Source organism: Amblyomma americanum, chromosome 2 (genome assembly GCF_052857255.1).
Source record: "Amblyomma americanum isolate KBUSLIRL-KWMA chromosome 2, ASM5285725v1, whole genome shotgun sequence".
In the NCBI taxonomy this organism is placed as follows: Eukaryota; Metazoa; Arthropoda; class Arachnida; order Ixodida; family Ixodidae; genus Amblyomma; species Amblyomma americanum.
In genome coordinates this window covers 101,701,140-101,769,987 of record NC_135498.1, presented here as the reverse complement: position 1 = coordinate 101,769,987, position 68,848 = coordinate 101,701,140, and the positions used below count along the sequence as shown (strand labels likewise).

The following is a 68,848-nucleotide window of genomic DNA, read 5'->3' as shown; positions in this document are numbered from 1 at the left end:
CTGTCTATACGCACTGACGCTGTTTAGAACCACAACCAATGAGCGTATAGCTCAAAACATTGCTTTGCTTCTAATATCAGAACACAATGAGTGTAAGTCAGTTGCCGCAGGAAGGTTCCCTTCGCAGGCACGCCGTTTAAAAGCCTGTTTCTTCGTGTAAAAATGAACTAATATTTGATTTCTTAACCAAATGTCTGATATCTCTTTTGTTGATTTTCCTTTCGTGCCGATGAAGCAACAAAGGACGCCAAAGGAGCACCTTCCTTGCTGAAAGAAATAGGGATAAAAACGACTGTGGGGTAATTCCACGAGAGATCAAACTTCTCAATAGTTGAAAATTTCAGTATTCTGGATTTTTTATATATAGTGCGCACATTATTCAGCACGCCAAAAGTGAATTTTGTTTTTTGAAGATGCTAATATTTCAGGAGTAAGAAAATTGCAAATGACATCATGGCAGAGGCAGCGTTCTCACTCAGAGCTCAATTTCGCGAATTTTAAATAACGCAAAATTGAAAATTGGTTTGTCAGGAAAGGAAATGGCGCAGTATTTGTCTCACATATCAGCGGACACCTGGGTCCGCATTCCGAGTTTGTGTCATAATAAAAAGCGTCATAATCTGCCGCAGCGGCTACACCTGATTGGTCGAGATGCCGGAAGCGGATGTGGTGGTTCGGATGTAGCAAAAACGGTCCAAGAAATCGGACGGTGACGTCAGACACATAGCGTACGCTCCTCTAGCAGGAGATGCTCAAGGACAGCCAACATGGCGGCGCGCTCTGAAGCGGAGCCTCTCGCTTCGAAATGAACTCGTCGGTTTTACTGCGTTTTTCGGCACGTGAACTGGCTATAAACTGGGTACGAGACTTTCGCTTCGTCTTACCTTGCCTACAACAAATTGGATGGACGATAAATTCGGCCCGTTTTTTATTTCGCTCGACGATTCGGTAGCTCGAGGCCTAACGAGCACCGCTTTGTTGTAGAAATTGTTCTCTTCATTCAAACCAGATGGCGCCGCTATCACCGGAGACATCTCGTTTGCGTGTGCTGAATGATGTAATATAAAGCATAATGAACCTCAAAATATTTGCGTTTACTGCGCGCAAACGTGCGTTTCCTATCATAGAACTCTCTATTAGCTTTTGAAGCCTCCTGCATCATGATCGTGTGTAGTATCTGCCAGCGTGAAACCGCTCATGTGCACGGATGGTGAGTCATGAGCGACGCGCTGCTACACCGACGCGTTTGACATGCCAGAGGTGGTATATCGGCGTCCCTTACGGCTCTCAATAGCCGTGGGGATGTGGCTCTGGCTTGAGCTCGTGAGTTAGCTTGCATGCTAGTTTTCAGGCGTCAGCCTGGGCATGCCTGCGATTCGTACCATGGCGAACTTGAAACTTCGTCTGTAAAGTCTCCCAGCGCATCTATGAAGAGAAACACAGCAAAATTTTTTTAGCTCATTTCTTTTATTTATTTGCGGCAGAAAAATTAAAAACCGATCAGTGGCATCTCGCGGTTCTTGCAGTGCCCGCATAAAAGAAATGAAAAATGTAAATTACATTCTGCACAATCGTCCGATAAGGGCGCCAACTTACGTTTAGCGATGTTGCAGACGACAATTCGTCACGGCGTCTTGGTTCCGCACGGCACGGAGCGCGCATTGTGCAGCGAGTGAGTGCATGCCACAAAGTTTCCCTCCGTTCTCTTTTACACTCAAGATAAATGTAACACGCCGTGTTGTGCGAACAAGCTAGCTGCCTTTTATTTACCATATGCGACCGACGGCTGTAGCGGCCGCATTCTTCCAGTGAAAAGGCATGCGTATTGCGTACAATATTTTCTCCTTTAAGTACTCCTCCTGGCCTTTACAGTACAGAATAGAGTATCTGAACTATTGTTTCTGTTTGTCGAAGCCCATAGAGGAAATAAAGCAGCTTTCATATTACCTCTTTACAGTAGAATCCTGTGGGCAACTAAACTTATGGCTGAATGTTTCTTCTCTCGCATTGGTCGCGTTCCATTTGTCGGCAAAGAGCAAAAGCGCCGCTGGACGTTTCTCTGCGGAAACCGCAACGCGGTGACATCCTGCCGCCGCTCACAGTCGCAACCGAACCGACATACGCTTCCGGTGTTTTCACCCAGTTAGTTGCGGCCGCTGTGGCAGATTATGACGTTTTTTTTTATTATGACACAAACCCGGAATACGGCCCCTGAACCGCGCCGTAAGAGAAGGGATAAAGGAGGGAGTGAAAGAAGAAAGTAAGAGAGAGGTGCCGTAGTGGAGGACTCCGGAATAATTTCGACCACCTGGGGCTCTTTAACGTGCACTGACATCGCACAGCACTCGGGGGCCTTTTGCGTTTCGCCTCCATCTTAACGTTGCCGCTGCGGTCTGGTCCGAATCCAGGAACTCCGGATATAGCCGAGCGCCCTAACTACTGAGCCACCGCGGCGGGTAGTGAAATGATGTAAGAATAAAAATAATAAAAATATTGTTACCGGGATGCTACGGCAGTAAGCCTATATTGGCGGCTGCTCTGATATGGCCAGCACTCAGCTCAGAACCGAGCGCCCAGCTACCAACTGTCAACGTCGTCGTCGTTCAGCGCACCGCCACTTCTTCGTTCATGATTCGTTCACTTGTAACACTATCCCCCTCGGCTGAAGGCAACGTCTCGGTGCGTGTTAGGCGTGCGATGTCGATGGTGGGTGATAGGGCTTGAGGCGAGATACATGAACGGCTTCGGACTTGAGTGGAGCGGACGTCGACTTTGGGTGCAGCGGCGTGATTTCATACGTTACGTCTGTCACTGCCCGTAATACACGATAAGGACCTGTGTAGCGCGGCAGAAGTTTTTCACATAACCCCACACGACGGGATGGGAGCCACAGCAAGACGAGAGATCCGGAAGGGTATCGCACATCACGGTGCAGGCCATCGTAGCGGTGTTTTTGAGCCTCTTGGGAGGCGGAGAGGTTGTGTCGAGCAACCTGGCGGGCGGCGTCTGCTCGGGCGATAGCGTCACGCGCATATGTAGTGACAGGGCCAGCTGTGGGCAGCAGAGTGTCGAAGGGCAGTAAGAGGTCTCGTCCAAAGAGAAGATAGAAGGGCGAGTAACCAGCGGTATCATGGCGCGAAGAGTTGTAGGCGAAGGTGACAAAAGGCAAGCTTATGTCCCAGTCCCGGTGGTCGTCGGATACGTACATGGCGAGCATGTCTGTCAGCGTGCGGTTGAGACGCTCCGTAAGGCCGTTCGTCTGAGGATGATAAGCAGTGGTGAACTTGTGACGAACGGAGCACGAACGAAGGATTTCGTCAACAACTCGGGAAAGGAAGCAGCGGCCACGGTCGGTAAGGAGTTGACGGGGAGCGCCATGGTGTAATATGACGTCGTGCAGAAGGAAGTCAGCGACGTCAGTGGCGCAGCTGGTTGGAATGGCGCGAGTGATCACGTATCGCATGGCATAATCGGTGGCGACGGCAATCCACTTGTTTCCCGTGGAGGACTCCGGGAAGGGCCCAAGTAAATCTAGCCCAACACGAGAAAACGGGTTGGTCGGGATGGGGATCGGCTGCAGGTGTCCAGACGGCAGGACAGCGGGCTTCTTTCGGCGCTGACAGACGTCGCAAGCGGCGACGTAGCGTTGGACGGAGCGGTACAGACCAGGCCAGAAGAAACGCCGGCGCACGCGGTCGCACGTACGGGAGACACCAAGATGACCAGCCGTAGGTGCGTCATGCAGTTCGAGGATAGTGGACCGTGGGTGGCGGGGAACAACGAGCAAGTGCTCAGCGCCATCATGTCGCATGTTGCGGTGGTACAGCGTGTTCCCGTCCAGCAAAAACCGGGCCAGAGAAGTGTCGCGGCGGTCGGTGCTGAGGCGGTCGATGATAGAGGTGAGGGTGGGATCCAAGCGCTGTTCGTCGGCAATGTGGGAGAGGGCGGAGATGGAGAGGACACAGGCATCCGACTTACAGTCTGTAGAAGGACGATCGACGGGATAGCGGGACAGGCAGTCTGCATCTTGATGGAGGCGACCGGACTTGTGAACCACGGAAAAGGTGTATTCTTACAATCGCAATGCCCACCGGCCAAGACGGCCAGTAGGGTCCTTGAGAGATGAGAGCCAACACAGGGCGTGGTGGTCGGTTATAACAGTGAATGGGCGGCCGAACAAGTATGTGCGGAATTTTCCAATGGCCCAAACAAGAGCCAGGCACTCGCGTTCTGTGATGGAGTAATTCTTCTCGGCGGAAGAAAGAAGACGGCTGGCGTACGCAATCACGCAGTGCTGGCCGCGTTGTCGCTGAGCAAGGATGGCGCCAATTCCGTGACCACTGGCATCGGTGCGAAGTTCAGTCGGGGCAGACGGGTTGAAATGGGCCAATACAGGAGGGTTGGTGAGGACGGCGATAAGGCTGGAGAATGCAGTAGCCTGCTCTGGGCCCCAGGAAAAAGGAACGCCTTTCTGCAACAGATTGGTGAGAGGGCGAGCGACGGCTGCGAAGTTCGGGACGAACCGGCGAAAGTAGGAACAGAGACCGATGAAGCTGCGGACATCACTGGGCGAGCGGGGACAGGGAAAAGCACTGACGGCACGAACTTCAGGGTCAGGTTGTATGCCACTCGCATTGACCAAATGGCCGAGGACTTTGAGTTTGCGGCGGCCGAAAGTACATTTTTTTGAGTTGAGTTGAAGAGCTGCGCGGCGGAAAAGTGCCAAGATGGACGAAAGGCGAAGCAGGTGGGTTTCAAAAGAGGGCGAGAAAACAATTACATCATCTAAGTAACAAAGGCAGGTCGTCCACTTGAAGCCCCGGAGTAACGAGTCCATCATCCGTTCAAATGTGGCAGCGGCGTTACAAAGGCCGAAGGGCATGACCTTAAAATGGTAAAGGCCATCAGGGGTGACGAAAGCTGTTTTCTCGCGGTCTCTTGCGTCAACAGAGATTTGCCAATACCCGCTACGAAGTTCGATGGAAGAAAAGTAGCGGGCGCCATGTAAACAGTCCAGGGCATCATCTATGCGCGGAAGGGGATAGACGTCTTTCTTCGTGACCTTGTTGAGATGACGATAGTCGACGCAAAACCGCCAAGTTTGGTCTTTCTTTTTCACGAGCAAGACAGGAGATGCCCAAGGGCTGTTTGAAGGCTCGATGATATCGTTGGCCAACATCTTGTCCACCTCCCGCTGGATGATCTGGCGCTCTGGTAGCGCCACACGATAAGGCCTCCGGTGTATAGGTCTGGCATCGCCGGTGTCAATGCGGTGAGTCACTACCGATGTTTGACCCAGAGGAGCAGAAGCGAAGTCAAAAATGTCGGAGTAGGACACCAAAAGGTTGTGAAGATCCTGTGCATGCTCGGGGCTCAGGTCAGAGGCAATCATCGCAGAAATGGATTGCGGAACGTTGGCCGGGATGTCGGCCACTTGAGAGACAGTAGAAGGCGGTCCAGGTGAGAGAGCAGTGACGGTACAGTCGGTGAGAGAAGACAAAGTAGCAAGCGATATGCCTGCAGGAAGAACTTGTGGTGACAAGCTGTAGTTGAGGACAGGAAGGGAGGTGCTATTCTTTGTGACGGTCACGATGAGGTGCGGAAGAACAACACTGCGGGAGAGAACGACATCGGCGAGTGGACAGGCAAGATAATCCCCATCAGGAACCGCAGGAAAAGGGGACATAGGCAGATAAACGGCAGAGTCGGGGGGCAGGCGAGCGTACTCGGTGGAGCGAAGGCGGGGCGTGGAGCTTGAGGGTGTGTCGGCTGAGCTGAGAGGCAGGTCCAATCGTAGAAGGCCGCTGGAGCAGTCGATAAGGGCAGAGTGAGCGGTTAGAAAGTCTAGACCAAGGATCACATTGTGAGGGCAGTGTTCGAGGACGGTGAACAAAACTGGGATGTGACGATCGGCAAGAGTGACGCGGGCAGTGCACAGGCCAGTGACGGCAGCAGTGCTGCCATCGGCAACGCGAACGGTGGGCGAAGCGGCAGGGGTCTGAACTTTTTTGAGGCGACGGCAAAAGGATGAGCTAAGAACCGAGACTTGGGCACCAGTGTCAATGAGGGCAGAAACAGGAACACCGTCCACAAAAACGTCGAGCAGATTTCAGGGCGAAGGCTGGGTCAGTAGAGGATTTTCAGGTCGGGGCACCAATGCAGCATCACCTCCGGGAGCTGCACTGGCTAGTTTCCCGCGAAGCGGCCTGCAGAGGACGGTGAGTAACTGCGGTGCGGAAGAGGTGAGCGGGAACGGTGGGCTGTCGGGGAGGGAGAGCGGCTGGTTCTACGAGGAGGTGGTGTGGACTCGGCGCTGGGTGGGTCATTCCGAGGGGTGAAGCGACGGGGTCCATAGTCATAACGGCGGTCGACGTAGGGCAAAGGTCGGGGAGGTGCGGACCAGCGGCTGCGGCAGTGGCGGGAGATGTGGCCTACGCGCGAGCACGTAAAGCAGATCGGGCGGTCGTCAGGGGTACGCCACTCATCCGGATTGCGATACCTTGTGTAACCTGGGACGAAGGTGTTGCGGGCCGTAGCAGTAGCGACCACGGGAGAGATGGGGCTCGCACTCCGAGGTTCGACGGGACGATGGCTGGAGGGCATGCCCAAGTTGGCGACCTCCTGGCGGACGACAGCTTGAATAAGGGATATTGTGGCCAGGGTATTGTCCGACAAGGGCGCGTTGGGCGTAACAGGAGCCAGCGCCTCCAGTTCACGGCGCACGATGCGAGTCACGTTGTCGGGGTTGGAAGGCTGCCTTAGTGTCGGCAGATCCTCGCACGTGGAACTGGCACGTGCGAGGATCTGCCGACACTTACGGCGGTAAGTCTATATTGGCGGCTGCTCTAAGATGGCCAGCACTCAGCTCAGAACCGAGCGCCCAGCTGTTGTTGTTGTTGTTGTTAGCCTATCAAAAGATGTCACATACCCACACTGGGGGATTGGCCAAGAATCGGGTGACCAGCTACCAACTGTCAACGTCGTCGTCGTTCAGCGCACCGCCACTTCTTCGTTCATGATTCGTCCACTTGTAACAATATGAAAGCCATGATGAATGTATTTTGCGTGCTAAAAGTACAGGTAAGAAAGAATATGTCAGGCTTATTTCCGCCGTTGTGAAGAAGTTGTCGCTTACTAGAAAAAGTTTGTAATACGACACGTCTCAAGTGAGGCTTTTTTCGAGATTTTTTTTTCTCCACAAATATAAAACACAGCTCTTTCAAAGTTACACAATAGATAAGCATTTATGTGCTAAAAATGTAGCGACTTTCTTTGTTATATATTTTAGAGAAGTGCAAGAAGTATTGCCTTAAGTCTGGCATTTTTTAATATAGTAATGTTTTAAAGATCATAGAGAAAAAAAACCCATCCCAAATTTTTCTAAAACCCCTGAAAAAGTGTCCATAAGGAGGCGAAAAAGAATGCAAAAGGGCATGTTCTATTATTTTGTTTACAACAATGTTATCAAGGCTCAAACTTGTGGCTTCTTGAGCATAGGCAGGAGCACCTAATGGGGGGGGGGGGGGGGGAAGGGGGAAGAGGCGGAGGCAAAACACACGCCTTCCGCTACTCTAAATGTTCCCCATATCCCAAAACGGAAACCTTTTTCGTGAAGAGAGAGCACACCTAATTACTTTTGTGGATAAACACCAATCTGTGACGTAAACAGGATTCGGTAGAGCCGCTATCGCCGAGTGCGGGCAGCAACTGGGAGTGCGGCCCTTCGGATGCATTTAAAGGAAAGTTTTGTAGGTATTTTTCTTGCTGCACAGTGCATCTATGAAGCCGTGTGTATCCCCAGGCCCTCGCTTTGTCGTTCCACTTTACGCATGCCATGGCTAATTTTCTTTTCTCATTCGTGTTTGATTTAAAAATGAACTTTGTTTTCCTTTTTAGGCGCTGTTCATTTATTTTTTATTGGTTTTGCTGTTATACGCTGGATTGGTTATAGCTATGCTAGAATAGGTATTCCCTTATTTTATGTAAAAATTGTTAAAGCTTTTGCCTATTACGGAGACTCCAAAATAAGTAAATAAGGTCGTCCCTCAGTAATAAAAAAACGATAAGAGCCTATAGTACAGAATGTGGATTTTTAAAATGCCTCTGCAAGCACATAATGTCATGTTCTAAAAAAAAAAACACTGGCTTTGAAGTGACGTAGTATACTTCCACGTTGCTTTCTAAGATGTAGTCGGCTTTTTTTTAATGAAAGACAACCTTACAGGAGCACTGTGCAGTCAGAAAATTACATTGAGAGCTTTTGTTTACATGCACTCCTATGGGCCGCACTCCCAGTTTATACCCGCACTCGGGGATAGCGGGGCCACAGAATCCTGCTTATATTACAGATCGGTGTTTGTCCGCAAAAAGTAATTAGGTATGCTCTCTCTTGATGGAAAAGGTATTAGTCCCGATATCTGGGGAATATTTAGAGCTGCGGAGCGTGTGTTTGCTGCTTCCGCCCCCTCAGTTAGGCACTTCTGCCGATGCCCAAAAAGCTAGAAGTTTGAGCTTGGATAACATTGTTGGAAACAAAATAATGCAACATCTTCTTTCGTATTCTTTTTCGCCTCCTTCTAGAAACTTGTTTAGGAGATGTAGGAAAAAATTGGAAATAGGTTTTTTTCCTTTGATTTTTGAAAAGTACTACTGTATTAAAAAATGCCAGATTTAGGGCAATACTTCTTGCACTTACCTCTATTATATAAAAACATAAAAGTAGCACCTTGATGCTTATCTACAGTGCAAATTTGAAGGAGACGTGCTTTATATTTGCGGAGAAAAAATTCTTCAAAAATAGCCACGTTCGAGACTTGTGCTGTATTGGAAATTTTTTCTAGTAATCGACACCTGCCTCAAAATGGCGGAAATAAGCCTCACATAATCCTTATCACCTGTACATTTAGCATGGTAAATGTATCCATCATGCCTTCTATATTTTGATTCCTACCTGATTGCGAATTTGCAAAATTGAGCTGGGATTCCAAACGCTACCTGTGCCACGACGTCGTTTATAACATTTTCTCCTCAAATATTCGCATTTTCACATAGGGAAATTCACTGCTGGCTTACTGAATAATGAGTGCATAATGTATGAAATTGTCGATAAAATTATAAATTTCAAAAATTTAGGCAGTTAATTTCTCGTGGAACCGCCGTGTTGTAGTTCATATAGCACGAAAATAAAAGGGATGAACGTAAACTGTCTTTAATAAAATCCGAGAGAAAACATGCCCAATGGTGCGGAAAAATGCAATCAGCTCTATGCTGAGAGCGAGCATGAGGAATGAGAACATGACGAGCTGCACCATCTAGCTCCAATAGATTTTACTTGGCCTGAATAACAAGTGCTGAACTCACTACATGTTCCAGCATTACAGGCTACGCATTACACGCACATCAGTTGTTATGGCAGGTTGGACACTGAGAACTGTTTCATGGCACATATGAAGCTGCACGTGAGAGGTTCACGAAAGCCACAAAAAATGACTAGCACGTTTCCTTGCGATTTAGTACCTTCTCTTGGGCTTTCTATTGCGCGCTAAACAGCCAATAAAACATGTAAACTTATCATTATTTCCCGTTTTGCAGTGAACTAAACGTATAGTTCCACGTGAATGTAAACTCCGTTCACTCTTTTTGCAGAAGTGAACTACAATCTCTTCTGCTCGAGCACGCGATGCTGCAGGTTTTCATATTGTTGCTCTTCCTACTTACAACTGTCGGCGTTGGTGACGGTGTCAATAAGAGAGTTACGGCAAACTCTATTGCAGCTCATCGTTAAATAATATGTTGAATAATAAAACTTTCAGTATTACGTGAAGCATATTCGCTTAGCCGAGGGCGCAACTTTTCCTGAGCAGGGTTTTCATTGCCGCAGACATTAACAGCACGTACCATCCCTGTTTGCTGACGTCCTCACACCCGCGAGCAACAAGTGTTCAATCCTAGAGTGATGTAATTTGCTTTTCTTCGTCTATTGTAGACAGTGCTCCAGAAACGGATACAGGCCCGCTGTTTTGGACAGCCGTCGGGGTGTCTTTGCTTCTCGAGCAACGGCTGGCGATCCAGAGTCCAACGTTAAAGATGAATGAAAGGAGCAGCATTCCTCCCATCATTAGAAAAAGTCCGTCGTACGAGCCCAATTTGTCCCGGAAGAAGCCTGGAAAAAGTTAAATTGAAGAAAAACATTATTTCAAATGAAAACAGGAACAAGCGAGCACCGAGTTAAGCATTTAGCCAGATGGTTAACCTTGTTGCGCTCAGCCCGATACATATATGTGCGGCGTAAACCTGAATCTCTGAATTACACAGTAGTCCGCGGTTACAGGTATGAAGGGAGCGAATAGCCATTGTGGCCACGGAAATCATATGAGAAAATGTCTTTTTTAATGTGCGGTGTTTATCAGTGCGTCATTAAGTGTGTAAGCAGTTTTGTGAGAAGGACAATTGATTAGAAAATAGAAGTAAACACAACGCCCTACCGCCGGGTGGATACAAACCAACAGTTCCAATGGCGATCGTCCTTTCCTTTCGCTCGCATATAGGACACAAATGAACGGGAGAAGTTATCCCGTTCTAAATGCGACCGCGCCTGTCTTAGACATTAATTTTTATGCGAACCTGTACCTTCAATCACTATGTACAGTTGGTCAAAAGTTTATACAACGCATTATTATCATCAAAAGTTAATTTGATCGCCTTCGTCGCGCTCGTCCCGCAACGTCTCTATGCGGCGTAGACCTGAGTCTGTGAATTATACAGTTCACAATTAAATCTGAAGTAACCCCTCGTTGGATACAAAAAAATTATATCCTTCTGGAGAGTTGCGTTGTATGCACTTTTTATAGAGTCTGTGCATGCTGTTCCTCACTAGCCAACGCACAAGTAAAGGTTAGAGCTTTAGGGCGCTCCGTTTACTGCTGTCGATCGGCGACTTTACGTTGGAGCAATCGCATTACTGCCTTTGTAGGCATACCTGCCGCAGATATGACCTAGCACAGAACATTATACGCTACAACTTGATTTTACATATGTAGCGCAAAAATTACTGGCATTGCTGTCAGCACTGACGAACGCCTACTTATGTGTTATAAATTGAAAGCGGAAGGTAAAGCTGGAGGTGAGAGTTAAAGAACCTGTCTTTCTTTTAAGCCTTCCCGCTCAAGCAAGCCAGTCACAAGGCGCTGCTACGTGCCAGATGGTTCGAAAGTCCGGACTTACATTTGCAGGTTCGATTTCAGGTACAAGAAACAAATCGGTTACACGTGTAAATACTGAAATGAAGTTCAGCATCTACTAAAGTAAAACCTACGCCTCTTGGTACCCCGCTAACCCATATCATCTCTCGCAGGGCGTATGATAGTTCATTTCTTTTTATTCTGTATAAACGGGCTTGCCACGGGCTCATACCGAAACACACAACACATGTACACTTACCTACAACCGGTGGCCGAGCAAAACTGCCTGTTGCGCAGACAAACGTCATAAGTCCGTAGGCCATTGGAAGGTTCTTTGTCCCTAACTCAGTCGACAGTATCTCCGAGGTGCCAACTACAATGTAGCCTCCAGGAATTCCTAGAATGGCGCATAAGGCCACGAAGGCAATATTTTCCGAAACAAGCGGCATCAGTGCGGAAATAACCGCAAGCATGACATAGAAGAAAGTCAGCAGGGACGAGGTCGACGTCACTCCGTAGTCGGTCAGAAACGGTACGAAGAACCTCCCGACAACGTCCATAGCGGATGAGAGCGTGAGAGCCAGCACGGAGTCGCTGACAGGCACGCCAATGTCCTCTCCAAGGTCGAACATGACCGTGAGGTAAGAGTCCATGAAGAAGGCGCATGAGAAGAAGCTAAGCGTGTGAAAGTACATCCGCGGCTCGCACAGAACCTCTTTCAGGCTGCTAAGTGCTGACGTCGGGGCGTCGGCAGTCTTTCCCTTGACATGCACCTGCTGCATATCTTCAGAGAGAGGCAACGTCTGCAAGTACCCCGGAGTATGAACGCTCGCCACCGTCCCTCTCCGCGAGAACGCGTCGCCTTCGCCCGCCGAGACTTTCCTAGTGGCGAACATGGATCCGGCGACGCTCATCAAAGTTCCTCTTCTCTCCATTGCTGACATCTTCGCCGGCGTCGTCGCTACGATCGAAGAGGTGTCGCTCAAAGTCATCCCACCCGCAGTGCTGTCGAATGTGCTTCGTCTAGACGCGACGGAAGACCGGTGATGGGACCGTGGCGTCTCTTCCCTTAGCGAGAAGTTCCTGCCCGTAGTAACCAAATTTGACGTGGTTGCTCCCTCAGTTACCTCAGGGACTCGCTCCAGGCTGATCGGAGTGGTCCGTCGGTAGTTCGTGATGCTGCTTGCCGTTGATCGCCGCTTTCCGAGTACCGAGCTTGGGTCGCAGGTGCTGTGACGTATGGCTTTGTTGTTGCTGTCTACCACAGAAGTCCGGCCAGCACCGGCGTTCTTGGCCTGCGATGTTTGAGAGTGCGTCTATAATGAATACACATTGACTCCAAACCTAACTGGAAGAAAAATTTTGCGGGGAAGTTGTCAAAAATAAAACATTTACTTGTCTAGCATGCCGTCACTCGGTTTCCGTTTCTCAAGAAGATGTTGAGGACGGCACTTCTGGACGTTTCCACAGAAGTAAAAAAAAACAGCACAAGCTTTGATATATTTGGTTACCCTGCACAGGCAAGTGCAAAAAATGCAGATGTCGGATACGGCTTTTTCTTGGTGCAATATAGTCGGATACAAGTCAAGAAAAAAAGCGGGTTTTCGCTCTGAAAAAAACCCCTTCCAGCCAATGGCGTCTGCTAATTCTCATGAGCCTGCTAATGTGATTAGCATAGCAATGCAGTGGAGTTACAATTCAAGGAGGTGACTACTCCCGACACTGCTGAGAGGGGACTCTCCCCTTTCATCGGCCACTTCTTGCATTTGTCGCGCTAGCAGGTTCACGAGAACCGGCCAGCGCCATTTGGCTGGAAGGGGGCTCTTTGACGGGGAAAAGCCGCTTTTTTCTTGACTTGCATCCAACTATAGTTCTGCTCCTTACTTTAACGCGTTCAGCGTCTGAACGCTATAGATAGGTTCCGAGTGAAAATGCGTGCAACCAATTTCTGCCCTTGAATTAGTTTTGTAGGTGCTGTGCCACGCTAATACGCGATCGCCTCTTCGTGTAACTTTCTTCCTTCTGAACATTTTCATCTACCACGCCGGAGTACGCAAGCTAATTAAGAACTTGAAGTGTCTTCTGCCCCGAGTCATTGCCGGCATAAACACTGGTTCTTTATAAACAATGAATGCGTTGTTGTTTTGATATCGACGAAGTTTTCGTGAAAACTTTGCACTGGAACGTTGTACTTTTCCAGGCGGCTAGACATTTGCGAATTGGGTTTCTTGTGATCATAAATATAGCGAGCACATTTCAATGCCATTTACGAGTCTACCTAGTAAACTAGCGAAACCTGGCCTTTCCTATCACGTTTGTCTGTTCATATTCTAGGTTTTTGTTTCTACATTCACCTATAAGCTCCGGGAAAAAAATTATTTTTGCGAAGTGCAGGTAAAATGTTCCAATAAAAACTTTTTCTCTCTTAAAATATTCAAGTAATATTGCCGCGTGTCTTTGCAGTGTTTATTCATTCAAAGCTGCCCGCACGCAGCTTTATCGGTTTGTTTGCGATGCAAGACGCGACCGCACACGACTTGGCACCCCTACGGCCACAGACCCCGGGCCATGACCTACGCCGCTGCAGTACCCACTCCTCAGGCCCAACGACACCCCTTACGTCGTCTCCGAAATGAGCCCCTTGTTCCAGAACACCGCATCCCTGCCCCCGCCTTCCCAGCCTACGAACGACGATCAAGCCTCAGGAAATGCGACGCCTGGAGGACTTCCGACAACCGGCCGTTGGGATTCCATTGCGGTGAGGCCGGCCATATTCTTCGTTACTGGCCGTACCGACGTATCGGTCTTCGTTAATTTGCCTTTGACGCATCACGACCACGCTTCAGTCAACGTCCGCAAGAAATCGACGAGTATCTGCGTCGAGAGGAGTACACGCCGAACCGCCTTTCGTGCTCACCATCGCCGTCAACCTCGCGCTTTGCGTCGCCACGCCGCAGCTACGGAGCCGCAGTACGAGGAAGGTCTCCCAGCCCACATAGGGAAAACTAAAGAGCAATCTCTGGAGGTGAGGTTGCTCATGAGCGAAACACTGAAGATCCTCCAACGACCATGCCGCACGAAGACGCCGCTTCCGACACGCCGACGCCGCATACTATGACCACCTTCAAAACGACGCTGCTACCGAGGAAAGCTTCGATGACACGTTGTACTTACGATTACCATACCCGAAAAAGCTTTGACTTAGAGGTAGTTATCGGCGGCCAGAAAGTGGCCGCTCTAGTCGACACAGGACCGATTACTCAGTGATGAATGGAACATTCGCTGCGCTGCAAAGTAAAGTCACGACCGCTTGGAACGGCCCGCAAATTCGCACCGCAGGCGGGCACCTCATTATGCCATCAGGTTGATTCACAATGCGAGTAGTTGCAAAAGGACATAGCTACCTTGCGACCTTCGTTGTGCTAAGGCAATGTTCCAGCGAAGTGATCTTCGGCATGGATTTCCTTAATGAGCATCAGGCGATCATCGACCTGCGACCCAAGCTGATCATGCTTTGGACGGACGAGGCCATCCTTTCGATGAGAACTCTGGAAAATCACGTTGCCCTGAGTGTCCTGGAGGAAGAAGTAAGCGTCCAACCCCGTTCAAGCGTTATCTGACCGTAGGCACTACGAAAGCCATTAACGCTGAAGCTATCTTCGAGGGGGAACATGCAGTTGCTTCTAGACCGAGGAATCAACATCTCAAGAGGCATCGCACATTTCCGCAATGGCTAGGACGAAGTACTACTGAATAAATTCAGCGAAGAATACCTGCACATTAACATAGGAACGACGATTGCTTTCTTCGACAAAATATCCGACGTACGAGACCCCTTCGCCCTCTTCGACCCAACCGCCGAAGATTCGCCTGACCAAGAGAACTCGCCCACTTTCGACATCAACCCAGCCCTGCACCGGAACAGACAAGACCAGATCCGCAATCTGCTTCAAAGCTACAGTGAGTGTTTTTCGACATCGCCGAAGGTGCGACAGACGCCAATTGCCAAGCATCGCATTATAACCGACCAGAACGGCCGACCTCTCCGTCAAAGCCCTCACCGTGTGTCGCCGCATGAACGACTGGCCATCCGGGACCAAGTGGACGAAATGATTCGCGACGACGTCATCCAGCCTTAAAAGAGCCCGTGGGCGGCACCGGTTGTTTTAGTGAGAAAGACGGCGCACTTCTAATCTGCGGTGATTACCGCCGCTTGAACAACTTAACAAAGGACGTCTACCCGATCCCTGGCATCTACGACACACTGGACGGGCTCTGCAACGTCAAGTATTTCTCATCGATGGGTCTCAGGAGCGGCTACTGATAAATTGATGTCTATGAAAGAGATCGCTTGAAGTTCGCATTCATCACTCCGAATGGGCTGTTTGAGTTCCAGATGATGTCATTTGGTCTCTGCTCCGCACCAGCGACGTTTCAGCGAGTGATGGATTTAATGTTGGCAGGCCTGAAGTGGCAAATTTGTCTGCTTTAATTAGATGACGTCGATGTCTGCGCCTCGAACTTTGAAGAGCACCTAAAAAGACTTCGAACAGTACTAGACGCAATCAAGTCGTCTGGCCTAACCTTGAAAGCAGAGAAATGCCACTTTGCTTGCGAAGAGCTGCTGTTTCTAGGCCATATCGTTAGCAAGGAAGGAGTACGCCCAGACCCGCAGAAAACAGCTGCTATTGAACAGTTTCCCCCGCCGGCCGATAAGAAACCAGTGCGCAGATTTCTCGGACTATGCGCATATTACCGACGATTTGAGAAAAACTTTTCGCGCATCGCCGAGCCCCTGACCCAACTGACGAAGGCAGATGTGCCTTTTAAATGGGAAGCGCCGCAAGCAGAAGCCTTCAAGGAACTTCAGCGTCGTTTACAGTCCCCTCTGATCCTTGCGCATTTTGATGAAAACGCCGATACTGATGTTCATACCGACGGAAGAAGCGTGGGCCTAGGCGCTATCCTCGTTCAAAAAAGCGACGGGCTGAAGAAAGCCATCGCATACGCCAGCCGTTCCCTTTCGAAAGCCGAGACTAACTATTCGATAACTGAGAAGGACTGCCTTGCCATCATCTGGGCTACGTCGAAATTCCGACCCTACCTGTATGGACGACCGTTCAAGGTGGTCAGCGATCACCACGCGCTTTGCAGGCTTGCAAATTTGAAAGTCCCTTCTGGCCGTCACGCCCGATGGAGTCTGTGCCTCCAGGAGTTTGACGTCGCCGTCGTTTACAAGTCCGGTCGCAAGCACTCTGACGCCGATTGCCTTTCAAGTGCCCCTGTAGATGCACCGCCGCGGGACGACGATGAGGACGCCTTCATGGGACCCATCAGCCCCAGCTCTTTTGCACAGCCGCAACGCTGGCACCTCGACTTAAAATGCCTGATCGAGTACTTGGAAGGCACGGTTTCTTCACCCCCGCCTCATTCAAGCGAGGACTGTCTTCGTTCTGTGTACAGAATGATGCCCTCATGAAGAACTTCGCAGTGAACAAAGCAGCCTACCTCCATCTTGTACCTACTTGTCTCCGCGAAGAAGTTCTGCAGGCTTCACACGACGAGACGACAGCTGGGCATCCCGGGTTTACTCGCACCCTCCGCCGCGTTCAAGACAAGTATTACCGGCCCCGACTATCTGCAGATGTCGCATATTATATGAGAACCTGCCGATATTGTCAGTGACGAAAGACCCTTCCCACCCGACCAGCCGAAATTCTAAGCCCCATTGAACCCCCCTCATGGCCCTTTCAGCAGGTCGGCATGGACTTGCTTGGCCCTTTCCTAAAGTCAACGTCTGGAAAGAAGTGGATCATCATAGCGACCGACTACCTGACCCGCTGTGCCGAGGCAAAATCCCTACCTAACGGAACAGCGGAAGTTGCCAAATTTTTCGTGGAGTGCATTCTTCAGGACGCGGCGCCACCGATGTGCTCATCGCGGACAGAGAAACAGCATTCACGGGGGAACTAACGCAAGCCAACCTGCTTTAGAGCAAAACCAGCCACCAGAGGACAACTGCATACCATCCGCAGACCAACGGACTGACCGAGCACCAGAACAAAACCATCGCTTATATGCTCGCTATGTATGTCGATACCGAACACAGACCTGGGATGTCATTTTGCCTTACGTCTCTTCGCCTACAACACCGCAGTGCAGGAGACCACTCATATGACGCCTTTTATACTCGTCCATGGCTGGGAGGCCACGACCACGCTAGACGCCATGCTGCTCAACGTTACCGAAGAAGATAACGTCGACGTCACCACCTACCTTCAACGCGCAGAAGAAGCTCGAAGGCTTGCCCGATTACGGATCAAAGATCAGCAGCGAACCGACGCTAGACGGTACAACCTACGAAGACACAACTTGGAATACAAGCCAAGAGACCAAGACTTGGTTTGGACGCCCATTCGCCGGCGCGGGTTGAGTGAAAAGCTTTTGCGCGCTATTTCGGACCGTACAAGGTTCTTCATCGGCTAGGTGAACTGGAATGTAAAGTCATCGCTGACGCAATGACTGCATCCCAGCGACGCCGCGTATGTCCAGAAGTTGTTCATGTCGTCTGTCTAAAGCCCTATTATGCGCGCTAAAGGACGCTGTGTTTCCACCCTCTCTGCTTATTTTCGCACGATCCGTTTTATTTATTGCTAGTCGCCTTATTTGGTTTAATGCCTCGGGTCGAAGCTTCTTTGAGAGAGGAGTAATGCCACGAATCTTTGCAGTGTTTGCTTGTTCATTCTTCAAAGCTTTCGGTACGCTGGTTTATTGCTTTGTTTGCGATGCAAGACGCGACCCGATTTATCCCAGTTGATCGCAACCAGGCATATCTTATTCTACGTTGTTCCAGAATGTTCTAGCATCTTAGCACGCTTTATCTTGAAAGTTGGCTACCGGCTTTAAATTGAACACGGCCGACAGCAGCGGACCATTCTGTTCGACGACCGCCGATCTCACTTGTTGCTACGCCGCCGCCGAGTGATTCAGTCCAATATGGGCGCACGTCAGCCCCGATAAAGGGTTTTGTTTAGACGCGCCATTTTCGCTGTCGTTCTGCTCCCCGGATTGCAGTCACAACTTCGTGGCAATATGGATGGCGTGTTTTGCAATCCAAACAATTACAATTCGTTTTTTGTTACCTTAAGACGGTATTCTTGGCTGCATTGTGCATAACTTCGAATTAGGCGTATTCAGGTTAGCTGAGCGTTTCATCTCTCATAGGTAGTTCGTTAAAGCAGCTAAAGACTAAATCGCCTCCTTACCTTATCATGTCCGCTGTACGACAAGGATCTGATCAAGGATGTTACCATTTTTATATTAGCGGTCTGAATAAACCACCGTTATTTATTAAGAAAGCCTTTCGGTCATTTTGTGTCATTATTGGGACGAACGTGTCTTTCTCTCCAGTTAGAACATTAATTTCTGGACTACTAGAACTGAAGAGAACTGAACGCGAGTACTTTGTCGTCACCAGCCTGCGCGCAACCTTGCCTACTTGAAAATACTAGGTGTAAACAATTGAGAGGATTATTATAGTCGGTAATGCGGAATTTGAGCTCAGGTCTTCACTGCTGGCAGGTGGCGTGTATACGCTGATAGCCACCCTCCATGAACTTCCCGTGACGGCTACCTTCCGATTCCTCTTCTCTCGCAGTGGAAGGTAGCGTTTCGCTCCTTTACCTTTACCACCTTTACCGGAAGTGACGTCCTACCACAGTTGTCAGGTGGCGTGTTACGCCGACAACGCCTACTACTACAAACGTGGAATTCAGGAACGGGAGCCTAAGACCTGTGCTCTAAATGTGCCCAGGTCTAAAAGAGCGCAGCACTGGTCCTGCCTGTGATATCTATATAACAGGCACGTTTTCCACTGGGTAACGATGTACTCGTTGTTAGTGAAAGCGACAAAGGACGATGCGTTTATTCCTTAGATTTTTGCCTATATTTCTTGCCTTGGTTTTGCTGATTTTTGGAAGGAGAGTCTTCGAAGCGCTGTTATTGTGAGGTGTTTCTCCTTTGCTCAAGTCCCGTTATTGTCCTTTTGTTTTCCGCGCAAAACTTGCAGCGGATTGTAAACAGCATGTGAGCCTCGAGAAGGTGACGAAAAGGCGCCAATTCCACGCAAAAAGGCTTCAGCTTGGCCTGCACCCTAAATGGGCTGAGGCACCAAATTTTAAGTATATTAAGCTTGCTATGCATGGGCATCGTCTGTATGTAAGGTCACCCACAGACGTATATTAGATGAAACAGATGCTTAAAAGATATCTTAATTCAGGTCCAAAGATTCTTAAATGCTTTTTCTCAGGATCGAGACCAATCGCTGGCGAGTCGGCGTTCCACTTCAGAATCGAGCTTACAGATAATACCCAACATTTTGCTCTTTACTGCGTTGAATACGATTCATTCTGACTTCCAGTGCATACAAGCGCTCCTCTCACCTCTTCACTTCCATCCGAGCTCCTGATTGCCGCTTTTAAACGCATCTTAGCTCATGGCCTTACGCTTTTGTTTATAGCAAAGGTGGCTTTCGTAAACGTGACTGCACCGTAAATGAGAATAAATATAACCTTTGTTAGTTTCTGAAAAATGCAGTTCGACGGCGGTTTAGAACAGGGGAAGAAGTTGATTTGCTTTCGCTTATGCGTGCTCATGACCTTGACACATCGCCAAACTGTCGTGATGTCAATGATTTCCGGAATGAAATCTACAAAAACGCCCATGGGAAAAGAGCGACCTCAATTACAGGCGGATGCGAGAGTAGGGGCGCTGCGTTGTTGCCTGTGAGGAAGCTAGTGTAAGCCCACCTCTGCCTGAGGCATACGTCTTCCCCGATGGAAGCCAAAAGTAGGCAAACGCAGTAGATGAGTCTTCAAGATTCGAATGTTTAGTAAGCGTAGTAAGTCCGGGAATCGCAAAAGGGCACGGTCTGGGAACGTCACTTCCCTCCAGTCAATCAGTCTATTTTATGGCCTACGGCGCATATTTTCCGATGAGGTCTCTTAATTACAATATGCGTTGGCAATGCAATAGCATTAGAGTCTCTTGATGCCTTTGCCGGAAGAAACGTCTCTCTCGGTCTGGTAACGTTACCTCCTTCCGGCAAATCAGTCAGTTTATGGCCTACGGCACATTTTTTTCAGACGAGGAGTCTAATTACATTATGTGTTTGCAATGCAATAGCATTAGAAACTGTAGATGCCTTTGCCGGAAGTAACGTCACTCTCGGTCTGGTAACGTTACCTCCTTCCGGCAAATCAGTCAGTTTATGGCCTACGGCACATCTTTTTCAGACGAGGATTCTAATTACATTAAGTGTTTGCCATGCGATAGCATTAGAAACTGTAGATGCCTTTGCCGGAAGTAACGTCACTCTCGGTCTGGTAACGTTACCTCCTTCCGGCAAATCAGTCAGTTTATGGCCTACGGCACATCTTTTTCAGACGAGGATTCTAATTACATTATGTGTTTGCCATGCGATAGCATTAGAAACTGTAGATGCCTTTGCCGGAAGTAACGTCACTCTCGGTCTGGTAACGTTACCTCCTTCCGGCAAATCAGTCAGTTTATGGCCTACGGCACATCTTTTTCAGACGAGGATTCTAATTACATTAAGTGTTTGCCATGCGATAGCATTAGAAACTGTAGATGCCTTTGCCGGAAGAAACCTCACTCTCGGTCTGGTAACGTTACCTCCTTCCGGCAAATCAGTCAGTTTATGGCCTACGGCACATCTTTTTCAGACGAGGATTCTAATTACATTATGTGTTTGCCATGCGATAGCATTAGAAACTGTAGATGCCTTTGCCGGAAGTAACGTCACTCTCGGTCTGGTAACGTTACCTCCTTCCGGCAAATCAGTCAGTTTATGGCCTACGGCACATCTTTTTCAGACGAGGATTCTAATTACATTAAGTGTTTGCCATGCGATAGCATTAGAAACTGTAGATGCCTTTGCCGGAAGTAACGTCACTCTCGGTCTGGTAACGTTACCTCCTTCCGGCAAATCAGTCAGTTTATGGCCTACGGCACATCTTTTTCAGACGAGGATTCTAATTACATTATGTGTTTGCCATGCGATAGCATTAGAAACTGTAGATGCCTTTGCCGGAAGTAACGTCACTCTCGGTCTGGTAACGTTACCTCCTTCCGGCAAATCAGTCAGTTTATGGCCTACGGCACATCTTTTTCAGACGAGGATTCTAATTACATTAAGTGTTTGCCATGCGATAGCATTAGAAACTGTAGATGCCTTTGCCGGAAGAAACCTCACTCTCGGTCTGGTAACGTTACCTCCTTCCGGCAAATCAGTCAGTTTATGGCCTACGGCACATCTTTTTCAGACGAGGATTCTAATTACATTAAGTGTTTGCCATGCGATAGCATTAGAAACTGTAGATGCCTTTGCCGGAAGAAACCTCACTCTCGGTCTGGTAACGTTACCTCCTTCCGGCAAATCAGTCAGTTTATGGCCTACGGCACATCTTTTTCAGACGAGGATTCTAATTACATTATGTGTTTGCAATGCAATAGCATTAGAAACTGTAGATGCCTTTACCGGAAGTAATGTCACTCTCGGTCTGATAACGTCACTTCCCTCCAGCCGATCAATGAATTATATGGCCTACGAAACATTTTTTTTCTCCGATGAAGACTCCTAATTGCAATATGTGTTGGCAATGCAATAGAATTAGAGGCTGTTGCTGCCTTTACCAGAAGTGACGTCCCTGTCCGTCTGGTAACGTGACTTTCTTGCCAATCAGTGAATTTTATGACCTACGCCTCATTTTTTCCCGATGAGGCTTGTAATGCTAGCGCATTAATATTTAAGCCGACAATTTAGTGGTTGGCTGCCCCACGGCTACAGTCTACGTAGCCATTTTACGCTTCGTTCTGCCCCCAGGCTCAGTACAGGCTGTTTCTATCTTGTCTTGTTCCATCACCTGAGCCAACGCTGCCTTCTCCCAGGGCGGCTTGTGCAACAGGATTCCGAGGACGGGTACGTTTGCCAGGCAGGCACCGACCAGGAGAAACGTGCCCCGCAGCCCGTACTCGGCCAGCAGCCACTCCAGCAGCTTGGGAATCACCAGTGACGTCATCGGTGGGCCGGCCAGGTTCAAGCCCAGAGCGATGCCGCGAAACTTATCGAAGTACCTGGTCACCGCCACGATGCAGCAGCTGTTGGCTATGCCGTGGCCGGTTCCTTCGAGAAAAGAGAGCGTACGAAGACGATGGGAGTGTGAACAGAGCATGAAGGCATTTTCGCTTTACTTAGGAAGTGCAGCTAAAAAGAAAAAAAACAGGACTGACATTTCCTTAAGGTAGTATACATTCTTGGCCTCCACTTCAGAATTTTCGAGTCCGCATAAAACAGCGCCCGAATTCAAACCGGAGCTGTTATTCTCGCAGGTAACACTGGCTCACGTTGGTAGCTGTACGAGCCATCATCCAACGACATGACAGGGGTTCATCAAGACAAGAAAAGAAAGACATGACACTGAATTATATCCTCTTGAAAAGACTTTTTTTTTCAAGGTTAAAATAGAGGAAGTAGCGAACGACATTGAAGCCGCCAAGCTTTGTGTTAAGTCATCCTTTGGGGGCACGTGCATAACAGCCGCGTGCTTAACAGCCAAACTTTATGTGCTACCGGAAAGACAGTACAGGATCCCTGCTGCAACGCAAGCCACTTTCACCCACTTCTTAATCCGCCTTTGCGTCCGCTCTCCGCGGCCACACTTCTTATTTCCTGTTGCACAGCTCACCTGCATGGGCAACAGCCCTGGTCTATGGTCACCTGAATTAGAACCATGAGCATCCGTGTCTTATAATTCGTTCACTGCGTCCTGTGTCACACCACTTATTCATGATGTGCGCTAACAAATATCGCGTCGCACGATACATTTATGGGACAGATTTTAATGCGGAAGCATTTCGTGTCTCATGAGTGGCGTGTACAGGACTTGTCCGCAGAGCGTGCCGGCACAAGGTGTCCACACGAAAATGACCACTCCAAGGAAGAAATTCGCCGGAATTTCGGCTCCAACGCAGGCCCTCTGTGTGCCGTATACGCTACGAAAGGTCGTTGGTTTAAGCGTGTTAGAGAGGCACGAAGTGAACGCGTCGTAGTATGTAAGACGGTAAAGTTTGTTGGGGATGTGTACTGATGTTAGACAACGATGACCTGCAAAAAAAAATCGTGACGTCATCCAAGGATCAAGTGATAAGTGTCACCTGATGACTTGCAAAACATTGCTGCCGTTCAAACCCAAATGCTTTGGAATTTCTGCAATGTAGGAGGCTGCAGTGGTCTGAATTTTTTTGTGAGGTCTATGAAGGATGGTTTGCTTTATGGAGGTTTAACGTCCCAAAGCGGCTGGGGCTACAAGAGACGCAGTAGTGAAGGGCTCCGGAGATTTCGACCACCGGGGGCTCTTTCACGTGCACTGATATCGCACAGTACCCGGACATCCTGAATTTCGCCTCCATCGAAATGCGACCGCCACGGCCGGTTTCGAACCCGCGTCCTTCAGGCCAGCAGCCGAGCACCATAGCTACTGAGCCACCGCGGCGGCTCCGGACTATGAAGGAAGACCTCAAAATGAAATACAATCTGACCTGCGGCTTCATTGTGTGACCCAGTATTCGTGTCCGCGCAGCCTGAATAAATTGCATGACTCACAGGTGGCGAACGACGCAGCGAACGTGTTAAAATTGATACGCTGCATACAAGACTAGGTAGGTAGGAGGACAACTTGTCTATGTGATTTTTTCGAATATGACAGCTTGCAATCTTTGTGACGAGGCTGCGTTGCCGGGTCCCGCCTCGGAAATTCTATCTGAACACGTCTGATTTGGCGATTTCTCTCCTCTGGTCATTTTGCCGTCAAACCCGAATCTATAGATAATTAATAATAATAATTGGTTTTTGTGGAAAGCAAATGGCTCAGTATCTGTCTCATATATCGTTGGACACCTAAACCGCGCCGTTAGAGAAGAGATAAAGGAGGGAGTGAAAGAAGAAAGGAAGGAAGAGGTGCCGTAGTGGAAGTCTCCGGAATAATTTCGACCACCTGGGGATCTTTAGCGTGCACTGACATCGCACAGCACAGGGGCGCCTATGCTTTTCGCCTCCATTGAATCGCTGCCGCCGCGGTCGGGTTCGAGCCCGGGAACTCCGGATCAGTAGCCGAGCGCCTTAACCACTGAGCCACCGCGGTTGGTGGTCTATAGATAATTAAAAGCTCTTTTGCCGTGGATTCGTTTTTTTTTTTCATAATATTGTTGGAGGAGCCCTTGCAGCATCTTGTCCTTAGTTTGAGCAGTCCGCTTTAGAGATCATCTGGTGCAACCTCATTTAGGTTCAGTCACTGATCTGTTCATTCCGCCATTCGAAGTTTGTCCGTGAATCTCATCGACTGCCTTGCGAAGTTTTACACTACTACATTTGCTGTCTTTATTATTTCATTTTTGTTTACCCATTTACGTTATTTTTCTTTTTACTTTTCAGACCATGACCTACTTGATTTAGGGCTCACCGATGTTGCACTGCCGCGTGCGTTTCGTGTGTTATTGTCTTTTTTCTCTTTTGACCATGTAAATGCGCAGCTACATAAATACCTATGCCTCCCGATTCTTGGCTAATCTCCCAGTGATGTTATCTTTATTTATTTTTTATTTCGATATACTGTCGAACCCAAATGAGGTTTTTACAGGAGTGGGCGCACTTAATCAAATACACAACTTGCAGATAAAACAGTTATAGAACAGTAATCAGTTATACAATGAAAAGGATGGGTCTAGTTAAAGCAAAGACAAGAACAAGCAAATTGAAGGTCAGCATTTATACAATACAAAGAATATACCACCACAAGCATTTTAACAAAATTTAGTCAGTTTTGTGGCAATATACTCAGCTCGGCAAGCTCCAAAAATTTGAGGTCTGTCGGCTGCATTACAATTGAAGCGTCAATTGCATTCAATTGGCGCACTGCTCGCCGAAAAAATTGAAAAGTAATAGGTGTTATTGCAATAAAAAATGCCTTAAGTGCGAGAGGGTGTTTGTGGACGGGTGATTCTGGAGTAACTTATATTGACGAAGTCTTCAGAGTTAAGCTTAAATGAATTGTGCAGAAGTAAGTATAGGAATTTTAAGTGGCGCAGTTTCGATCGGATAGATAAAGGCTTAAGCCCTGCGCGGTGCAAAAGTTCAGTAGGTGAGTCTGTGCGTCTGTACTGGTTATAGATAAATTGCCCGGCTTTTCGCTGCACACTTCCCAGTACGGCTACGCAAGTACCTGTATAAGGGAACCGTGTAATGTTAGCATATTCTAATATAGGACGCATAAGCGCAACGTATGCCAGAAGCTTTATTCCGGGAGGCGAGTTATTCGAGGCACGTTTGAGGAAAAACAGTTTGTTCATTGCCTTATTTGCTACATACTGAGCGTGCGTTGTCCAGTTGAGGTCGGATGAGACAAAAATGCCCAGATATCGATATTCCCTAACTGTTCGTAGCGCAGTGTGACAGCTTGTGTAAAAGGTGCGCTAAAGAGGAATCTGAGCTCGTCTTTTTACCGCGGGAAATTGATCTACATGTTCCGAGCATTCTTAGAAAGGAGAGCGAGTTGACGGGTGTTGGTATTGCATGGTGTAGGAACAGCGCTAAGAACAGGGCAGAAGTCAAACATGGAAGCACAGGGACGGGCGCTGACTATCAACTGAATATTTATTTTTCTGTTATATCGCCTCTTCCCTTCCGTCCTTCTCAGCCTCAGATGTCTAAATTCATTATTTGACGTTACTATTCACTGTTTCCATGTGACCGCGCATACCTGATTGTACCCCCTTGCTGCCACCTTATATATGTTTGTGCTCCGAAATAAAGATTAAGTTGATAGTCAGCGCCCGTCCCTGTGCTTCCATGTTTGACTTCTGTCCTGTTCTTAGCGCTGTTCCTACACCATTCTTAGAAACTTCGAATTATTTTCCTGTGCGGCCGATTTCCTTGGTTTAAATCGGATTAAACGTCCCGGCTCCCTCCTTATTTTTGTACTAAACGCTGAAAGTAGTCAACCAACGCGTGGAGTGCCTTTCAGCCAGTCCCGTGGCGGCTTGCCGCTCTTCCATCGGCGGAGTGATACGTAATTCAATGAGTCCACGCGTATTTTTATTTATGTTTGCCTAATTTGCGGCTATGTCGTCTGTGACTGAAAACATATATTCACAGAAATCTAAATAAAAAAACAAAATAAAAGTGAAAGCCGAGCTGTCGCGGGACTGGCTGAAAGGCACTCCACACATTGGTTGACTCCTACCTTCAGCGTTGAGTTCAAAAACGGCGGGAGCTGGGTCGTTTAATACGATTAAAATTAGGAAAATTGGTCGCACAAAACATAATTTGAAGTTTCTAAGAATGCTCGGAACGTGTAGATAGTGTTTCCGCGGTGAAAATACGTGTTCAGATTCCTCTTTAGTGTACATTCAAGCCAACGTCAACAACAACATAAGAAAAGGTCTCCTACGTTAGAAAAAAAAAAGTGGGAAGGCATTTTTGCAGCGCTTCCGCCTAGCATTCCGCATGTGTATCTGTAATTTTATTTTTTTCTCAAAAGGGGGGGGGGGGGGAGGGGGCCGATGAATGTGTCCCATGGACTCATTCAATACCCTGAGTTAAACGCAAGTTCGTCGAAGGCTAAGATCTCAAGAAATAAAAATTTTAGTGTTGTTTTATTATACGTATTATTTTCTTCTGGACTTGCCTTTCTCTCTGCTTTGTTACCAGGAATGCAGTTCATACTCCACAATTGCTGCGGTTTTCAGTTGGAAGCATGGGGAGAAAGGTGTCAGGCATATGAAGTCTACAATTTGTTCATTTTATCTTATATTATTTTAGCAGCAGGTGGCGCACAAAGTCCACCAAAGGAAAAGAACGCTGCATGCATTTCAGAGACTGGCGCTACGGGAAACAGTACAATCCTCCCGAACTACTGCGCTGACTAACCGCAACAGTAAACGAAAACAGTTTTTTAATATTTGACTGTATGAGACCAGCCACAGGCATCATAATCCTTGAGCTTATATTTAATCTTGTCGTTGGCTTTTTGTTAAAGTAACAAGAAAACCTTTAAAAACGATTTTTTTTTTGCCGGGGAAGCGGTCAGTGCGGGCGTTAGTGTGGACCAATCGGACTCGCTTTTCCTTCGGACTTTCGCCCGCCTCTTTTGGCTGACCTAGTGAACATGACTGCAGTGGACGTGGAAAGCGGCGCGCATGGTGTGCGCAGGTTCATCATTCGTACTTTACTCTGCACGTGACATATGCACCTTTAATTCAACGTACTGAGACGTCATAATAACTGCAGTCATATGGGTGCCCCTTCGTTTTTCTAAAGGGAATACTTTTTTTTAACAAACCGACGTCTCTATTATGGCAAGGAGGTGCTGCATTGTCATGCAGTTTACAGCCAGTGGCCATGCCTAAAACGCGGACAAGGGACAAATCCACTTCGAAGCGTGGCTATAGCCTGCGTCCTGCTTCAGAGCGCGCAGTCACGTTGGAGGCTTCCCCTTTTTTTTTCCGCGTGTGGTGCAACGAGTGCAACGGAGCGCATGGTCTCGATGCGTAGTTAGTCGTGAAACTTGGTCCCATGTGGGTCTGCTTTTAGGCCTACGGCGAAACCCTGTAAACTCTGCGAGACCTATTCGTCGATCACTAATAAAAGTTCAGTAAACCGTAAGGGAATGCCGATGAACAAAAAGAAATCGATAGAGGCGTGTTATTTCTCGCACGTCAGGTCAGCGGCCGCTCTCAATAGGGAGGAAGCTAATTGCCCGGTTTGAAATCAATACACCAGGTGAAACATTGTTTTTCATTTACGAGGAAATTGATGAAAATAGAAAACAGACAAAATGATACATACGAAGCTTGAACCTCGACCGCGAATTGTTCGTTGTTTATCAATGGGGCTGCGGTGGTTGACCGTGACATTCAGAGCCTTCCTCCGCAAATGCCGTTTAATGCCCATGAAAGGTTACAGACGGAAATGCCCTCTATTGTTTGCACAGTTACCGCCGGCATCTGCGCGTGTGAACAAATAAGGTAGTGCCGGCACCGTCAAGCAGCACCTGGCGGTACTGTACATTTAAACCTCAACACATATACATACAGAAGAGAGAAGCGTATATTTTTGTACTTGACTTTACGTACAGCAGTTGACTCTTTGTTCCTTTAATACAGAGATGCATGGCTGGAATGCCTTCTGTATCACGAGGTATTGTGGACGTCGTGTTAATAGCGTGCACACCTCCCTTGGCAACCGGGCACATTTCAGCTCTCTCTCACTCATTTCTCTGCCACTAGTTTGAGTTGGGGGAATGTTACAGCAACACTGTACCAGCATTGCACAGAGGCAGTCAGAAGCGACCAGCTGCAGTGCGGATGGTTCTGTCTTGCTCTGAATTGAAGACACGCATGATGCTATTAACCGGCGTCTGTGAAGGTTACGACGGACATACAAAATTTCTACATGTCATGCAGCATTCTCTCTCATTCTACACTGTCTTTAGCGCTCATTTATGCTAGAAGTATTTGTACTCTTCAGTACTCATTGAACTCATTTACTGATTTCGGTGACAACAAGGACCGCAAGGAATGCAAATTTGTGCAGTGAGCGCCGCACATTTCCTACGCACTAAAATGCCTTATTTTCCTCTCAGTTAAATCACGGCCATTAAATGTTATTAAGACTCCGTTCACTTGCCGCTTAAGACCTTAGTTGCATATCGGGAATGAATAGAATAAAACGGCGTAAACAATCAAGAATTTTTTTGCATAACAATAAAAATATGTCCGCAGCCCAAGTATTATTCTATAAGAAATCTACGTAAAAAGCCTAAAAGCACAGGTTGTTTCCGGATGCATCAGTTCCTCCCGTCTCCAGAAGACTAAAATAGCTTACCAGTCACAACTCCCACAGATATGACAAGGAAGAGCGTGGACGTGGCAAAGATTGACACACTGCATCCGATGCACATCATAATTCCGCCCATGATGACTGTTAGGCGGATCCCGAAGCTTTGAATAAGTGCTCCAGCCACGAGACCTGAGCGACAAAAGAAACAAGAAAGAAGACACGCGAATAGTGGCACGCATTTTAATTAACCTGCTCGTTTTGAATGCATTTTAATAAACTTTGAACACAGAAAACTTGCCGGTGCAAGAACGTAAAGCTGTTTGTCTCAAAGCAGTGTGCAGTGCTCGCTTGAGTAAGTTCACCAGAGCTGTTGGTATACCGTGTGAAGACAAAATCGTACCTTACTATGTACTTACTCCCTCCAGCCTTCAAGTCTACAGATCCTGTCCCGACTACTCATGCGCCAGCTGCCTACACACATACCTTGAGCATTGTCTTTCACAGGGCCAGTCTTACTCTCCATTGCATTCGTACGTGATCTTCCTCCTCGTCCTGGAGAGCATGGGTAGAGTCGGTTAATCTAAAGGACCACTTCGCCTTTCACCTCTAAGACATGCGCATTTTGAAGACTGACTGCTCATAAAGTGAACTCCACCTACTTTTTTAGTAATCTCATAACTATCATCAATTTCATTACCCAGCTTACACCTGCTACATGACTAACGCCCTTCTTTGCGAATTCCTGCGCCAACTGCGGCCATCCTATCCTCGCGCACTTCTTAACCAGTTCCTCTCAATTGCCTTGCCGCCCTTTTGCTATGTTTACCTTCTCTTGGAATCTACTTCTTTATCCTAAGCGACCATCGGTTATATCACCTTCGCATTAGATACTTTGTCGATGCGCATTTTTTCGTGATTTCAGCTAAGATATCATTAACTCGCATTTGTACGCTAACCCCCTCTGCTCTTAGCGCTTCACGTATCAACTGCGTTTCCACAGCTCGCTGCGCTGTCCTTAATTCAATTTCGAGCTTTTAATTATCCCCCAAATTTGTGCCCTGACCTAAGGAGAGTAATGGTGAGATGCAGCTGTTACGTACTTGCTATATTCATGACCTGAAGTCCCTTTCCAGCAGATGGGTGTATGGTTCTATTATGAAACAGCAGCTGACACCACATGAAATCGGTATCTCATAAGCCTGACAGTAAAAGCGAACAAGGAAACGAGGCAGTTGTCAACAGGAGTCGGGGCGCTTCACTCGACTACGTTGTGGCAGGGGAAAGGTGCCGGTGATGAGTGGAGCGCTCGGTCCCTTTCATTTTGTGTTCTGTCAGCCACTGACAAAGCGCAATTACTGAACGCTTCTCGATTTAGGAAGAGGTACTTTCACGTGAGCGCACTGCCTGACCCACGACACGTGGCTCTTTCCGGCTGCAGGCATGCATTGGTGTCTGGTTGGTTTATGGGAGTTTAAAGGGACACTGAAGGAGAACCCTATCAATTTTTTTGTGATCAAAATCTGATAGTTCGGCATTTCATGGCTTTGTTGCCGCTTGTCCGGCAGTGAAAGATGAATTTGTTTCAAAGAAATTTAGATTCGAAGTTGAAAAAGGTTTTCCCGCCGCTCCGATTCAAACTAGAGAACTCTTATGACGTCACGGAGAACTCTTATGACGTCACAGGACGGAGTGACGTGAAACGTGACGTAAACGGAGACTCCGTGATTTCTGGCAGCTAGCGGTGCGCTCTAGCAGCTGCCGAAATGAAAGCTACCGCCGCCGCACGTTGAAGGCATCTATCGGGGGTCGCTACCGTCGCTTCGTTTACGTTTTCACCGGCGTCTTGCCAGCGTTGCGATGGATCCCGTTAACGAACCCGACGACGTAGTTCTCGCAAAAACTCCGGCCTGCATTTCAGCGACCTCAGCCCCACAGAGCGTGCGATGCTTTTGAGGGAGCACGGTTAGGTTAGGCGCCGGCGGGTCGTTTCCCACTTCTTCATTGAACAGCCGTTGCAAATCAAATATCATAACCCCAGTGCGAGGAGTCGCGAGGGGCCAGAACAAGGTCGGCGCGTGGCACCCATCGGAGGCTGTCCGGTGCTTTGGGGCCAACGGATTGTGATTCCTTGAACGGCGCGGTTGCATGGTGCAGCAGGTGGCGTCGAGGTCTCCCTCGGTTGCAAGGGCCAAGTTATTTATTTATTTTTTTTGCCACAAAAACGAATGGGTGCTCATGGGTGGTCGCGTTTAAAGTTGGCGGCTTGAAACTAAAGCCGACGCACGACGCTTCAATGGCTGCCGCTAGATCCAACGGGTCCACTGGATCGGGCTCTCTCGCCCACTTGCACGTACCTTCAGATATGTACTGTGAATGGATTAAATTATTCGAGAGCTCGAAAAGAACAGCTCCGCTCAACTGCCGAAACTATTGAATTACGTCACAACGCGCACCTCGCCGCGGAGCCGAACCAGCCTGGCCGGGCCGCGGCGGCGGCTGGCGCACCCGGCGCGAAATACAGACATGCCCCAAGTCTCCCCGATAGTGCGGTCAGAGTGCGCCGAAGCCGCCGAACACGTCGGCGGTCAAGCGCAGTTGAAGTATAGAGGGTCTCGCTTTGGCCGACGTGACGTCGCCGTGCAGCGCGCGCGCGTGTGTTACACCGGAGCATAAACGCGCCTTAAGGGCACAGGGTAAGCCCTATACTTCCCATGCATTTTAGGCCATGTTGAGGTACATGTTTCTCACTAACTAATAACAGTAGCCTAATAATACATATATCATTGTTTGCCAAATTTTGTGCTCTTTTTACTGAACTAGAATATTTGAAATGTGTTGAAAATTCGATTTTTAATAAAATTTTTTCCGGTAGTACACAAATCTGGCCTTTCTTTGCGCATTTCAAAATTCATAACAGAATAACTGCTTAGTGAAATTGCTTAATTCTAGTTCAGTAGTTGGCAACACTTATGTAGATGATTGCAAAAAAAAATCAGCCGTCTGTCTTGAAAGGCATTGGAAATAATGGTACCTTTGTAAGAAAAAACACTGTTTTGAGATAATAGAGCGTAAAGAGAAAAAAGATGTGAAAAACCATTTTTTATTCGCAGAAACGCCTCCATAGTAATTGGTTTAATAGCCCCCTGCTTCGCAGTCACTGTCATTTTTTCGCTTTTCGGCTTGTCGTTTTGACTGTCGGGCCTCTTTTGTAAGCTGTCGTGTTGCTCGGTCCGCAAAGTACATGCGCTTATGGTCAGCTTCCCTCAGCCACTTGATGGTGTTGCTCCCTGGGTTCAATCCACACGCCTTCAAAACGTTGGTCCGTGCGATGCTACCATCATTAAATGAAAGAACAGCATCCAGTGTTGCCATCCGTAGGGTCCGAAGCCTAACAAACACATTCTTTGGCGCGCGTTCCCAAACAACATGGTTGAACGACTCATTTGCATTTTGAGTTCGCCCATGCAGGCACTTCTCTAGGAGCTCAGCCTTCGATAGCTCCCTTTAAATGGGTTTGATAGCCTCCAAGACAGATGCAGGCAAACTCTCCTTGTGGAAAAATGGCTTGCCCTCTGACTGACTTCTGTTGAAGGCACACCACGTATCAGGTCCCTTTGGGCAAAGTCCATGGAATGGGTCATCGTCTGTGGCCGATAAGTGGAAGAAGGTTGCCCAAACGGCCTTTCGCATTTCATCCAGGTTTCCTACATTTCTTCTGATGGCCAAACCATAGTACGTCTGGAGCTTGTCTATTACTGCATCAGTCAGTCGGCCTCGGCCCGAGAGGCTCTTTCCATCAGAGTTTTCCTGCTTTGTTTCCTTTTTTTAGCCTTCGTAACCTTGTACCCATCCTTTTTTGCACGTGCCATATGCACTCAACCTTGGATATTTCAACGGAATCACCATATGGCATTTGTGCCTTCACAGCCATAAAAGCCTTGCTGTCACCACCCCCAAGGTATTTGACGTATCGAACGCCGTGAAGCTCCTCACTCCTGCCGAAAATTTTCGGTGCTCCTGCGACTTCCATTCCACCGCTGGTGCCTTGGTAGTTGCTTTGGCACACCTCTCTATGAAGGGGGTCACTGTTTGTACCCTTGATGCTGCACTTTGGACAACGTTTAGACAAAACCTCCACATCCAGCACTTTCCCAGAGTCTACACTGGTCGCAGAGACTATGCCGTTATTGGAAGTATGGCCTCGCTTCTGCCAGCTTCCATCAAGAGCAACTGCGATGTCTTTATCCCCCTCATTCAGCTGCACAGCTTCGTCAGCTGCCCTTTTCATCGACTCCTGAGCAGCAGCTTCGATGTGACCTAGAAGCTCTTGATTGTATTTCGCAAACTTTGTCGGCGGCTTAGGAAGGTTTAGCATAGCACCGAGTATATTTCCTGCAGCCATTCCCTTACCAATGGACCTCAAGGCATACACTAACCTGAGGTTGGCTTCATAGAGGCCAGAAGTAGTTTTCTTCGACGTCTCAAATCGTTGTGCGGCACTACACACTTCACAGTTCAAACTGTAAACGCTTGCAACACCTACCCGTTTTGTCACAATTTCGATGAGCTCAACACTTCCACCGCACTCTCTGCACACACAAATCTGTGTAATTGCGGCACAAATGCCGTCCATGTCCATTAAGGCATATTGGCTGCTGCTCTGTAGCACATCCTCTTCCTGGAAGCACAGAGAAAATCTTGAAAGCTTCGATGTCGAGGAGCTGGCGCGTTCGGCGTTCGGGATCTCATTCGGTCGTGGACATCCTTTTGCTTTTTCACGATGAGCGTAGCGGTTGCCGTGAAATTCACGCCTGACGAAGGCCTTCTTTGCCCTGGGCATCTCAACTTATCAGCAGCAACCAACACCGGCACAATTTACAATACTGATCGAAAGGGATAGCACTCGGACGCAGCTGCATGAAGGTTGCAGAAACGTGGAAAAAACGTGCAAAGCATCTCAGGATTGTCTTGGCTAAAAAAGAGGAGCTGTACAATAGTTGCCAGACAATTTTTTATATGTAGCTGATTTTAGACAAGTTTCGAAATCAGGTGGTGGACTTCTTGGTTGAAAAAATTGACGTTAATCCTGAAAGGGGGCGTGGCCGCTCACTACATGGTTTCGGAAAAATCGTTTTTCAGCCGTAAATATGGCTTTCTGAGGAAAGTGAGATCATGGAACATGTGTAGAAAGAATTGAACTTCTAAAATTCCAAAAGAAAAAAAAAACGATTTTTTTCTAATTTTACCTTACCCTGTGCCCTTAACAGAGCCTGCGCTTAACCGCTAACCAACGTATTCGGTGGCGGCATCCATGAGAGCCACTGAAACCCCCCGCTCGCTCACTGAATACAAAAAGATATCCTGTGCCGAAGTGCGGAATCGAACCAGGGCCGTTGGCGTTTGAGGCGGAGACGCTGCCACTCCGCCAAGACGGCTCAAGTTACAACCATCAATAAAGGTGCATCTAGTGAACGCACTCTTCTGATGCAGAAATCTCCGCGCTTCCGCTAGGTATATCCTCGCCTAAAAGAGCTAGGCAATCAGCAACTTTTCTGAACTACCTTGTACCTTGTCTCCCGTCGCTAATAAACGATTTCTGTTAAGTAGTTTGAAGTTGACTGGCACAACCGGAAATGTTTCGCCGGGTGAGCATGCGAATACACAAGTGCTGCTTTGTGCGATTACCGATCATCGTGCCGCCATAGTTTTTCATCGATCGTGGCGATCATCTGACAAGCCTTAACAGGCTCCTCCAAAGGTTAACTAGCACTTGAAGCGACACTTGGAATTCCTCTGCTGTTCGGCGCTTGTAAATGAGGCGCGTCAAAAACAAAACCACGGGCACACAAACTGTGATGCCAACTCAGGTCAATGTTTTATCCCTAAAATGGACCCCCCAAAATCTCTAGATTGAAAAAAAATCGCTAGTTTATAGTTGTTTACATGTTAATGTGGCGATTTCAGCTTTAACAAAGTCTCAGCGCAGTTCACTCTTTCATCCATTTGTTATACATTTTATCAAAGATAAATAAATGTGTATTAGCCGCAACTTTAGCTTTTCTTAATTTTTTGTACCACCAGATAGAGGGAGAGTCAGCAACGCCGTTCTGCTGACTCCGCCTCTATTTGAAGTGAACTTCGAGCAGACGACTCCCGTTTCACCGCACCGCCTTTTGAGCTGATCCGTCACCAAGAAAGAACCCATGCAGCCCTTTGAAGAAACAATGGAGCTAATTCCAAGCTGAAAGAGCTGGCATTGTCTGCTAAGCCCTGTCAGCACACGAAAGTATTTTATTCACACAACATTAATTTGTCTACTTGAGTTTGGCCACTTATTGAAGAGATGGATGTCAGCATGCGGGTCGACTGCAAGCTTGCAGCGCTTTTTTTTGTGTTTGGAGCTTGTAAGGTGGCGGTCGATTTCTGGTTTTCCAGATTTGCAATCTGATCTGCATGTTTTGAAAGAAAAGTACAAAGGCCCTTTTTTACTTGCTGACAACCACCCTCTGTACTTCGCATCCGCTTCCCATTTGGTAAAATATTTTTTGTCATATGCTTTCACTTTCTTTCTGCTTGGCTCACCTTCCTCAAAGTGCCCTGGCCCAGAAGTTGCCACCTGACATGCAGCACTTTTGAACGGTGAAGGTACGCGGTGAGCGTAAACGTAGCGCGTTGATCCAGACACTACAAGTCAAAATTAAACTTTTTCTTTCGTAGAGCAGCAGTGAATCGTAGCGCCAGAGATGACACGCACGATTAAAGTTTTAAAGTCATATGGTTTTGTTTTTCCTCAAATTTCGCATTGAAGAACTGCTGTCGCCTTCTATCGGCTTGGCAGAACATCAAAAATAGAGGGGCAGTACCTTGCATTTTTCATAGTCTTTTTGTTCGAAAGGCAATATAATCAGATACACCTGCCTTTAGGCCACTTAAAGTAGCAATTATACGGCCACTTTAAATCCCAAGATTTCACAAAAATACGCTAGATCCCTAAAGCAAATAAAAAATCTCTAGATCTAAGGATAAATCCCTAGGGTTGGCATCACTGCACACAAAACTCATAGACGCGAAGCGCCAGAAAAAATCGACTCTCTCCTGGCCGCCTGTGGCGCCACCAAGCATTGGTTTTCGTTGCTTCCAACATTCATCATCATCATCATCATCATCATCAGCCTTACTACACCCACTGCAGGGCAAAGGCCTCTCCCATGTCTCTCCAATTAACCCTATCCTTTGTCAGCTGCATCCACCCTTTGCCTGCAAACTTCTTAATCTCATCCGCCCACCTAACCTTCTGCCGCCCCCTGCTACGCTTACTTTCTCTTGGAACCCACTCCGTTACCCTTAAAGACCAGCGGTTATCCTGCCTTCGCATTACATGCCCTGCCCAAGCCCATTTCTTTCTCTTGATTTCGACTAGGATGTCATTAACCCGTGTTTGTTCCCTCACCCACTCTGCCCGCTTCCGATCTCTTAACGTTACACCTATCATTTTTCTTTCCATGGCTCGCTGCGTTGTCCTTAACTTAAGCTGAACTCTTTTCGTTAGCCTCCACGTTTCTGCCCCGTAGGTGAGTACCGGTAAGATTATGCTGTTGTACACTTTCCTCTTGAGGGAAATTGGTAAACTGCCACTCATGATCTGCGAGAATTTGCCATATGCGCTCCACCCCATTCTTATCCTTCTAGTTATCTCCCTCTCATGATCCGGATCAGCTGTCACTACCTGCCCTAAGTAGACGTATTCCGGGACAATTTCTAGGCTCTCCCTGCCAACTGTGAACTGTTGTTCCCTTGCTAGGCTGTTGAACATTACCTTGGTTTTCTGCATGTTAATTTTTAGACCCATCGATCTGCTCTGCCTGTCCAACTCGTTGATCATGATTTGAAGTTCACCTCCTGAGTGACTCAGCAAGGCAATGTCATCAGCAAATCGCAGATTATTTAGGTATTCTCCATTTATTCTTATTCCCAACTGTTCCCAATTCAGGCCTCGAAAAACCTCCTGCAAACATGCGGTGAACAGCATTGGCGAGATCGTGTCTCCTTGCCTGACACCCTTCCTTATTGGAATTTTATTGCTGACTTTATGGAGGACTATAGTAGCTGTGCAGTTGCTATATATATCTTCCAGTATTTTGACATAAGGCTCTTCTACCCCCTGATTACGCAATGCCTGTATGACTGCTGAGGTTTCCACTGAGTCGAATGCTTTCTCGTAATCAATGAAAGCTATATATAGAGGTTGGTTATATTCTGCGCATTTCTCTATCACCTGATTGATAGTGTGCATATGATCTATTGTGGAATATCCTTTACGAAAGCCTGCCTGATCATTTGGTTGATTAAAGTCTAACGTTGCCCTGACTCTATTAGCGATTACCTTAGTAAATACTTTGTAGGCAACGGATAGTAAGCTGATCGGCCTGTAATTTTTCAAGTCCTTGGCGTCTCCCTTCTTATGAATTAAGATAATGTTTGCATTCTTCCAAGCTTCTGGTACAGTCGAGGTCATAAGGCATTGCGTATACAGGGTGGCTAGTTTTTCTAGCACGACGTCCCCTCCATCCTTCAACAGATCTGCTGTTACCTGATCCTCCCCAGCTGCTTTTCCCCTTTTCATTGCTTCTAAGGCTTTTTTTACTTCATCTTTCGTTACTGGCGGGATGACGCATTGCTGTGCACTGCTGTTCTCATTAGCGCTCCGATTACATTGGCTACTGTACAGGTCTGTGCAGAACTCTTCGGCTACGTTAACTATCTTATCCATATTGCTAATGACATTGCCCTGCTTGTCTCTTAATGCATACATCTGGTTTTTACCTATGCCTAGTTTCCTCTTCACTGTTTTTAGGCTACCTCCGTTCTTTATAGCATGCTCGATTCTCTCCATATTAAACTTCCTTATGTCGGCTACCTTGCGCTTATTTATTAACTTTGATAGCTCCGTTAGCTCTATTCTACCGGTAGTGTTAGATGCCTTCATGTTTTGGCGCTTCTTAATCAGATCTTTCATCACCTGAGATAGCTTCCCGGTATATTTTCGAACTGTCCTACCGCCTACTTCTACTGCGCACTCCGTAATTATTGATGTCAGGTTATCGTGCATTGAATGAACATTAAGATCATCTTCATCAGTTAAAGCCGAATATCTGTTTTGCAGCGCTATCCTAAACTCTTGTGCTTTCCCTCTTACGGCTAACTCGTTAATGGTCTTATTCTTCGCTAGCTTCTTCCGTTCCCTCTTCAAGTCTAGGCTAATTCTAGACCTTACCATTCTATGGTCGCTGCAACGCACCCTTCCGAGGACGGCCACATCCTGAATGATGCCAGGTTTAGCGCATAGTATGAAGTCGATTTCATTTTTAATCTCACCATTGGGGCTCTTCCAGGTCCACTTCCTGTTTTCTCGTTTGCGGAAGAAGGTATTCATGATCCGTAAATTATTTCTATCCGCGAATTCGACCAATAACTCTCCCCTGCTATTTCTAGAGCCTATCCCATAGTCACCTACTGCGTGGTCGTCAGCCTGCTTCTTGCCCACCTTCGCATTGAAGTCGCCCATCAGTACAGTGTACTGCGATTTTACTTTATTCATTGCTGATTCTACGTCCTCATAGAAGCTTTCGACGGTCTGGTCATCATGGCTGGATGTGGGTGCGTAGGCCTGCACCACTTTCAGTTTGTACCTCCTATTCAGCCTAATTACTATAGCTGCTACCCTCTCGGTAATACTGTAGAACTCCTCTACGTTACCAGCTATATCCTTATTAATGAGGAAACCCACACCTAGTTCTCGTCTATCCTCTAACCCGCGATAGCACAGTATGTGTCCGTCCTTTAGTACTGTATACGCCTCACCGGTCCTCCTAACTTCGCTAAGCCCTATCACATCCCATTTAATTCCCGCTAGTTCCTCAAACAGCACTGCTAGGCTAGCCTCACTAGCTAAAGTTCTAGCGTTAAACGTTGCGAGGTTCAGATTCCAATGGCGGCCTGTCCGGAGCCAGAGATTCTTAGCACCCTCCGCTGCGTCACAGGTCTGACCGCCGCCGTGGTCAGTTGCTCTGCAGCCGCTGGGGACTGAGGGCCGAGGGTTAATTGGTTTGATCATAGAAGGTTGTGGCCAAGTACTACACCAGGGTGGCCAAATCCTGCTCAGGTGAGGGAGTGCGTTGTCGGTTTTCGTCACCGAGATCAGGCCGCACTCCAGGCCTGGTTATGCAATTCCATCGACACGCGGATTTTTTTTTTTTAAACCCGGTGGAGAATTGCGCGGCACCAGGATTTGAACCCCGGTCCTCTTGCACGCGAGGCGGATGTTCTACCTCTACGCCATCGCTGCATCACTGCCAACATTCAGGTTGTCTTTTTTCTTTCTTCCTGGTGTGATAAAAGTGCACTATCGGTTTTAAAAGAAAACTTACTTCGTTATTTAACCGCTCAAACTTCCCTTGTCAGCCTCAGAGATTCGCAGCCCCATGTAGAAAGGAAAATTCCTCCAAGGTGGCGTGTCTTGTTCTATGACCTCACCACGCTCGTACTTGCGAGATTGGCCTGAGGCGGCGATACATGTATTTTGGTTCTTGCTATTTTCTACCTTAAAAAAGCTTTGTTTTCAGTAAGAGCGGCGTTTTTGTGATCAGGAGCTGGTATTCTATCGATACAAGCCAACTTCAATTTCTCCTCAGTGTCCCTTTAACGTCCCAAAGTGGCTCAGGCTATGAGGGACGCCGTAGTGAAGGGCTCCAGAAATTTCAACCACCAGGGGTTCTTTAGCGTGCACTGACATTGCACAGTACACGCGCCTCTAGAATTTCGTCTCCATCGAAATGCGACCGGCACGGCCGGGATCAAACCCGCGTCATCTAGGTCAGTAGCCGAGCGCCATAACCACTGAGCCTTCACGGCGGCTGTCATGTATTGGTGTCTATAGAGATGAATCAATTTGCTATGAACTCTGCTTCGACTCAGAAGGCACCGCTAAAATTTCATGCTAGTTTGTGTATCCCACTACGTAGCTACATGGACATAATATATCCCGTGTCAACAAATGCGTTCTGTTTTATCGCTAATTGGATTGACATAGTAACTGAACGAATTATTGTCCTTTCTCAGTATTCCATACTGGTCAGGCAGCTCGATGAGGCAAATAAAATTGGTCAAATTTGTCACTTTCCCAACATGTTCATTGATTGCGAAGTTTCGCCTTTCAGATCATGTAATTGCGCGGCAAGGCTGCGTAGAAATAAAAAAAAATCATTAGACTGAAGACAAACAGCTGAATGATTTCTTTTATCAGCGAAAGCGAAATGTTCTTTTCAGCTGCTGTAAAAAACGCGAATGTGCTTTTCAGCACGCCCCACCGCGGTGGCTCAGTGGTTAGAGTGCTCGGCTACTGATCCGGAGCTCCCGGGTTCGAACCCGACCGTGGCGGCTTCGTTTTTATGGAGGCGAAATGCTAAGGCGCCCGTGTGCTGTGCAATGTCAGTGCACGTTAAAGATCCCCAGGTGGTCGAAATTATCCCGGAGCCCTCCACTACGGCACCTCTCTCTTCCTTTCTTCTTTCACTCCCTCCTTTACCCTTCCCTTACGGCGCGATTCAGGTGTCCAACGATATATGAGACAGATACTGCGCCATTTCCTTTCCCCCCAAAAAACCAATTATTATATTTTCAGCACAGTGGAAGCGTTCACCGCTGCTTATCACGTTTTAACATGGTTTTCTGAGCGCGAACAGTGTACGTTGGTGCATGAAAAGTGTGGTTCGGTGTTGGGAAAGTTTCACCGATCCAACAGCCTCAGATAAATGCCCCCAGCACACCGACCGCAGTGGTAAACGGGCAAATGGTTGTCTGCAGATGACTGTAATAACATTGCCAATTCTAAGCATCACTCTATTTTTTGCTACCCTTCATTCTTCTCTTCTCCTGTGTGGAGAACGGAGCCCAAAGTAATGTTCCTTCTTCTGACCTTACTGCCCCTCCCCTGTTTAAAGCTATACGCTATATCCGTCTCACAAGGCGGCCTTCTGCTAAAAATTACGTCGGATAACGGAGTCTAGCTGCGGCAGCCGCTTTCTGATGCTAACGAAGTGAAAATCAGCGACGGACGGGACCCCTCCACTACTGCGAGTGTCGAAGCCCAGCTGCAGTTACGAACTTTGAAATGCGCCGATTTCAATACTTTCAGCGCAGTGTAAAAGCGCACCGTCCTGATGTTGGGGCTGTGACTGAGCCGAAGAAGGAGTCTCACTTACCAGAGAAGCAGTAGAACCCGGCGTACACAGAAGCAGGTACAGATGCGTCACCACGGCTCGCTCTGAAGGTGTCCATTATCGAGTTGAAGAACATCCCGGCGCAGCGGTTGAAGCAGGCAGATATGAAGTTGATCACGAAGCAGATCACAGCTATAGCCCAGCTCAGCCTTTCGTCGGGGCCCGCCATTGCAGAGCCCTCGCAGGCGGTTCTATTTGAACTACACTCTCGGCGCTGGAACTCGAGACCACGGACATCGGCGTTTGGGGATTCTTTATCAGCCTAGAAAAGAACCAGAGAGCAATAAACAGTATGAAGGTAAAACATGTCAGCTTTTTGGAGACACAAGATAGATGGCTAGAGTCTTTATAAGGGATCTGTCGATGCCTCGGCGTTGTTAGGACCATCCGTCCTTTTGTCGAGGTTCCGGCGCCTCGAAGCGGCGATTTTGTCACTGACCCCCATCCTGTGCGTCGGCAAGCGCGCCAGGCGAGGCAAGCATTGACCAGCCAAGGCCGCGGCAGAGTTAGTGGGAAGGATGGGGCACGTTTTCCCGGAACTGACTGAGGTCCCCGTTTGCGGGAACGATGCGGCTGCGCGCGGAGATACGGTAAGGGTCGCGCGGTTTGCTAATTGCCCTCCACGCAGTTGTTTAGCGCAAGAGGCGCCAAGAGCGGTGGGAGCAGTCATTCCGTCGAATCCGCCATACGCCGACCGCACCCTTGTCCTAGCAAAAACCGTCTAGGTTGGAAGGTCTACAGAGCCTTTGAAGGGCCAACACCGCCGGATCAGACGGGTCCGGACGCTCCCGTTTGACTGGGAGCAATTCAGCGTAACGTAGCGTAGACGTGGCCAGCAGGCTCTGCGACGACTCCAACGCCCCAGGACGTTGTATGCCAAAAGCCCTCGGGAAATGGGCTGGCATAACGAAATGCAGCTGGACAAAAGGGATGCCGCCGCACGTTCAAGGGCAGCAGTGGCATGGTTCGGGCTACTTCCCGGATTTAGGGCGATGCCTGAGAGCAGTCGTAACGAAGACGAGTAGTTAGAAACGCGGTTCAGCGCTGCCGTTCATTACTCGCGGCGGAAGCCGGTCGGCTGACACCGATTATTGCCCTAATGCTGGGAGACGCCGGGGTCACGAGTTTTCAGGAAGCCGGCGACACGTGAGAATATTTTTGATTTATTTTCATGCGTTCTTCTTTTTACTTTGTACGGGAGAGGGTTTCATTGGTTTGGTTTGGTTTATGGGGGTTTAACGTCCCAAAGCGACTCAGGCTATAAGGGATGCCGTTGTGAAGGTCTCCGGAAATTTCGACCGCCTGGGGTTCTTTAACGTGCACTGACATCGCACAGTACACGGGCCTCTGGAATTTCGCCTCCATCAAAATTCGACCGCCGCGGCCGGGGTCGAACCCACGTGTTTCGGGCCAGCAGCCGAGCGCCGTAACCACTTAGCCACCGCGGCGGCGGTGGGAGAGAGCTTGAGTAATACTGTGGAAGTATGGCGCGTGGCACGTAAACCTAGTGCATGTATAGCCAATCATTTTGAGGGTCCATTCCCTGAATGCCATTTTTAAAGCAATTTTTTATGTCTTTTCATGCTGTGCATTTTGGGAGAGAGTTTTGAACCTTGCGGAAACTATAAGGCGTGCCCTGCAGTTTGTAAACAACAATGTTTTAGTTTGTTCTGATTGGAAGATGAAAAATGTGGGCCAGGCTCCTAGATCTGTAAAACCGGGCCCCGGAGCCTGGAAAAGTTTTCTGAGCTAGATTTACATCCCTTGCATCTTCGACGATGCCGAGGAGGGATGATTTTCGCTTAGCCAGTACAATGGAAATGTGCTCACTGCTAAATCTTTTGTAAGAGAGAGAAAGAGTAAAACGTTTAATGGATAGAATGGTTGGGTGCGCCTTCATTCCAGGAACACATTGGTTTTTGCCACCGCTCTTGCCCAATTCTCCAGCCAAAGCTGGTCGTCCGAATGTTATCTGGACAGCGCCGCCTCTCAGTTCTCTGTTGGTGCGTTTTTGATTCTTGGTAGAGCTGGGTTTTTCTGGAATGCCCACACCATATGGTATAGGTCAGCCACCTCACCCCAGAAGGCGCAGTGCGGATCGTAGGAATTTGAAAAGATATAGCTGAATTTGACAGGATTTATATAAGTACTCGATTGCAATTTTCTTAGGATGACCCCTTGCTCCCTCTTCAGATTTTTGTGCGGTTCGGCGTATACTTTCCTCGTTAATCTCAAATGTTGGAGTAGGTCCCTGTAGCTAAATAGTGGTTGAGAATAATTATGTTCCTGCGAATATTGGGGGACCCTGGGGTAATAGCGCGCGGGCAGTGGCGTGAGCGCCTTAGTTTCCAACATCCCCATAGTGTCCTGGAGTCCATATGACTGTGCATTTAAAGTCTATATCTTCTTCAGTTCTGAGTATTCTGTTTGCGTCTTTACTGATCCGTCCTCTTGTATAGTCACGACATGCACTCTTGGAGTCCGTAATTACACACGAGACCTTCCCGGAAACCACTGCCAAAGCTATCGCCGCTTGCTCAGCCTGGGCGATTCTCTGGAATCGAATTGATGTCCCATAAACTAATTTCCTGAGCGCATTCGTGCATGCTGTCGTTGATATCCCGTTGACCGGTCCTGCCGAGTTCACATAAATTTCCTCTTCCATAGCGCCTCATGTTCTCCTGATGTGTAAATTCCTGTATAAAGCTTCAGTTTACCTTCCCTCAATTCAAGTGTTGCCTGACCTAGTCTGTCATACCATCTCGGACGGTGGGGCACCTTTTGGTGGAGCCCGTTTAAAGAAGTGTCGAACCGTAACTGTCTTGGTAGGACTTAGCTGGTATGTTGCCTAATGGCCAATTATGCATTGATTTCGCTTGGTCTGCCTTGAAAGAACTCGCTAGCAAAGCGGACCTGGGTCAAATTAATTTGTCGGATACGATGTGCCAGAAAGAAAAACTGGTAATGGCGCAAGAAACAGGGACACAGAAGGCACACAAAAGACAGGACTGACGCCAACTCAGACTTGAGTATCTTGCAGACGCGCCTGACGTGCCCCCAAGATGGCTGCAGAACACCGAATAATGACTGAACCTCCAAAGGAACTATTTTCCGTTTCAAGCAGTAGGAGACCACTCGAGACTGGCACGTTGAGACGGCAATCAGGTTGAGACACGTAATGGCAGGTTCGGTGCGGAAACTTCGAAAGAGGAAAGGGCCCATTGTAGGAGAAATATGGTCAAGTAAAACTCTAGTTGGGCGAGTTGGTTCATGTTGAAAGAAAAACTGGTAATGGCGCAAGAATAAAAAGAACCTCTTTTGAAGTTTCCGCACCGAACCTGCCGTTACGAGTCTCAACCTGATTGCCGTCTCAACGTGCCAGTCTCGAGTGGTCTCCTACTGCTTGAAACGGATAATAGTTCCTTTGGAGGTTCAGTCATTATTCGGTGTTCTGCAGCCATCTTGGGGGCACGTCAGGCGCGTCTGCAAGATACTCAAGTCTGAGTTGGCGTCAGTCCTGTCTTTTGTGTGCCTTCTGTGTCCCCGTTTCTTGCGCCATTACCAGTTTTTCTTTCAACATGAACCAACTCGCCCAAACTAGAGTTTTACTTGACGATCTGCCGGCTGTTTTGCAAATTAAATTGTCAAAGGCGCTTCAAACAGGAGGCTCATTGTGAGCTGCCACGGTTGTCGGCCTCGCCTGTCGCGTTACCATCGCCTCGCGTTCATAACGATTCCGGTATAGTTTGGCTGCATAACCACAGCTGCTGCTGGAAATGAAAATGAATTCTGCTGCGCGCGCTGTAACAATGGGGACCTCGCGTTGTAAGGAGTTCAGCGGAGTGCTAGCGAAGGTATTGCCTAGACCGCGATCTGCGAAAGCGAAGGGGCGAGAATTGTATCAGCATCGCCAAGAGACGACGCGAGAAGGATATGAGTGTACTCTAGCGAAGGGAACGTGTTAATCACCCCACGAATGAAATGAATTGAATGAATGAAGAAAGGCCAAAGTCATGTTCCTTCTTCTGACCTTTCCACCCCTCCCCACTTTAAAGCTGCCCTCTATACCTGTCTCAGAAGGCGACCTTCTGCTAAACATTACTATCGAATCGGACTATACAATCTGGCGGCGGCAGACGATTTTTTATGCTAACAAAGTGAAAAATGATCGACGGTCGGGACCCTACTTCTACTGGGAGTCTCGAAGCCTAACTGCAGTTACGAGCATTGAAATGCGTTGATTTCAGTACTTCAAATCCAGTGGAAAAGTTTGCCGTGTTAATCCCAGCGCCATTACTGCGAATGAAAGTGAATTTCGACAAACACACATATTGAAATCACGCCATTGATTTCCATGCTAGTTATATCGCCAGAATGAAGCACATTTATCCGCTGGCCTCGACATAAAAAACATCAAATCTTTATAATTTCGCGACAATTGCATAACGATCTCAGAAAGGTCGCTGACTGACGGCCTGAGTTTCTGAGAAATGTGTATAGTTTTCCTTCGTAGCCTTATGGCTATGCTTCAGCGGATGCCAATGAGTAATTACTCCCTTATTACAAATTTACTGCACTTTGGGGCCTTTCCCTAAACATTCGACCAACACTGTTCCCACTTCGGGTTATTGATCAATTCGTCTCGCCCTACCATAAGCTTGTCGTCTCACTTAGCTCACGTGGTAGAGCGACTGCTCCGATGAAGCGGTGGTCCTGAGTTCGAACGCCGGGCCAGTAGGAGTTTTCTTTTAACTACGAAGTTTCAGAGAAAGCTGTATAGCTTTCCTTTGTAGCCGTAAGGCTTTGCTTGGGTGGATGTCGATGAGTAATTACTCCCTTATTGCAAATCTACTCCACCTTTGGGGATTCCCCTAATCTTTTGACAAACGACCTGCGAGCTGTCACTCTGGCATATCTTCCGAGATAGTCTGTGTATTTCAGAGTTTTTTTCTCATTTTGAAGAATATGTGTCAAAAAATGGTAGGAGCTTAAATTAGTTAAACCGAGTAGGAAGTGCGAAAGCTTTTGCGCACAGATGCAGTTTGAAGTAGACGACGACGTGCAACGCACAGCGCGAGAGTGTATTGCAGCCACGGCAATAGCGTAGTGCTCCCGTTCAGTGGCCAGGGAAGCTGATCTTTTTTTTTTTTTGAAGCGATGTTTATTGCCACAGGGCATAAAACTATGAAATGAGGAAGCTGATCTGTTCGTGCCTTCGCGGTTTCGAAATACAGTCGCGGCAATATTTCCTTTATTACTGAAGGTTGACCTAGGTCAGTCTCAATGTCATGCAAGCTACAATATTATTGGTTGAGTTGGATCACGTTAAGTAATACTTTAGCACTAAAACAAACTTGCAGGCTCGCCTGTACTGGGCCCTTATTATGTTACTCCCTGAAATGCAGTCGCGTGTTCTTTGATGCAGTAGGCATCTTCTCGTAGTGTTTCTACCCATACCTGTCTGCCTCTACCTCATAGAATTTGACACGTGCGCTGGTGGCACTAGCGTGTCTTGCCCAGCTGTGAAAAAAAAAAGTTCCGGTGGACTAAGGAAAAAGCCCCTGTGTTTAGCGATGCTCAGGGCTACTTTCCTCTCATTTGTTTACTGCCTGATTACACTTCTCTTCCACTTGAGTAATGACCTGGCAGGCCTTTAAAAATGTACTATTAGTAACAAAATATATAAAACAATCTCGCGATTTTTTTTGACCCTTATACATAGCCTTCATTGAATATAAGAAAGCATTTGACTCAGTGGAAACCTCATCTGTCATAGAGGCATTGCGGAATCATGGTGCAGATGAGCCTTATGTCAATATACTGGAAGATGTCTAGAGAATCTGCTTAGCTACCATTCTTCTTCATAAAGACAGCAATAAAATTCCAATAAAGAAGGGCGTCCGGCAAGGAGACACGATCTCGCCAATGCTATCCACCGCCTGTTTACAGGATGTATTCCGAGGCCTGAAATGGGAACAGTTGGGGATAAGAGCTAATGGACAATATCTAAACAATCTGCGATTCGCTGATGACATTACCGTGATGATTCACTCAGGAGATGAGCTGCAAAGCATGATCAATGATTTAGACAGGCGGAGCAGTACCGTGGGTCTAAAAATTAACACGAAGAAAACCAAAGTAATGATCATCACACTAGCAAGGAAAGAACAGTTCACAATTGGCAACGAGGTGCTGGAAGTGGTAAAAGAATACGTCTACTTCCCCAGCAGCACACCTAATCGGCCCAATTTCAGAAATGGATGGTTTCACTCTGGTCCTTTGCAGGACCAACATTTGCCAGTACGTTTCCAATATTGGGCCGATTCGGTGTGCTGTTGGTGTTAGGGCAGGCAGTGACAGCTGATCCGGATCATGAGGGAAATAACCAGAAGGATAAGAATGGCGTGGAGCGCGTATGGCATGTTCTCTCAGATAATGAATGGCAGTTTACCAATATCTCTTAAAGGGACTATGCCAAGAATTCAAAGTCGCTTGTAAATGTTTTCTATGTTTAGAAATGATGCTAATGAGCATTCGCACCAAGCATAAGTCTTCGGAACTGAGTCGGCAATTTATTATAAATTAAAAAAACGTGTTTTTTTTTTAAATTCGCGGGCCGATTGGTGTGCTCGTAGTGACCGATTTTGGAACTAAAATCGTGGAAGAAAGACGTCACTGTACCATGGCGTCGCCAGGCCACCACACGCTGTCATTCGCTGGAGCAACGACAGCCACGACGTCATGGGCACACTTCCGGTAGCCGTGAAAATCGTCTGCTCGTGCCGCCGCGCGACCCTCTCGGGCAAGCGCTGGCCAGGGCATTGCCTTCGCGCATAAGGTTTCAATTTTCCTCTGCCGCCTCCTGTCGGGAGTTCCGGAGCCACTCGCACGGCTCTTCGTGGGCACGCATAGGGCTCGATGCCCATCGCGGCCGTAAGAGCGAGCAGTCGCACCTCGAGGTCCGGGTTAATTGCTGCTAACTACCACAGACGAAAAGCAAAGAAACCCGACGCGCACCGCAATCCAGGAAGGTGAAGAGAGACCGGAGAGATGCCGCCACGGCGCCGACGCTGCTGCTGGAGGGCTAGGAGCGACAACCGGAAGTTGCAAAGCGAACGTCATCTGATGACGTATTCAAAGGCGGGGCCCAGTCCCAGACCTGTTTTCTTTATTTTTGTCTGGTGCCTTGGCTCTACGAGTTGAGGGGGGAGAGGAGGAGCGTAATTTTTAATCGTCTATATCTTCGCTGTTATTGATGCTAGCTCAAAAATTCTTGCACTGGGCTGACGAGTGATCGAATGCCTATCTGTCGTCTGTTTTACGTAATCTCAATTAATTTATTGCATAGTCCCTTTAAGAGAAAAGTATGCAACAGCTTTATACTACTGGTACCCCCCTATGGGGCAGAAACGTGGAGGCTAACGGAAAGGGTTCAGCTTAAGTTCAGGACAACGCAGCGGCCCACGGAAAGAAAAAAAAATGATAGGTGTAACGTTAAGTGACTTTAAGTGACCGGAAGCGGGCAGAGTAGGTGAGGGAGAAAACGCGGGTTAATGACATCCTAGTCGAAATCAAGAGGAAGAAATGGGCTTGGGCAGGGCATGTACTGTGAAGGCAAGATAACCGCTGGCCCTTAAGGGTAACGGAGTGGATTCCAAGAGAAGGCGAGCGTCGTAGGTGGCAGCAGAAGGTTAGGTGGGCGGATGTCATTAAGAAATTTGCAGTAATAAGGTAAGTGCAGCTGTCAAAGGACACGGTTAATTAGAGAGACATGGGAGTGGCTTGGGTTTATGGGGGTTTAACGTCCCAAAGCGACTCAGGCTATGAGGGACGCCGTAGTGAAGGGCTCCGGAAATTTAGACCGCCTGGGGTTCTTTAACGTGCACTGACATCGCACAGTACACGGGCCTCTAGAATGTAGCCTCCATCGAAATTCGACCACCGCGACGGGGATCGAGCCCGCGTCTTTCGGGTCAGCAGCCGAGCACCATAACCATTGAGCCACCGCGGCGGCTCATGGGAGAGGCCTTTGCCCTACAGTGGGTGTAGCCAGGCTGATGATGATGAAGGTGGCTGGCTGCCGCTATTTTGTAGCCACTAGTCTAAATTTCCATGCCGCTCTTATCACGGCGTCGGGCACTTTCAATGCAGCAAGGGATTTTATCCCTTCCACACCAGGTTACTGCGGCACCAGAATCGGGGCGCTACTTTAAGCATCCGCAGTGCAGATTTCACGAACAGCTATGTCCATCAACAGACTATAGCGGTACCCGAAACAAGAAATCAGCTGTTGTTTAAAAAGACCAGTTGTCGCGCCGCCGGCACAAAGCGAGTCACACCGGCAGTGGAGTTGCAGTAAGAACTGTACTGACTAAAGAATTTCGCCGTCACTATAGGTAGGCTTTCACAGGGATATAGAGGAGACCACAAGAATTCTTTAGTTCTCGAGAAGGCTTTAAACATAAGACAAGCTGGGCTGAAGTGTACCGTGTCGATCCCAGTGCCATCACACACAGGATAGCGAGAAGAGCAAGCAGTTTTTGTAGTGCCTTTCCGCGCGACTTGCGCGTGGTTACAGGCATAAGCATCTCCGGCCTGTCGAAGCCGCACGGTGCGTGGGTCAGCTTTACTGGACCGCATCGAGAGTAGCTAGGCAAATAACGTTGTCAGTCAAACGCGAGCCACTACTAGTTCAAAACATAATCTCGCGTTCGTAGCGTCCTCAGTGGCTGACTGCGGCAGTTTCTATCCGCACAGTGGGAAAAATTCGGCGCCGTGTGGGCACTGCAGGCTGCCGATTGCGCATGTTAGCGAGTTTGAGTAAGGTTTCTGGTGCTGGCATGGTGTGTGTTAACAATTTATGTTTGTGCTTCAAATGTGCCGATGTAGTATTATATTGTCGACGCGGCTTCGAAAGAGCCACTTTTTTCAAGCAAATGCAAACCGCAACCGAAAAGCAAGTTTGGAGTGTCTATGTATGTGTGATTACATCCACTTACTAGCTCGAAGCGGTAGCTGCGATTACGCGTCATTGAAAGTTGGGTGGTATAAAGTGCGAAATGAAAGCGCAGTCACTGAACATGCATCTGCTTAGCTATTGAGCCCAGGATAGGGGGGGGGGGGGGTGTAGCCGTTTTTTTTATCAGCCTGCTCAGCGCACGGCCTCGTGCCGCGGCCACGAGAATGTCGACAGTTCGAAATCCATTGAACTCGACCACAAGAATTGCTTGCACGCCGCAGATGGCTGATCTATTAGGTACCCTTTAGCATACAAGGAGGGATCTCATCGGCGTTAGACTCAGGAAATCACGACAGCTGTCTGATGAGCGCTAGATTTGTGCAGCGTGGCACATGTGCGTATATAGCGTCCATTGTATCAGGGCGATAACATCCGCACGAAAAACAAATTGCGCACAGCTTCCAGTCATAAGTTCTGAAGAAACGCGAAAACCGGTGCTGGCAAGTTCTGAGCAGTCTTCCAGACTAGATGTCCTGAATGGAAGAAATGAAGATTTTATCGCCATGCGTTTCAAGCTACCTGCGATGGCGTTGATGGTTGGAATCTTCTGGAGGGTATCAAATAGAGGAAAACATACATGGCATGCTCAAATGGGCGGCACATCAAATGACTCAGCAGAGACAGCCGCACCGGTTAACTGAAAACAATTCATTACAGAAATTTTCTTCCGGCTCCAACGCTAGCTCATCTCACTTGCGTATGTTGGGTTCCTGTCTCTAATGAACGCCTTCCCCGTGTTTCTGTTCTGAGCTGCACATTCACTGCCAACTTGATCGGGTGTCTACCAGTTTTCTCCCTATCTTCTTCGGTCGCCCGGGGCCCTCTTGGTTTTGATGTCCACCTTCGACACTTTTCTTCCGAGATGTATGTCATATCTTCTCGTGACATGTCCAAATCAGCGAGCCTTGGTTGATGTCGCATCGGTCTTAGTAATGCCTAAGCATTACTTGCATCAGGCGTGGCGTCTACAGTAAGTGTCCACACTTTTCGTTCACGAAGTATTTCGAAGTAAGCTCGTGAAAGTTCGGAGGAGCGCCGCTCAAGCTGCGCGAGAAGTTGCTCGGGAAGTGCAACGTGGGTCGCACAACCCCTACCGGTGGCTGTGATAGGATTAGCTACCTGCCAGTGCAGTTGCGCATCGCTTAACCGCTGCTTCATAGCGCTGGCAGTGGCACGAGGATTCGCCGCCATTTATGAATGTTGAGTACAGAATCACCAGTTCTGCATAAATGGGCATTAACCAACGGAGGTTCGAAAGATGTGCGGTTCGATAGCCAACGCGAACTAAGTTACACAACGCACAAAATACCGCATATATAGTCAACTACAAACGCTCCAAAGGAAGCAGCAGTAGTGAACAATGATTTCGCGTTCATAGCACGCAAGAAGACTTGTGTCCCCGGTAGTTTGTCTTCCTGTGTTACAGAAACTACAGTTGACCAAAAATGTTATATGTCTGTTGTCTAGTGAACCTTCCGCTTCTATTCTTTCCAACGTCATGTGGATGGGGAGGACAAGTTGCAGAAGCATCTCGAGTATTTCCAACAAAGGAAACTGCGCTCGTATAAGATCTACGGCGATGGGAACGATGCCGTCGCACTCTAGCAGCGGCCTCCCTGTGTGTTGATTGGTCTGTCGCCATTTCTTACATTCCTAAAAAGGTAGCGCTGGGGACGATGGACTAGTACAAGAACTGGATACAACAGCTCTGAACTGGCAACTTTATTAACGCGTAAGCATTTTATGGCTATGTTTGCGGTTTCGTGTCATCACGATCTTGTCATCGCGAAAACGTTCGAACGAATTAAGTTAAAAGAAAAAGAATGGTTGCATTAGATAGAGCATCAAAAATCCACGCAGACGAAATCGTCTGGTGCATGTGGGGTTAAAAATGGATTAATTAGAGCCAAAAACGTCAAAAACGTGGGCGGGGCCGGAGCAAAAGTGTCGCCAAATTTGAAAACAGCGGAAGTGGGTGAAGCTAAAGCGTGGTGCCAAATTTGAAAAACCGGAGGTGTGGACGGAGCGAAGCGTGAGTAAAGAGTAAAGAGAGGCAAAGAGGGGCGAGGAGGCGTCAATGCTTACGCATTCCTCCAATGCGGGGGCCGCAGTTTTCTCTTACTTTTTTCAAACACAACCGAACATCACCTTTTTATGCTGGGAGAGAAAGCTCACAAGCAAAACAATGCAAAGATACTCACGAGCAAGGTTTTACAAGGACGAATCGAGGTAAAACCATTCGACTCGCCACTTTTCTATTCGTTACCCGCACAAAAATAGAGATATAAAAACGCAACAAAACAAAAGAGGTGGTTGAGGGCATAGGCGAAAAAAAAAACGAACAATACATGATTAGCGCTAAAACACTTAACTATAACAATGTGAATGAAAGCCAACAGAAAACACGGCTAATGCGGTAACAAAGGAAAACTGCAAAAATAAAATCAAATAAAAGCCTGCAAATGACACGGCTAAAGAGTGACTGCAATCAAAGCGCTAAAAACGATTAAAACTGAGAAACCGTGCCAACATTTAAAGCGGCCTAAGGTGATCAAGACAGAGACAAAAGCATGACAGCGTTAAAACTCAGATGTAATTAAGGTGGAATGAAAACAAAAAATAACACGGGCGAGGTGGCAAATAAACAGGGGCGCGAAAGCCCTAGGTATGCTGAGAATTGTATCATACATTGCTGAATTTCTTACAGCATCAACTGCCGCCGCATCAGACTGGAACTACTTCAAGGCGGTAGTTAGCATATTTACCTTGAGAGATTTCGGTCCCTCAAGTGAAGGCTGAAAACCGTTGCTATAGCTATGTCCTGTCACTTCAGCATAACTGCCGTTTTACCTGTAGAAGAGCTCAAGTCGCGAAGCGGTGCACCAGAAATAAAAGAAATGCCTAAGAGTTGACCCGTCTTATAACGCGTAGCGTGATCATCAGAGACTCCCGTTAGTCACTACTGGCAGTGCACATGCAGACAGGATTCCTGACAGTGATAAATCTTCGTCTGCCTAAACGCAGTACATGCAACGTATGAGACCTGATAAAGTACTAAATAAGCAAAAAATCTTGATAAGTCTGGTTAGCTTTGGGATCGTTGTTTGGAAATACTAGTTGAAAGACACGCAGTGCGAAGCGTGCTGTTCTCTGCTTGACTGATGGGATCATAATTTAAGATTGTCGCTTTACTGTGAGAGCATTAAAGAACGACGCAGCCTAGTGCATCGCATAGAATGCACCCTCGCTCATATCCCTCTTTTTTCACACTCGGCATTCATCTTTACTAACATACGTAAAAATGCTTGCTCAGTGCGATTAGGGCTATTAGTGGACTCAGCTGATAGAAAACAATTTTAGTTATAAAATTAAGTTGAACTATTTTCTTTTCAAAAATTAATAGTAAAGGTATCATCTTTAATAAAACGAGCTCTTGGGCGAGTTGGTTACTTACCTTAGGCATAGTAGCAGAGGAAAAAAAAAAACACTCGTTCTTCTTTTTCTGTGTATTTTTCTGCGCTGCTACTATGCCTAAGATATCTTTAAATCTATCTATAATCGTCGCAATAGCTGTTTTGAAAAGCAGGCCTAAGTAACAAGAAAAAACGATGAAAATCGGGGCGCAAACAACTCGGAGACACAGAAATAAGACCACAGGATGAGCGCCTTCGTGTTTGTGTCTCCGTTTTGTTTGCGCCCCCATTTTCGTCATGAACAGCTTCCAACTATCCTAACTTTCTATTCTGGTGAATAAAAAACACACCATCTCATCAACTCCTTATGAACCATTCCACTAGACAGTAAGCTAAATCGGATATTACTTTAAGACAAGCTCTGTAAATAAGTCATATTTATGCTTCATTTTGCTATGGAGGCATCCCTACATGAAAAGTTAGGTACACTTCACTCTTGCTTCTTTCAGTCGCACATTGCGTACAGGATTAAGAATTGAGTTGTCATGTCTCAATTATATTGAACCTGTGATATATTACAGAAGAGACATAAACGGTTTATTATCTCTCTAGCACGTGGCAAATGGTCGCTACCACTATTCATACACTCCAAAAGGACGCTGTACCAATGCGGTGTGACTGTCGCACCGTCTTAAAAGTATACAAAGGAAGACGTAACCACTATTCCCGTCAACTAGGTTTAGCTGCCCAAAAATATTAACGCGCTGTTTCCGGAGTGAAATTTTAAACAACACTATCGCATAACCATTATGACCAATGGCGTCTGAAATAGGCAACTGCTAAAGTCTGCAGCAATATATAATAATGTACTATTCACTCCTTATATCTAATATAATAACGTTGAAGAAATAGTTTTTTGCGTAGATTTTTTAACCATAAACATACTACGAATGCAATAACATAAAAAGTATAGGTATAAACGTTGAGTTCTATCACTTTATTGCTTAAGACCTACAGCATGATGCAGTGACTCTTGTGTATCGCTGCTGCTGTCGTGTATACTTAGGGCAAGAAATAAAATGATATTCGCATTATCACGCTAACGTTGTCAGTGTACTGCTCTATATTAACAATATCATAAGCAGTTAGTAAGCTTACTATTTTGCTGATTACGCGCTGTGTGCAATCATTTTTTGTATTCGTACATGCAGTCTTACGCACCTCTCATTCATGTTTCTGCACATATACCCTGGACTAGTCTACAGAAATGAATCCTATAAATTCTCTATACGTAGAAGAATGCCTTTGATAATAACAATAATAACCTGCAAAAGTAGCAATTACAGGCGATTTGTTGTTGCGTCAGTGCTCGCTCAAGGTACCTACCCACAGCTTCCACTGTCGAAAATGCCGCTGGATGCTACGTATCTACAAGACGCGCTCCAATTCGCCTCGAAATGGTGGGGTCAATTCAACATGTGCAGTCGATCTACGCTTAGAAGCTGAACATTACAAAGTACTGTGAGGTTACTTCTACTTACTAAATTCAGCAGTTGCCTTTCTGCGAGCCATAAGCGTCCTGAAGGAGGTTGCAATTGCAAGATGCTGTTCGTTAGGCGCCGACCTGCTCATGTATTCCTTCTAATCATTCGCGACAGTCAGTACACTTTCTTGTTTCGATGTACAGATAATACGGAAGGGTAGGACAAAATGCATTCATCAACTCAAATGTTTTATCTTAAAACACTAAATCATATCTTAAGCTTAAATGCTGACGCTCATGATTTAAACCTGAAAATACCCTTAAAGATTTAAGGACGCTTTCTTCCTGTATTGCTAAATAAGGCCGCAGTGCTAAGCGCTATCCTCAGAACTGTGCCTTCGCACGATGGAGTTTGTGAAAAACCGCCAAACGGCTGGATCGTGCAGCTGGCAGAAGCCAAGCTTCACATGTATGTTTATTTTATTTTTAATTCTCGGAGCTTGCGAGCGAGTCTCATTCCGTACAAGTGTTGCCTGTTCCAGCTGTGATAGCGGAATGTCGCTTTTGTTTTGAAACGCCGTCCTTGATTGTGCAAGGGTAGGAAAAAGCACGTGAACATAATTTTTCTTCCTCAAAAACTACACCTAAAGGCTAGCTACTAAATAGCTTATTGTTGTCGAGCCCTTGGAGTTACACTTCATCGTCAAAAGGTCGCCAAGCACAACCCGATGACTTTAACATAAAGAACACAGTAGATGTTCTACTCCTAAGTCTGTATATTTGAGGAGTTCTTTAAGCCTTATACTGCTATTACGCCGAGCACATTTAACTTCTTAGACCCTTACAAACATTCCCTTATTCTGAGCATGTATCGAACATAAACCTGGTTTGGAAGTCGCCATTTTTTTTTTCTCCAACAAACTCATATCCGTCAATATTCCCCGAGCCTTCAGTTGTCCTAGCGCAGTTTCTCCTTATTCTTCTTTTGCCGCCGTGGTGGCTTAGTGGTTGCGGCGCTCGGCTTTTGGACGTTAAACCCCCATAAACCATAAACCAAACCTTATTGTACTTTTGCATTACCTTTGCGCCAATCAATGTCAACCTAGGCTACATCGGAATCGTGTGCGCTATTTTACAGCATAAGTTACATGCTTCTTTTCCGCTCCTCCACTTTGTTTACCAAGCTCTTCTTTATTGCAACAAACGGATACTGTAGTCTTCGTACTGGTGTTAAAGCACGCCAACACTAAGCCGTAGCCTGAACGTTGCCATTACAAGCATAACTTGGAGATGATAGCACTCGTTACTGCAGTCGCCGCTTACTTACCATAATACACTATACAGAGCTCGCACTGGTTGGGCGGAGCTTCCGTTTCATGAATGTGTTGCTTTAAGTTTACAGTAGTAGCTGCTTGGGCACCGATAGATTCTAGACGCCATTCCGAACGAATAAGGACTATAGTACCTTATTCAAAGCATCCCTTTGATTTGTTGCACGCAGCGGGAAGTAGTCATGCATAGACGAGAGCCATACATGCGACATCGGCACGGCTAAAACACAGAAGGTGTCGTGAATCAACTAACGTTTTTACAAAAAAAAAAAAACTTCCTCTCACGCTCACCGCTCTGTGACGAGTGCGCTGCCGTCACTACTGAAAGTGCCAGCGTTCGTCGGGTATATTTTGTGAGGCAACTATAGTTATTAATCTTCGCTCCCCCCGAGTGACTTGACGCCCACGCATACCACTGCTCTTGTATACACAGCACGCGAGAAGCGCTCCTGCCGGCTATGCCCAATGTGCGGCAGCATGTGACACCTGAACGAGTGAGGACGCGGGAAGACACTGGAGTCGGCGGCTTTCAGTAGTGTCGCCCGCGTGTTGTTCAGTGGAGTGGCACTACGGGGCAACTATGACCGGTGGTGCGGCGCTCAACTTCAAAGAGTTTTATCTCGTCTAAAATAAGTAAGAACACTGCGAGAAATATCCCTGAGTGAAATGAAGATAAGAAAAACTACCAGTTGAGTCTCATTTAGTATTTTTTTTTATTAGGAACACCCGAGCTTAGGCAATGTTCAGAAAAACGCTGAAGCGAAAAAAGAAAGCACTGGTTTTTTGCAACTTCTTCTCTGGAAAACTCAAAAGGCTTTTCGCAAGGCCAGAGAAAATATTTTTCCGAAGCTATTCGGGAACACTATTTTCAATAATTCAAAAAAAGAGTAATAGATTTTAAGAGATAAATCGGAGACGATCGAGCGCAAACTGGTCCGTTTGGTGTGGAATGCACTTATCACATTTCTCTCTCTGGTGAACTGCACAGCGAATGCATCTTTCTTCGTGGCCTCTTTGTCAAATCTGTTTGTCTTCGAGGAAAACGACGGCAGCAGTGCACACGGCAACGTTGACACTTGCTTTCCTCACCTCTGTGTGCATGGTCATCTCCTCGCTATCTTATCAATAAGTACGCCGGTCTATATCAGCAAGTTTCCTTTGATGCAGACATGTTTGTGCATTTGTTGCCCCTATTTGGCTAATAGGCCATATCGTGCCCTCCCATCCAACCTCATGTTTTCTCACGGGCACTTGCAGGAAGTGAGAATGACTCAGCTCTGTTGGTGTATGTAGCAGGAGGAAGAAAGGATTTCAGAGGTTACAGTTTGAGTCTTGACTAGAGAACGGAAACAAGGGATTTTTCGCATTAACTGCTCTTAAACGGAATGAACACTGTTTGAGCTAAGTTCTCGCGCATCCTTGAACATGTATCGTAGACTTTTCCGCACTGGGCTTGTTACAAGTTCGTCTTACCTGACCAGACGTTACCTTACCTAAGGCAATCAAGACCATGCACACCGCTTGCGTCGCTCACTGGCCCCTTTTAGTTTTGTTAAACGCTTCTATCTTTGAAAACCGGGTACGACGAAGACTAGCTTGATAGCTTCGGCGCGAAAAAGATGACTTTTTGAAAGCAGACGTAAGAGCTACAAGCTTGATTTGTAACCTCGATGCACAGGCGGAGCAGTTGTCGACAACACTGAAGTTAGGGTAACACCACCGACATCCCGACACCCCAACTGCCAGCACGCTTGCCTATTTCCAAGGCTGTCGCTCTATAACTAACGAGCCATGCAAATCACCTGCGCATGTACATCAGCATGAGGGTAACTGAGGTCACTTGGTGCGCGCTCTGAAAAAGCAGTGCATGTTAAAAGCCGCTGAGGATGCTTGATTTCGCCCATAAGCATAAGGTGGAAGCAGCTTTGTTAGAGTAGAAAGAGAAGCTAATTGCCCTTCGTTATTCGAATGCATTTTTTTTTCAGAGCAAAATAGGACGTAACGAAAGAGACATACGTGACCACATATACGTAAGCACAAACAAGAAGCCTGAAACTGCCAGACCACAAGTGCTTGCCTCATCACTTCGCTTAAAATAACATAAAAACATAGAATCAAATAAACATCTTTAGAAAACCAGCAGATTCACCTGGGCGCAAGTGTCATGCGTCACGTGTGACGTGCCATGCCTTGCCTAATCTGCGCTGAAAAATGTATTCGAATAAAACTAAATTTGGTCAGAGTGGTGACTCACTCCAAGCCATTTATTTGATTAATTACACATACGACCACAGGATAAAGCAGTAGTTTTTGTAGAGGTATTATATGTAGCAAATTATATACCCAGAAGGCCCGTTAACACATTACTAAGAGGGAATGGAATACGTCGCAATAAAAGAATATGAAAAATAAAAAAAATGGATGCTGATAATTTTTTATATCTAGTTAACCCTGAATATTTGGCCTCTAAGGAGCAATAAGTTGTGCCTTAAGATAGAAATGCCGTGCATAGGTATTAAAGACATAAAAGTTTGACAAGGTCAGATTGCAAACAGCTTCACTATAGTTTACAGTGTAACGGCTCGGGACGTGCTCACAGCTCAGCATGTCACCTTTCAGGTACCTAACCTCTTAGGCTGAAACGGCTACGATAAGAACAAAATGAATTTGAAGTCCAATACCTCCCGGCATTTCGTGTAATATTTTGTTTGCAGGTGAGTATGAGCCGCGAAGGCGAGACAACGGTTTCCGCCGGCGCAATGCTATCATCCTCTTGTGAGCCAGCCTGCAGGTTAGGCTCACGCTCGTAACATTCAGTCAACTGATTACGAGTAGCGGAGAGGTAGTTTGGACACGGTTATTTGGTTGTTATTTACAGGTTCGACGAAGTCACCTGATATAATTAGAAATTACAGACACGATCTTCAAGCAAGCGGCTTGCTGACTGATATTCCAATAAAGTATAAATTTCTCAAACCAAATGTAAACGGCACATGAAGTTAACTTAAAAAGCAGGATTGTGAAAGATGCATCCATCCGCCTCTAAGCACATCCCGTTCGAGCTTACTTACCGTGCTGCAGCTGTAGGTGCCCATTACTTGTGTGGCCTCGCAGTGTCTTGTATGCAACGCACACTGCCTCTTTCACAAAATAGAAGCCTGCCTTCCTGAACCTATCCTCCTCGCTTGTGATGTCACTTACAACGTCACTGAACATGAACGCAAGTCTGTTTTCAGCTACATCTTGTCGAAATGCCCGCCGGCTGCATCGCCTAGGCACAGATGTGCAGCTTAGGCGTTATGAGGTCTTCTGAGGTCTCTCCTCTCCTGCGAACGTCGTGAGCGAGCAGCGAGTCAGAACATAGGGTGAGTTGTCGACACTGCAAATGCTTGCTTCTCTAAGTCATCAATGAAATAAACACACTGCACTCGCACTTTGCTGCAAGAGACCGCACTAGCTGATGTTGAGATAAAGGAGAGGCATTGATACCGGTCATTTTCATAACATTGTTGCTCGATCTCGTGCAGAAATAGACAGGAGCAGGATAACTGCTTGGAAAACATTTGCAGGTGCTAACAAAAGTTCTCAAAACAGGAAAATCACAAAAATGTCTATATACTGAGCAGTTTAGGCATGAAGCCACGAACAGAAGAGCGTTTTATGCATTGCTTTGATAGGCCTGTGTCAGGCCGCGCATCGAGGCTACGAGAAAATTCAGCGTTTCCGTGGTTTCAGTATTGCGAAAGCACTTTTTTGTTACCTGTTGATTAGAAACCGCAGGAACAGTAGCAGTAAATATTGCTACATGGACAATAAAACATAAAACACAGAAGTGCTGCGTCAAACCCTAGCTTGGGAGCAGTCGAAGTTGTTGGCAGCTGTTGCTATGCGGAGCTTGTTTTCGCGATTAGCGTTTCCGAGAAACAGTGAACGTGGAAAGTTTCGCAGTCGCTGTCACCTTTGATGAATCTTTAATATTTCATTCGAATAAAGTAGCAACGACTAAAGTATTATACGCCAAGCTCCGGGTAAGTTATCTTCAGCACTGCTAATTGTCAAGCCGTGCGTCAGTAGAAATCGCGTTGTTGTGCTAGCACACAATACGCTGTAATTTGCATTTGAATGATGCTTGAAGAAATTATGCCGTTGGGTATGAGCAATGCGTGTAGGGCACCGGCTGTAGTTGTGTTGGTGGGAGAGTAACTGAGAAATAAAAGTGTGTACTGCGTTAGCACTATAACTCTCTTTCGGCGAAAAAGCCGGAAGTGTTTTGGTAAAGGTTCCCTGTGGACGTCGTGGACGTCTTTAATTAAGAGATATAGTAGATCGGGAGCGCATGGCAGCCAGTCCTTTTGCAGTAGACAGTACTCGCTACAACACAAGCAAAAACATGCTTTCATTTATGTGCAGGATAGACAGAGAGAGAAAGTGTGTGTGTGTGTGTGTGTGTGTGTGTGTGTGTGTGTGTGTGTGTGTGTGTGTGTGTGTGTGTGTGTGTGTGTGTGTGTGTGTGTGTGTGTGTGTGTGTGTGTGTGTGTGTGTGTGTGTGTGTGTGTGTGTGTGTGTGTGTGTGTGTGTGTGTGTGTGTGTGTGTGTGTGTGTGTGTGTGTGTGTGTGTGTGTGTGTGTGTGTACGCGTGCAGAGTATAACACAGTTACTTTCGCTGTTTCCCGCAACAAACCTTCACAAATGTTGACTGGGTTTAATAACAATAGTCAATAAATTGGCTTTTAGGGAATAGAAATGGCGCAGTATTTGTATCCCATCTCGGCTGATACCTGAACCATGCCGTAAGGGAAGGAATAAAGGAGTAAGTGGAAGAAGAAAGGAAGAAAGAGGTGCCGTAGTGGAGGGCTCCGAAATAATTTCGACCACTTGGGGATCTTTAACGTGCCCTGACATCGCACATCACACGGGCGCCTTGCGTTTCGCCTCCATCGAAACGCTGCCGCCGCGGTCGGGTTCGAACCCGGGTACTTTAGATCAGTAGCCGAGCGCCCTAACCACTGCGCCACCACGGCGGGTCTGCGTTTGAGAAAAATTGGTTTTTGAGGAAGAGAAATGACGCAGTAACTGTCTCAGATATCACAGCGGACACCTGAACCTCGTTGTAAGGGAAGAGATAACATAATAATAATAATAATAATAATAATAATAATAATAATAATAATAATAATAATAATAATAATAATAATAATAATAATAATAATAATAATAATAATAATAATAATAATATTTTTACTGCACAAAAGAATTCAAAGTACAAGAAACGGGCCTGTCAAAGCCACCAATGGCTTGAAGGACTTGGCCCGGAAAAATCAGCGGACGAGTGTGCAATATTCACTCGACGCATAACAGGGTGAATGCAAGGGTATTAACAGTTAAGAGGCTAAACACAAACAAGGAGCAAATCACGAGACAAGAAGCAATACACATAAGTTAAGATGAACATATTTCAGAGGTGATGACCAATACTTTTTAGAAGTATTGAAACAACCGCGTTACAATGAACAAATAATCTTTTTCAATGCCTTTTTTGACTGGATCGAGAATGCCTCATTTGGCAAATCGTTCAGAATTTTCGGCACGTAAACACAGCGTCTAACTTCACCATATCTTGTTGAGTATCGCGGCACTACATAGCGAACACTATTTCGAAGGCCTCGGGGGGCTGTATAGCACGTTTTAAAATCACTGAACCAAAAATGCCGTAGCACCACAGTTTGTACAAACAAAGACCAGGAGCAAGGCAAGCCAAGCGCCGAGAAGATGTTATGATTTTTGAGTGACGGATTATTGTAGGCTAGATTTCTCAGTATCTTCGTTAACAAAGAATCCACGCGGTTTTGCCATCGGGTAGGGCAAAAAGCAAAGACGGTAATCCCATATCGAAGGGTGCTGTAGACCAAAGCATGTGCTATCATTTTTTTTACTGGAAACGGTACCAGAGACTTGATGTTGAAAAACAACCATGCAGCGCTCCTTAGCTTATCGCAAACATGTGATAGCTGAGTGTGCCACGACATATCACTGTCGAAGAATACTCCCAGGTATTTTACCGAGTTCACGTAGGTAGTTAACACGCATCGACAGGAATGGCATTTGTGACTGTGTAGAAAAGCTGGCGCGTTTATAGCGGTTAATTTTAAAGGGGATCTAAAGCAAACGAGTTGGGTTTTTGAGGTGTTAACCTTTAAATGATTATCAGCGAACCAAGTCATTGTTTTGTGTGTATTATCTTGGAGATTCAAGACAGCCATGCAGTAAGAAATATGTTTTGAGAGAAGAACAGTGTCGTCAGCGTATTGAAATATTAAACCTTTTGAAACAACCCTAGATAAATCATTAATAAATATATTGAAAAGTAGAGGTGATGATATAGAACACTGAGGAACTCCGGCCTTCAGTAGAAGTTTACCACTAATAATAATATTAATAATATTAAATGGTTTTTGGGGAAAGGAAATGGCGCAGTATCTGTCTCATATATCGTTGGACACCTAAAGCGCGTCGTAAGGGAAGGGATAAAGGAGGGAGTGAAAGAAGAAAGGAAAATAGAGATGCCGCAGTGGAGGCCTCAGGAATAATTTCGACCACCTGGGGATCTTTAACGTGCACTGGCATCGCACAGCACACGGGCGCCTTACCGTTCTGCCTCCATAAAAACGCAGCTGCCGCTGTCGGGTTCGAACCCGGGAACTCCGGATCAGTACTCGAGAGATAAAAGAAGCGGGAAAAAAGGAAGAAAGAGGTGCCTTAGTAGAGTAGAGGTCTCTGAACAAATTCGCATGTGCTGGTATTCACTGCACACCACCCTTCCTAACTGGTTTCGCTTGATACTCTCCTTCGGTTAAGCTGGTTCCTCAGACTTACTGCAACTGCCACCTGCTTACTTTCGACTTCGCCACCACCATGCGAACTGACTGGCCTTATTGTCCTCTTCTCAATGGATGGAAGGATGGATGCATGGATGGATGGATGGACGGACGGATGGACGGACAGACGGATGTACGGACAGACGGACGGACGGCAGGATTTTATCGCCATCTTATCCGCGTTTATCGGGTAATATTTTTTTTTGCTGATTTCACTAATTGTTTTTTTAAAGAAATAGAGCACAAAATTTTAAGTTACCAAAGTTAGAGCGCAGTTCTTAGGTGCCCATTGGTGGATTCCGCGTCGGCGTAAAACGTCACCTGACAGCCGTGGCAGGAAGTAGGAGAGCGAAACGCCTCCTGCCGGGGCGAGAGCGGAGGGATAAGCAACCCGGAAGGTGGCAGCCACGGGAAGACACCAGAGGGTGGCTAGCAGCGTCAGACGCCACCTGCCGGCAGTTGCAGGTGGCGTGGGAAGAGCTGCGTTCAACTTTAGCATTACCGACTATCGTAATCATCTGCCAATCTTTTTTTTCCGGCGCAACAGAAAACTTGTCTGCAGAGCTCATTCCGCAATGGTTCTGTTAGAACCATTACCGATGATCTGTACGCAGAATTTCTCGATCAGTGCGTGCGCCCGTTTTTGTGTCGGCCTATGCTGTAAACCATGATCCGCGAAAGCGATGGTGGCGATTACAAGTTGGCAGAGGTGATGTACCAAAGAATAATAAGGCCGCCATCGTCTGGAAGACGTTGAAGTAACTAGCGTTAGCTATTTGTTTTACTAGAATTGATATGAATGAGATTAAAGGGAGGTACACCAATGGAAATACGAATTTTTACGTTTATTTCCCCATACGATAAACGCAATCACAAAAAATTCACTTGTACATATTGCAACCATTGAAACATCGCACAAATCACTGCTCAATATCTTCGCTGGCACCTTTATCAAATTCTTCAATTGATTGGTTAGACGAGCTGGGTCATTCCATAATACTTTCGTCGTTATCCATGGATTCACATTCTTCTTCTCGGCGGTACATGGCGTTACAAGTCTTAATGCGAGATGTGCTGTTTTCTCGTCTGTCATTGATGGCGCCGTGATCTCAGGGTGGTAGCAAATCCCACGAAATCTCGATACGTGAAAAGTAGTTGCTACCACAGGTATCGCTGGGATCTCAGGGTGGTAGCAGACCCCACGAAATCTCGAAACCTGATGAGTAAGAAGTAACGCTGTTCATATCTGGCCCCCAGACAGTAATTAGACATTCCTAATATAGAGTAACGTCCATTTAATTTTCATACCCTAAGCTTTTACGACACAGTTATTGACATCTCATCGACGTAAGTTTTAGTGTACCGTGGTTTTCGGTTCATCCAAGAAGTGCAAAATACAGTGGTGCCATCTAGTGAAAAAGATAAAATCACAGCTTGGACAATGCGAAGCGTGCGTCGCTTTCATCGAATGGTGTAGTGGAGGGAGCTTTAATATCCAGGATTACTCCCGAAAAAAAACACTGCATCTAAAAAAAAAGAGCGATATTTCACTTAGGCACGTTCACGCGGTGTAGTGTGCTAATAATGGCAGGGTATGTCCGCAAGATTGCAATTATAGTAACTTCGGATGCCAAATTAAAATTACAAATCCTACTTTCTTCGTTTCTGCAGTGACCAATTCTAAAAAAAATATAAGGCACGATCTTTTCATTTCGACAATAACCTCATCACACGTTTTGATCAGTGGTCGGTCCGTTTAAACTTTCAGTTCTGTTCTAATTCTTTGTCACTTTAAGATGTTTTTGTTCGCATGTTCCAAGCTATAGTATTTTGATTTTTTTGGCAGTTTGAGCAATTATTCTATTCTGCTTCAAGAACACCCGTTTTACAACAGCAGCACATTGACCTCCAGGTACAATATTATCGCGTGTTGGTCCCAGATGAGTCTTCCGCTCGTTGGGTAAGTATAAAAGGTCTTATCTCCCAAACAGCTCCTTTAGATACACGTTTCTTTGTCCTGTGCGACACTGAGTGCGAAAGTCAGTGGTAACGATCTTCAGGGACCAAATAAGCACGAAATATCCTCAGGACATCTTCAAATGCTCCAAACATTGCGGAATCAGAGCAGACCTGGCAAGGACGTCGACAAGAAATTGCATTAAGACTGAACCGCGCCCCCCCCCCCCCAATATTCTAAGAGTATTTATTCTGGATCAAGAAGCAATTTTATTTCCTTGCTATGAGTAACATTTCAGTAACGTTTCGTATGTTCTTTTCCTACCACGCCGACCGGTGACTGGGGTGGCTTCTGGATGCCCCAAAGAGAGAGAGAATCAACTTTATTGAGTGCCTGCAGTCGGTATGGCTACCCTAACATGGGTGCCCAGTTACCGCGACGCCGCCTGGACGTCGTCACGTCGGCGCCTTTAAGACTGCATCCGGGTACTATCCGCGGATAGCGTAAGGCTTGCGCCCTCCCCCGCTTAGTTCCCCGGTCGCTGTCTATCGAGGGCCGCCGCGACCTGCTGGACGGCCTGAAGTTGGGTGTCGTAGTCTCCACTGCGCGCTGCAGCTTCAAACTGTGGCGGGATCGTTCTCATCGCACTGGCCTAACACGGATAAAGTTCACAGTTCCACAGGATGTGGGCCGAAGTGGCCCGCTCCTTCGCGCATAATCTGCACACGTCACTCTTATACACCTCTGGGCATATATGCTTAGCAAGTACTGGAATCAGTAACGAGCCGGTCTGTAATTGTCTGCAGATCACTGCCTCCGACAGTGTATGTCCCGGGTGTGGGGGCGGCATAGTCCTCCTTCGTAAACGATACCATTTCACAACGTCGTTGTAGGTGTTCATGGGGTCCTTGCTGATATCGAAGGGTAGCCACTCCGAGGGTCCGGCACTCATAGCCGCCGCGTGGTTCGCCAGTCATCGCGACAGCGTTGGCCATCTCATTGTGGTTTGCGTTCCCTTTACACGAAACACTTAGACCCATATGGGCCGGGAACCACTTGATCGACACTGCACCATCACGCAACCACGCCCCGCGAAGGACACGCGCCGCTACGCTGCTCGCATTGTTCCGAGCATAGATCATCACTGCTGTCCGAGAGTCACTTAACACCGTAGTACACCTGGGGTCCGCGATGGCCACCTCTTCTGCCTGATGTGCTCTGCTAGAGCGAAAGTTCGCAGGAGAATTGGTATTGCCCGTCGCAGCCGCAACTACTGCAGCCAGGTAGGTATCGGGTTGGTCCTGATGTTCGGCCGTGTCTACGTACACGGCACCGGTGTCGTTGGCAGGAAGATCGATCAGAGCTTTCGCTCTAGCCAACCTCTGGTCGTGGTTGTGCTCGGGATTCATATTCCGGGGGAGGAGACAGACAACCAGATGGTTGCGAACATCATCCGGTATCCGATCTTAGGCCTCCCGCTTGTCTTCTGTGTATAGTATACCCAGGCGTTGGAGACAATGACTACCCGTCCGCGTACCGGATAGGCGTTCTATCTGGGCGATTCGTTGGGCTTCAGCAATCTCGTCCAAGGTGTTGTGGACACCAAGGGCCAGGAGGTTTTCAGTACTTGTGCTCTGGAGAAGTTCCAAAGCCGTCTTGTAAGTCCTGCGGAAGAAAGTGGAAGAAGGTGGACGCCATCATGCCCCAGAAAGCGGGATTTTTGCACTCAAGTTGCACCCGTCGGATATGGGACTTGCCAGCGGCGAAGAGAATGTATTATAGACGAATTTATTATACGCGGTTGACAAGAAGTTAACAGCGCGGTGAGCGCTGGCTACGTAATCTTCTTACGTTCTGCGTAGTAAAAATGTCTACCAGTCACGGTATAGCCAAGGTAGGCAAAGCGGCTTCACGGGCGCATCTGAAAAGCCATTGAGCTGGCCGTCAGCTGAAAAGACTTTATATGTATAGATAAAATGATTAACGTGCATGCAACATCTCACTGCATAGAAATGCTTGCAATGCGTGCATGCTTATGTTACCAATAGATGTTGGAGCATCTGCAAACATAATTCTTTTTCTCCTTGCGCTAACTTGATGCTGGAAAGGCGCTATGCTAAAACGTGTTTAGACGTTCTGCTACACAGATATGAAAGTTCGGCTGCCGGAAACACGCTAAACGGTAATGTAAGCATGGCAACGATAAGCTGTACAAAGAAGGAATGAACGAGGCGAACGATAAACGAAAAGAAGAGTAGTCCCATACCACGCTGGGACTCAGGTGGGTCGGTGCAAGAAATAAAATATACATTTTCTTTTTGTACCGACAGGAACCGCACAACGACGGCGGAGCGAAGAAACCATTCGCCTGTGAATCAGAACGATGAACTGAAGAAATATGGTTCACTGCGCCTTGGGTGCCAGTGTAGCGGATGACGAGGTTCGCTGTGTTTAAGGAGACCGTGAGCCGGCTTTGATTTCAGTTTACACCGCATTTTTTAGGGTGTGCATGGCTACAATGTTCTCCGTGACGACACTGGCTGAATCTACGCTCTGGGATAGTATATTTCAGGTTTCCAAAACCTGGTCAGGGGCGCTTCTAAAACCGTCATGTATAAAGCCGTCAACAACCGCGAGTCGTTGCACCCGTCATTCCTGTTTTGTAGTAGAGTAATGTAGGCCAGTTTGTTTACATTCTACTCAGCGGTATGGAGTTTATTGAGCATAATGTTACAGTGAGATTAAAAATGAAATAGACTTCATACTATGCGCTAAACCTGGCATCATTCAGGATGTGGCCGTCCTCGGAAGGGTGCGTTGCAGCGACCATAGAATGGTAAGGTCTAGAATTAGCCTAGACTTGAAGAGGGAGCGGAAGAAGCTAGCGAAGAAGAAGACCATTAACGAGTTAGCCGTAAGAGGGAAAGCACAGGAGTTTAGGATAGCGCTGAAAAACAGATACTCAGCTTTAACTGAGGAAGATGATCATGATGTTCATTCAATGCACGATAACCTGACATCAATAATTACGGAGTGCGCAGTAGAAGTAGGCGGTAGGACAGTTCGAAAAGATACCGGGAAGCTATCTCAGGTGACGAAAGATCTGATTAAGAAGCGCCAAAACATGAAGGCATCTAACACTACCGATAGAATAGAACTAACGGAGCTATCAAAGTTAATAAATAAGCGCAAGGTAGCCGACATAAGGAAGTTTAATATGGAGAGAATCGAGCATGCTCTAAAGAACGGAGGTAGCTTAAAAACAGTGAAGAGGAAACTAGGCATAGGTAAAAACCAGATGTATGCATTAAGAGACAAGCAGGGCAATGTCATTAGCAATATGGATAAGATAGTTAACGTAGCCGAAGAGTTCTACACAGACCTGTACAGTAGCCAAT

The 68,848-nt window shown here is 47.1% G+C and overlaps 1 protein-coding gene across 1 annotated transcript; it reads right to left on the bottom strand.

Moving 5' to 3' along the window:
- Positions 1-9,192: 9,192 nt before the first annotated feature.
- LOC144118880 (uncharacterized) lies at positions 9,193-59,959 on the bottom strand. The gene is made up of 6 exons (XM_077651663.1): positions 59,690-59,959; positions 41,355-41,634; positions 29,140-29,283; positions 22,124-22,383; positions 11,440-12,475; positions 9,193-10,162 (listed from the first exon to the last, which is right to left on the bottom strand). The coding sequence occupies exons 1-6, from the start codon at positions 59,711-59,713 to the stop codon at positions 9,948-9,950; spliced, it is 1,959 nt and encodes a 652-aa protein (XP_077507789.1). The 5' UTR covers positions 59,714-59,959; the 3' UTR covers positions 9,193-9,947.
- Positions 59,960-68,848: the final 8,889 nt, after the last annotated feature.

Bases quoted from the DNA above. Each gene is read 5' to 3' on its own strand.
- LOC144118880 (XM_077651663.1), bottom strand. From the start codon at position 59,713: ATGGGCACCTACAGCTGCAGCACG. The intron at 12,476-22,123 runs GTGATGGAACAA...CAAACATCGCAG, and splicing joins AGAAGGCAGCGTTGGCTCAG to GCCAAGAACGCCGGTGCTGG. The intron at 10,163-11,439 runs GTAAGTGTACAT...AACTTTTTCCAG, and splicing joins TGCTCGGCCACCGGTTGTAG to GCTTCTTCCGGGACAAATTG.